This window comes from Callorhinus ursinus, unplaced genomic scaffold (assembly GCF_003265705.2).
Source record: "Callorhinus ursinus isolate GAN/ISIS: 27379988/994484 unplaced genomic scaffold, GSC_fseal_2.0 scaffold5, whole genome shotgun sequence".
Taxonomy (NCBI): Eukaryota; Metazoa; Chordata; class Mammalia; order Carnivora; family Otariidae; genus Callorhinus; species Callorhinus ursinus.
This window is the reverse complement of record NW_027397067.1, coordinates 17,918,607-17,974,943: the sequence shown is the minus strand read 5'-3', so window position 1 is coordinate 17,974,943 and position 56,337 is coordinate 17,918,607. Positions and strand designations below refer to the sequence as shown.

The 56,337-nt window shown below is 37.7% G+C and overlaps 1 protein-coding gene and 1 long non-coding RNA gene across 7 annotated transcripts; one reads left to right on the top strand and one right to left on the bottom strand.

The window, feature by feature from the left end:
- Window positions 1-3,943: 3,943 nt before the first annotated feature.
- LOC112823130 (uncharacterized) lies at window positions 3,944-14,106 on the bottom strand. Its single transcript, XR_012378228.1, has 2 exons — window positions 13,804-14,106; window positions 3,944-4,172 (listed from the first exon to the last, which is right to left on the bottom strand). It is a non-coding gene; the product is annotated as an uncharacterized lncRNA (long non-coding RNA).
- A 176-nt stretch (window positions 14,107-14,282) lies between these two features.
- VCPIP1 (valosin containing protein interacting protein 1) lies at window positions 14,283-55,895 on the top strand. 6 transcript variants are annotated; one of them, XR_012378225.1, is made up of 5 exons: window positions 14,283-17,258; window positions 28,140-28,226; window positions 39,828-40,456; window positions 54,547-54,720; window positions 55,766-55,895. XR_012378225.1 is itself a non-coding variant. In XM_073892843.1 (5 exons), the coding sequence occupies exons 1-5, from the start codon at window positions 14,555-14,557 to the stop codon at window positions 54,655-54,657; spliced, it is 3,126 nt and encodes a 1,041-aa protein (XP_073748944.1). In that variant the 5' UTR covers window positions 14,283-14,554; the 3' UTR covers window positions 54,658-55,895. The 6 variants fall into 6 exon arrangements, 5 of the variants coding, with proteins under 5 accessions (XP_073748944.1, XP_073748945.1, XP_073748943.1 ...); XM_073892843.1 differs by having other exon boundaries at window positions 39,828-39,976; window positions 40,382-40,456; window positions 54,547-55,895; XM_073892844.1 differs by having other exon boundaries at window positions 39,828-39,976; window positions 54,547-55,895.
- The last annotated feature ends 442 nt before the right edge of the window (window positions 55,896-56,337 follow it).

Genomic DNA, 56,337 nt, shown 5'->3' with positions numbered 1-56,337 from the left:
TTACAGTTTCAAAGAAATTATAGTAATTACGCAGTCTCAGTGTATGGGTAAATAAATACCACAGTATCTTTCTTACCTTTTCAGTATTTAATGAGAAAAAAGGAAAACAATTTAAATCAAGCATAGCAAGTTGTCTTTAAGAGGAACCCCAGGTGTCGGAAGAGGTGAGGCTGCAGTTCACCCACAGAAGACTGCCTTTGAGTAAACTGAAACAAGGAGCTCTCAGGGGGCTCTGCAAGCAGAGGGGGCCGAGGGCTTGGTCCCCGCTCTCCCCTGAAGCCGCTGCCCAATTCTTTAACCCTGAATGCACATCTTATTTATCTGCATTTGGCAGTTTTTCTCTATGACAGGATAAATGGATTAATCAACATTAGGACACACCTAGAATTGTTTACCCATTAACTACTTCTGTGCATGTATGCAATGTTGTTAAGTCACTATAGAATGCTCACTGTAAACAAAGCACTGCATGGGATATAGTAGAAAAGTATAAAAATAAATACACGACGTGGCCAAATGCTCACTCCAAACCCATAATCTGACAGAGAAAGGAAAAGCATGAGTGCCTATGTGTGCCAGAGGTTATACTTTCATTTTTGCTGCCTCATTTCATTTCCATACCAATTCTGTGAAATAGATTTTCATTATTCCTGTTTTATCCATGAGGAAGCCCAGAAAAGTTTTTTTTAAGATTTTATTTATTTATTCATTTATTTGAGAGCGAGAGAGAGCCAGCACGAACAGGGGGAGGGGCAGGGGGAGAGAGAGAAGCAGGCTCCCCACGGAGCAGGGAGCCCAATGTGGGGCTGGATCCAAGGACCCCAGGATCATGACCTGAGTCAAAGGCGGATGCTTAACCAACTGAGCCACCCAGGTGCCCCAAGCCCAGAGGAGTTATTAACTAGGTCAAAATAACACAAGTACCAAGTGACAAAGCTTAGGCCTGTTCAATTCCAAAGTCCATGCTCTTTCCACATCACCATGTTTATAAAAGTCACAAAAGCATAAATACTGTAAAATTTCACTTACTCAACACCCTTAGGGATGAGTCATGCTAGATAGATGACTAAGTAAAAGGCCATTCTCTAGGCAACATTATTCAAAACCTTCTAAGGTTAGAGCAGAGAACACTCCAGAAGCCTCTGGGGAAGAGGATTTTCTTTTCTTTTCTAAGATTTTATTTATTTATTTGACAGAGAGAGACACAGTGAGAGAGGGAACACAAGCAGGGGGAGTGGGAGAGGGAGAAGCAGGCTCCATGCTGAGCAGGGAGCCCAACTCGGGGCTCGATTTCAGGACCCTGAGATCATGACCTGAGCTTGCAGGCAGACGCTTAACCAACTGAGCCACCCAGGTACCCTGAGGATTTTCTTCCCTGCATTTCTTTTCCCTCTTAGGCTTCTGGCATTTGAAGCCCAGGACACCTGGTGTCTGACAGGTTCTTCCTGAAAGCTCCAGAAGGTGCCCAAGGATTCCTTTTTCCTTTTTGTTCCCTCAAAATCAAATTGAGACAGACTGGTAGTTCAGAAATAATTTTAGTACATACAAAGGGAGAAGAAAACAAGAAATATTTACAGAAAATACAGCCAGTGTAAAAACAGTTGGATTTCTAAAGCAGTTTTCTGATACCAGATTGGGTTCAGCACCTACTCCGTCCTGAATGTTAGTCCTGAATGTTAGAACACTGCCCAAAGGGTGGTATGAGTCTGCAGGCCTGTTTCTCATCTCATTCCTCAGCATTTTGCTATGTCCTGGTCAGGCAGCTTTTGGTATTTATCTTGTCCTTAGTCCGAGAAATGGGTCTAATAATTTATTCTATTCCGTCCACATATCACCACCCTGAATTTTAGGGAATAAAAATATCTCATTCAGAGAGATCAAATGGAGAGATCATGCAGGCATATAGTACCTAGTAAGCACTCATATTTTTCTTGTCTTCCTCATCTCTGCACATGTGCAGCAGCAGCAGCATCATACCAACAATAATTGTAGCTAATAGTTGCGCATTTACTATGTCTCAGGCACTATTCTATTCTCACTTTACATGCATCAATTAGTTTAATCCTCACCACAATCTTATGAGATAGGTACAATGACCACCTTCATTTGATGAAGACACTGATGCACCAAGAAGATAAACAAGCTGCTCAAATTCAAAAGCTGGGACTCAGTCTAACCAGCTGAGCTCCAGAAACAGCATTTCTAACCACCATGCTACACACGTAAGGGACTCTCCTGTGTCAAAAGTTAGCCATCTAGACCTTCACAGATCCTTCCCCTCATTTTGCCTAGAGCTGATACCAGAGCAAGAAGAGATAGAATTGAGGGAACATAAAAAAGAGCCTATAAGTGTACCCAATCTTATATATCATTTATGCTTAAAGTTGCAGCTTTATAATCTTCAGTACCGTTTGAATTCTTAAAGCAGCATTTAAAACTTCCAAAATCAACTTAAAAAAACATGTGTCAAGGTAGATTCGTTTTGGGCGACAAAATGACCGAGCATAACTAACTTTGGAAAGGAAGGGATTTCACATGGGAGGAAGTTTTTTGCTTGTTTATTTTAATGTCAGTTAAACTACATTAAAACAAGAGCTCATCATGAGGGGGGCACCTGGCTGGCTCAGTCGGTAGAGTGGGAGGCTCTTGATCTTGGGGTTGTAGCCCCATGTCATGTAGAGATTACTTAAAAAATGGGGCTAGTCTTATTTGGGGTGCCTGGCTAGCTCAGTTGACAGAGCATGTGACTCTTAATCTCAGGGTCATGAGTTCAAGCCCTACATTAGATGTGGAGCCTACTTAAAAAAAAAATTGGGTTGTAAAACAATAGCTTATCAGTAAATAGTGAGTATTTCTCCGTATCATTAGGACAGTGATTAAGAACAAGTGTTAAGAGCAGACGTGGGTTGAATTCCAGCAACACTACTTCACTAGCTGTTTGAAGTTCTGTGTTTTCTTTTCTATGCACGGGAATAATGATACCTATCATCTAGGGATATTGTTAGGCTTAAGACAATACAATTAAGGTGACTAGTACAGTGCCAGATTCATCACAAGCACTCAATAAGGTATTTTTCTTTTTTATGACATCACTGTAACGGCTAGAGTATCCCATCTCATGGCTGTGCCAGGATCCATTTAACCAGTCCTGCATTGTTAAAATTTGGAACTTTTTTTTAAAGATTTTTATTTATTTATTTGACAGAGAGAGACACAACAAGAGAGGGAACACAAGCAGGGGGAGTGGGGGGGGGAGAAGCACGCTTCTCGCAGAGCAGGGAGCCCGATGCAGGGCTCGATCCCAGGACCCCAGTACCATGACCTGAGCTGAAGGCAGACGCTTAACGACTGAGCCACCCAGGTGCCTGGAACATTTTCACTATCAATAATATAAACAATAGCAAAATTTCCCCATACATTTCTGGTTATTTCTTTCTTTTTTTTTTAAAGATTTTATTTATTTGACAGAGAGAGACACAGCGAGAGAGGGATCACAAGCAGGGGGAGTGGAAGAGGGAGAAGCAGGCTCCTGGCTGAGCAGGGAGCCCGATGTGGGACTCGATCCCAGGACCCTGGGATCATGACCTGAGCCAAAGGCAGACGCTTAACGACTGAGCCACCCAGGAGCCCCCATTTCTGGTTATTTCTTTAGGGTTAAATCTTATAAGTGATTTGGTAAATCAAAGAATATCAACATTGTAAACTTGTGACACACATTGTCAAATTATCAACCAGTATATAGTTTTACCAAGTTAATCTTCTATGTATTGAAGGGATTTGGTCAACTCTTGCCAACAGCAGACATTTTAAAGAAATATGCTAATTTTATGGATCCTCCCAAATCTCATTTTATCAGATGTTTCAATTTCTTCTTTTGTTGTATTAGAAAGGTCTGAGGCTCTATAAATTAAAGTATGAGACTGGCAGAAAAATAGAAAAATAATTGGGATAAGTAAACATTTTAATGTAGCATGTTACAGATGGGGCACTTCAAGACATTTATGAGGGGCTGGGTTTTTCCAGTGGTTTTCAAAGTACACCTTGTGGGGAGGTGGGAATGGGGGTAAGCACTGCTGGCAAGTTGCATTAACTCTCATTCATTTCCATTTCAGCCATATTGGTCTGTTTTACATATTGAACTTATTGGTAAGTTGATCTGAAGGGTTCTGGACCTGAAAACAAAACCAAAAACATACTTAATGCAAGGTTTTGGGGCAACTGGTATTTTGCAATATAAAATAAGTAAATAAGTTGAATCTCTCCCTCACATCCTGTGCAAAAATACATATCAGCTAGATGAAAATATTAAATGGGAAAAAACCTCCATGAACTACCAGAAAATATGGACTAGCATTAAGCCCTTTTAAAGCACACTGATAAAAGCAGAGACCATGACGAGAGGCACTATTTCTCTGTGTTGGTTTTTCCTACAATATATGCCTCTGACACAGATTCAAAATGATTTTGTGGCTAAGGGGGTGTGGAAATGCTACACATCAATAATTACGCCAAGGATGGCTTAGGGTATTAACATCCCTGTTATCTCTATCAGAACCCCCAGATCACCTGGTAATATATGCAGTAAATATACACGGTAAATAAAATAATGTGCAAAATGAAAGCTGTAATACATCCTAGTATGTTATGCTGCAAGCTGACCCTTGCCATTAAGCCCTTCTCTCCACAGACATTCTAGAAGCATCACTGCTTGTCCTCTGGAGTCAGAGTGTCATCAGCATAGAAAGGCTCTGACAAGTACTTAGTGGAAAAAGAAGAAAACTAACTACATTTACTTACTGTTTTATCAAACTGACTTGACTACAGAACCCTCCCTTCAACATGATACCTATTAATATCCATAGAATTTGTGGAGCACACTTAGCAATGTCAGGCTAAAAATTAATATTTGAAGGAGAAAATGCTCAGCAAGAGGTGTTATTGTGAAAGACATACGTCCATTTATTGTTATTTTTTTAAAAGATTTTTTATTTATTTATCTGAGAGAAAGAGTGAGCAGGAGAGACAGTACAGGAACAGGGGCAGAGGGAGAGGGAGAAACAGGCTTCCTGCTGAGCAGGGTGCCTGACACGGGGCTTGATCCCAGGACCCTGGGATCATGACTTGAGCCGAAGGCAGATGCTTAACTGACTGAGCCACCCAAGCGCCCCCATTTATTGCTATTTGACCAATGCCCAAATTGAGGTGCTCTCCAGTGTTGTGATCTGCTGACACCTAGTGCTGATGCTTTAATTTAGTGTACACACACACACACACACACACACACACACACACACAATTTCCAATACTTTCCTGCCCACCGAAATAAAAACCTTGCAGACAACATTTATATTCTTATACGTAATTATAATGCATTTTTATCTTGGAATATTATGAAAGGACTTATGTAAATGATCCAAAGGGCTAAGAAAGTATGCTGCCTTGTACTTTTGCTCTTCTCTCACCTATTAAAATGTCTTATGAGACTATACGTATTAAAAAAATGTGTCAAGTAATGCTTTTTCTGACTCTTTATGTTATATCCATGAAGGGAATTGAATCAGACTGTGTTTAAGGGACAGAGCTAGAAGGTTCAGATAGAGAGATCAGGCCATTCTACAAAAACTCGAGATTGTAACTGGAATGAAGATAAAGTGTTTCTTTCAGTAAGCTCTTGAACCTATTTTCTTTTACCCCAAAAGTACCCTTTGGGTTTTAAATAAAGGGAAGGAAAAAGATGAAAGAAGGAAAATTAATATAACTGCAGTGATAAGCATTCTCCTGCTCCAAGGACAGTGGTTATTTGGTCCAGCCATTTAAATTAGTGTTAATTTGAATTATGAACCGTTAGGCTTATGAGCATGAAGATGCAACTTTTTTTTCCTTTTTTCTATTATTATGTTATGTTAATCACCATACATCATTAGTTTCTGATGTAGTGTTCCATGATTGTTTGCGTATAACACCCAGTGCTCCATGCAGAACGTGCCTTAATACCCATCACCAGGCTAACCCATCATCCCACCCCCTCCCCTCTAGAACCCTCAGTTTGTTTCTCAGAGTCCATCATCTCTCATGGTTCATCTCCCCCTCCGATCCGCCCCCCCATTCTTCCCCTTGTGCTTTTTTTTTTTAAACATATAATGTATTATTTGTTTCAGAGGTACAGATCTGTGATTCAACAGTCTTGCACAATTCACAGCGCTCACCATAGCACATACCCTCCCCAATGGCTATCACCCAGCCACCCCATCCCTCCCACCTCCCACCACTCCAGCAACACTCAGTTTGTTTCCTGAGATTAAGAATTCCTCATATCAGTGAGGTCATAGGATACATGTCTTTCTCTGATTGACTTATTTCTCTCAGCCTAACACCCTCCAGTTCCATCCACATCATTGCAAATGGCAAGGTTTCATTCTTTTTGATGGCTGCATAATATTCCATTGTATATATATACATCTTCTTTATCCATTCATCTGTCGATGGACATCTTGGCTCTTTCCAGTTTGGCTATTGTGGACATTGCTGCTATAAGCATCAGGGTGCACATACCCCTTCGGATCCCTACATTTGTATCTTTGGGGTAAATACCCAGTAGTGCAATTGCTAGGTGCTATGGTAGCTCTACTTTCAACTTTTTGAGGAACCTCCATACTGTTTTCCAGAGTAGCTGCACCAGCTTGCATTCCCACCAACAGTGTAGGAGGGTTCCCCTTTCTCCACATCCCCACCAACATCTGTCGTTTCCTGACTTAATTTTAGCCATTCTGACTGGTGTGAGGTGATATCTCATTGAAGTTTTGATTTGGATTTCCCTGATGCCGAGCAATGTTGAGCACTTTTTCATGTGTCTGTTGGCCATTTGGATGTCTTCTTTGGAAAAATGTCTGTTCATGTCTTCTGCCCATTTCTTGATTGGATTATTTGTTCTTTGGGTGTTGAGTTTAATAAGTTCTTTATAGATTTTGGATACTAGCCCTTTACCTGATATGTCATTTGCAAATATCTTCTCCCATTCTGTTGGTTGTCTTTTGGTTTTGTTGACTGTTTCTTTTGCTGTGCAAAAGCTTTTTATCTCAATGAGGTCCCAATAGTTCATTTTTGCCCTTGCTTCCCTTGCCTTTGGCAATGTTTCTAGGAAGAAGTTGCTGCAGCTGAGGTCGAAGAGGTTGCTGCCTGTGTTCTCCTTTAGGATTTTGATGGACTCCTGTCTCACATTTAGGTCTTTCAACCATTTTGAGGAAGATGCAACTTCTGATCTATATTAAATGTGTCTCTGTATGCTTAATAATGTCAATGCAATGATACCCATTTGCACAAATACACTGTATTAATAACTTCCAGGTTTTCTGCTACTAGTTGGAGATCAGATCACATATTTCAATAAAAATTCTAGTGCTACAAAATCCTGGAATGCCAATTTTAATTATCATCTGGTAACTATAAAGTAGTCACTTATTATAAGATAGGTTTAGTATTTTTGAGTATCTGACATCTTTTTTTAAAAGTAAGTTCTATGCCCAACGTGGGGCTTGAACTCAGTACCCTAAGATCAAGAGTTGCATGCTCTACCAACAGCGCCAGCCAGGCACCTCACCCCTTTTTAAGTATGACATCTTAATTTAATAGTATCTAATCTGATTATTGCTGGAAACCACAAAACAATTCCTGTGTATTTACTAGTTCACTTATAGTTACTAAGTTGTTCCGAATGAGTGTGTGTGTATGTTTGTGTGTGCAAGTGTGCATGCTTTGTGCAATTTCTGTTTCTAACTGGAACGTGGCACTGGCAGTTAAAGTGTTGGCTCTTTTGAGTTTGGCATGTCTAGGTTACTATGTGACGTGTGATGACCCAACTCTATCAAAATAACCGTGAAATCTTTATACATTTAGTCATGATGTCCTTTGGTTTTCACTTGACACAAAATCCTAAACACTACATGAACTCAGGCATTCAGAATTTCATGTTTTAGGGTGCTCATTTGAGAAATCATAAAATTGTTTTAGATTAGTACCAAAATGCCAACAAAGGATTTTAAAACATTTCTTAGAGAAGTTGTGGATTTTCTATGAAGGTGTATGTTTGGATCTCAGGCTGAGAACCCTGCCATGGATGACAGCCATTCATTCATTCAGCAATATTTGCTGAGGCTACATGTGCCTGGCACAGGGACTCGAACAATCAACAAACTGCCTGCCCTTAGGAACAGCCTTACAGTCTAATGGGGAAGGAGGACAATAGACAAGTAATTATATAATTTCAGATAGTGATTAGTGCTATAAAGAAAGTGAGCAGGACATGGAGGGTGAGAAGGACAGAGGTGCTATTTTAGAGAGGTTGGCAGAAGTGGCATCTTGCTGGAGCTGATATTTGAGCAGACACCTAAGTGATTACCTGGAAAAAGTTTTCCAATCAGAAGAAGGGCAAGTGCAAAGGCCTTGAGACAGGAATGTACACGGAGTGTCTGAGGATCAACAAGGAGGTCAGTGTGGCAGAAGCATGAGCTAAGGAAATAATGTCTGAAGTAGCCAGGGGCCAGATCACACAGGGTCCTGTAATGTCATATAGACTTTGCTGGTCCTTAGGAAAAAAAATGGGATTGCAGAAGGCATGCTTTAGGTAGACTAGAGGTGAAACTCCGGTCTCTGGAACTCAAATTTTACTTTTTTTGGGGTAAGATTTATTTATTTATTTGAGAGAGAGAGAGAACACAAGCAGGAGGGGCAGGGCAAGAGGGAGAGAGACTCTCAAGCAGACTCTGCGCTGAGCACAGAGCCCGACATGGGGCTCGATCCCAGGACCCTGAGATCATAACCTAAGCCAAAACCAAGAGTTGGATGGTTAACTGACTGTGCCATCCAGGTGCCCCTTTATTCTTTTCCTTTTTAAAATCGACTTTATTGGGGCGCCTGGGTGGCTCAGTTGGTTAAGTGGCTGCCTTTGGCTCAGGTCATGATCCCAGAGTCCTGGGATCGAGTCCCACATTGGGCTCCTGGCTCAGCGGGGAGCCTGCTTCTCCCTCTGACCCTCTCCCCTCTCATGCCGTTTCTCTCTCTCTCTCAAATAAATAAATCTTTTTAAAAAAATCAACTTTATTGAGGTATAATTTACACACACAAATGCACCCTTTTTAAAGTTCAGTTGGATGAGTTTTGGCAAATGTATATATCCATGTCATCACCATAATCAAGATGAAGAATATTTCCATCATCCTAAAAAGTTCCTTTGTTCCCTTTTACAGTCAGTCCCCATCTCTTGACCCCCACCAGAGCTAGGAACTCACTGGAATTTGGGGAATCATTATTTTTAATGTAGACTTAATAGCTGTAAGGACTTAGATTTGTGCTGCCAACAGAGAGCCATACCCACACGTGGCTACTTAAATTTAATTAAAATTAAATAAAGTTAACAAATCAGTTCCTATGTTGCACTAGCCACATTAAGTACCTAATAGCCACATGTAGCTAGTGGTTGCCATATTGGGCAGGACAGGCATAGGACTTTTCCATCACTGCAGATAGTTCTATTGGGCAATGCAGAGATGTTACCTAGGTAGAATTTGACCTTTGCCACATGAACGCAGGCTCAGCAGCCTACCTTAACTGACTGAGCCACCCAGCCACCCCTCTCTGCAACTCACAAAGTCCTCCTCCACCCTTTGAAATACCTTCTTCATGAGCCTTTTGAGAATTGCTCCTCTCTGTCCCCAGTTGCTGTCTGATACAGAAAACGCAAATGCTTTCTGGAACCAGGAAGGTAGTATGTCTCAAGGGGACCTGGTATATGATGTTAGAGTAAAGTGCTGGCCACTGTGCAAAGATGTTCACATTCAAAAAAAAAGTTAAACTGCTGCTGGCCAAACAAAAACACATGTAAGCCAAGTTTGGCCACTGGCCACCAGTCTGCACTCACTTCTTGGCTAATTCTCTCTCAAATCACTAAGCAGCTGTGATGTAGTGGAAAGACTGAGTGAACATGAACCTTGATTCGAAGCCCAGCTCTGCTACTTGCTAGCTGGGTGGTAATAATATTGATAATAATGTTAACCTTCCAGAGTTAAATCTTCTCATCTGTATAATAAAAACAATACTACCTATGTCACAGGATTTGTTTTTCTTAAAGATGTTATTTATCCATTTGAGAGAGAGAGAGAGAGAGAGAGAGAGCACAAGCAGGGGGAGTGGCAGAGGGAGAGGGAGAAGCAAGCTTCCCACTGAGCAGGGAGCCCCATGTGGGGCTTGATCGATGTGGGGCTCGATCCCAGGATCCTGACCTGAGCCAAAGGCAGATGCTTAACCGACTGATGCTTAACAGGTGCCCCTCACAGGATTGTTTTAAAGATTAAGATAATTTTCTTAAAAACACCCTCCCTACAATAAGCCCTCAATAAATTTTTCATAGCATCTGTGATATTTATTTTCTTGTATTGTTTTGATCGATTATATGCTTTATTCTACCTGTATTTATGAACAATTTGGTTGAGCCTATTTCTTCTGCTAGACTCTTGAGTTCCTTTGGGTCAGGGATGTCCTTCTGCATCCCTTTAAGTACCTACAGTACCTATTCAAGTAATTAAGTCCCTTGTATGTCCACCGTGAGATTCAACAAAAGCTTATGACTCAAAGTCTGATTGGGGGAGGAATCTGGAGGAACACAGTCAACTCTTAGTACAGATGTATATTTCATATAGGAAAGCATGTGGCTGGGGCACCTGGGTGGTTCAGTTGGTTAAGCGTCTGCATTTGGCTCAGGTCACGATCCAGGGGTCCTGGGATTGAGACCAGCCTCAGAGCTCCCTGCTCAGTGGGGACACTGCTTCTTCCTCTTTCTCTGCCCCTCCCTCCACTTGTGCTCTCTCTCTCTCAAATAAATACAATAATCTTTAAAAAAAAAAGTATGTGGCTGACTTATAATGATTCCCAAAGTTATGATTCCCTTCCTTTTCCAACATAAAAGAGAAAAAACAATCATGGTTGTTCTCTTAAGTGGATGCCTCTTGCTTTTGCATTTACTAGGTTTGCTAACAGCAATACAGGAATTTTAGAAGTGTCATACTATAATTTATGGGGGAAAAAGGGTTTCAGTTTTAACTACATTTTGGCCATTCAGATAGAAGTGATGCTGGGATAAAGGTGGTAGAAGAGGTATGTATCAGAGCAGCTAACACTAGGGGCTCAGCTCATTTTCCCATCCAGAATACTGAGACAAGAACAACAACTATTAGGAATCTCATAAAGTTCTTGTGAAAGTTATTAGACAATTAAGGTCATGGAATTTGGGGAGAAGAGGAAGGAAGCATGTGTATCTCACATAAGCAGGTTAGAAGCTTTCTGTACTCCTATGGCTTTATACAGCATGTCATATTTTGTCCTAACAAAATTCTCTTACTTCACAGGTACCCATGCCTTCCAAATGCCTGTAAAAGACTAATTCACATACTGAACTTGGTATGGTTGATATCATTGCCCCTTGGGATGCCTGGGTGGCTCGGTTGGTTAAGCGTCTGCCTTCAGCTTGGGTCATGATCCCAGCCGGGATCCTGGGATCCGAGTCCCACGTCGGGGTCCTTGCTTGGCGGGGAGCCTGCTTCTTCCTCTGCCTGCCACTCCCCCTGCTTGTGCTTGCTCGCTCTCTGGCAAATAAATAAATAAAATATTTAAAAAATATTGCCCCTTTATTGGTAAGCTTTCTTCTTTCTGAACTTTGCATCTACAGACTCATTAAATAAGTGATTTGTAGGTTAAATGACCTAATTTAACTCCAGAATTGATTGAAAACTTAACTCCTCTCCTTCCCCCTTATTAACTATGCTTTATACCAGGGTATTTTATTTTTTCCTCTCAAAAGTATCATTCTCAAAACTAGGAGAACCATAGTAACAAATGGGTTTAAATGTCAGATTTAGTTTGGTAAAAAAGTTTCTAACTAATCAAGGTTCCAAATGAGGAAAGTGGATCAGTCGAATGGACTGTGCTTGACAAGCCAGAGAGAGGCCACCCATTTCTTCAGTAGGGTTTTGTCAAGTATGATTTTGTCAAGTATGATTCAGAACGACACATTCGGATGCAACTTAAAAAATCTATTTCACTGTTCACATGTATTATTAGTAAGGAAAATCTGCCTTGGTGATGTCAAGACATAAAAGTGCATGCCAGTGTGCACACTGCTGTTATCTTTCATGTGCTCTGAAGCTTTCATAATTCAATTCTTTGGATTCTGTATGAGGAAAATAAAATTTCACTGCAGGTGTAACTTCTCCGTAACAGAAGACAATGATTTCTACTTAATGGGCATATTCAATTTCTCAACTTATAAACACTCAATAAAAAATCAGTTCCAAGAGCACGTATGTAGTACCACCAAACTATTGTCAAAATAGAAATAAACAACTTTTCCTGCATGAATTAAGAAAAACTTTATTGAAAAAATTATCCCCTTTAAGTAACATTACCTATCTTATATGAGGTAACATCATTTTTTGCATGGACCTGGAAGAACTGGGTGAGGAAATAACATTTGAAGACTTTCTCTTTCAAACATATTTCTTTTGAAGAAAACTGTAGACAATAATTAGGGTGAAAGTCAGTACTAATACCCTTTAGGAGTGTCTTACAGATGGTTCATTTCAAAGCATCAAATTCTATTTACACAAAAAACCTAGTAAGGTAAACAATTCCCTTGGCAGCTGCAGAAGACTCAAATGACCTCATGGATTGCACTGATGTATCTATTTTGTGCCAAATGTTTCAGAAATCTTGAGACAGTTCACTTATCTAAGGTTCAGAAAGCAAGAATTTCCAGAATAAGTGAAAGGGGCTGACTGTACAATAATAATTAAAAAAAATACTAGCTTTCAATTAACATATCAACGTGTTTTGCATGAAGAGGCAGTTTCCAAGCACACAATAAAGCTGTACTGCCCTCTTAAGGGTAAACATCTTTACCACTCACTCCTTGAGTCACTAACAGACCCAGAGGCTTAGCAAAAGGTCTGAGCTTAACAGCTCTTTTCTTTTGTAGAAAATAGTGTAAAAAGCACTCTTTGGGTCAGAGATACACTGGTGATTTGACCTTGCACAAGTCATTTAATTCCTAGTATTAAGTGGTAACGTATTAATGGACTGGTGAGAGAATGAGATGATATATATGAACATATGTAAACTATAAAGCAATAGTAATGAGAAGTTAGTTATTATTTTATATAAAACTGGTATAACCTTCCCTGCCTATATCCTTGTCTGTAAAATGGGTACAGATCTAGATCTGAATGCTTAACCGTCACTTACTGGCTGTGTGAACCCGAGGAAGTCCTTTCCTTTCTCGACGTGTTTTCTAACAAGGTTATTATGAAGATCAAATGATACCGTGTTTGTAAAGGCTGCAACAGGAATATATTAAGAACTTAAAAAACAGCTGTTACAGCTCTCTGAGGAGAGGGCCATAAGGAGCAAACTATATCTAGTTAAAACGCTTTGTATGTATATACGACTCTACACGCATCCAAGGTATTGTTATTTGTACTGTAAATTGCAAAGACATACAGGGAACTAGGAAACAAATGGCGCCCCAGTTACCCTCCCTAGAGAGGGAAAAAAGGCAGAAAAGGGGACTTAGGCACTCAGTGGCTTGGAATACAGGTAGGAAAGAGAACAGAGAAGTGTGGCAGAAAAAAAGACCTTAAGAAATACTCCGAGAATCAATTCATTGTTTTCCCCCTTTTTCTTTTACGACCTCCGGTCTAGATTAGATCATTTCATTCAACTTCCCAGCCCGCCATATCGCTGGACATTTATTTACTGTACCTTCTTCACTGAGAGCCTTTCATTCCCCTCCCCTTCTAGGAGTCGTGAACTTCAGACCCTCCGCTTCCGACACCCATTCCCTTTAATTCTGTTTTTACCAGGCTTCCCTGTATCCTTCTATCCGCCTAAGGGGGAAGTGAGGCTGAACGCACCGAAGGGCATCCTAGGAAATGTGGTCTCTCATTCTCTTTTGCTTGCGCTCTAGAAATGGGAAGACGACAAAGGAGATCCAGTTAAAACTACAACTCCCAGCAAGCAACATGAGAGACTGTCTTCCTTTCTGCCCCCCTTCCTATTGCCTTCCTCTTCCGCCTCTCCGCGGGGGCTGAACCGCTCGGCCTCACGGTATTTGTAGTTCTTTCTGGATCCAAGATCCTAGCACTCAACGTCTGGAAGAGAGGCTGCAAGACTCTAATTCCCAGAGGGCAGAGCGGTAGCTGCGCCTGCGCACTCTCAGTGAGGGCGTGTATGTCTGTGTGTCTGAGGGAGAGAGAGAGCGAGAGTGAGTGAGTGTGAGTGCTGGGTAGGGTGGTGGCCGTTACGTTCGGGGCAACGGCTACGGCAGTGGAGAAGTAAGAAGAGAAACAACGTCCGGCGCTTCCGCCTTCGCTTAGGAGGAGGAGGAGCTGGTAGGAAAAGGAAAGTGATTCGCCCTGGGCCTGGAATAGACAGAGTCGGGCTGGTGGGGGTCTGGGCTATGAGCCTTTGAGGGTCGCTTGGGACGCGGAGCGAGACACGAGAGCCGAGAGGTATGTCTCAGCCGCCGCCGCCGCCTCCGCTGCCTCCGCCACCTCCTCCCCCCGAGGCTCCGCAGACTCCGCCGTCCCTGGCGGCGGCGGCTCCTCCGGTGGGGCTCTCGAAACGGAGAGACCGGAGAATTCTCTCCGGGAGCTGCCCGGATCCGAAGTGCCAGGCGCGTCTGTTCTTCCCGGCCTCCGGTTCTGTCAGCATCGAGTGTACCGAGTGCGGACAGCGGCACGAGCAGCAACAGCTGCTGGGGGTGGAGGAGGTGACCGACCCGGACGTAGTGCTACACAACCTGCTGCGGAACGCGCTGCTCGGGGTGACAGGGGCACCCAAGAAGAACACGGAACTGGTAAAGGTGATGGGCCTTTCTAACTACCACTGCAAATTGTTGTCGCCCATATTAGCTCGCTATGGAATGGATAAACAGACGGGCAGGGCTAAGCTTCTCCGGGACATGAACCAGGGTGAACTGTTCGATTGCGCTTTATTAGGTGACCGCGCCTTCCTCATCGAACCAGAGCATGTTAACACCGTGGGCTATGGCAAGGACCGCTCCGGAAGCCTCCTGTATTTGCATGACACTCTTGAGGACATCAAGCGGGCCAATAAAAGCCAGGAATGCCTCATTCCAGTTCATGTGGACGGGGACGGACACTGTTTGGTGCATGCTGTGTCCCGGGCTCTAGTAGGCCGGGAACTCTTCTGGCATGCCTTGAGAGAGAATCTTAAACAACACTTTCAGCAGCACCTGGCCCAGTATCAAGCCCTGTTCCATGACTTCATTGATGCCGCTGAATGGGAGGACATTATCAATGAGTGTGACCCTCTGTTTGTACCACCTGAGGGTGTTCCCTTGGGCTTGAGGAACATCCACATATTTGGCCTTGCCAATGTATTACATCGCCCTATTATTCTGCTAGATTCTCTCAGTGGCATGAGAAGCTCTGGTGATTATTCAGCCACCTTTCTGCCTGGGCTCATCCCTGCAGAGAAGTGCACAGGGAGAGATGGTCATTTGAACAAACCAATCTGTATTGCATGGAGTAGCTCTGGTAGAAACCATTATATCCCCTTGGTAGGCATAAAAGGGGCTGCTTTGCCCAAACTGCCTATGAATTTGCTGCCTAAAGCGTGGGGTGTGCCTCAGGACCTTATTAAAAAGTACATTAAACTTGAGGAGGATGGTGGTTGTGTTATTGGAGGAGACAGAAGTTTGCAGGATAAATACTTACTTAGGCTTGTTGCTGCTATGGAAGAAGTCTTTATGGACAAACATGGTATCCATCCTAGTTTGGTTGCTGATGTCCATCAGTATTTCTACAGGAGGACTGGGGTGATAGGAGTTCAGCCTGAAGAAGTCACAGCAGCTGCTAAAAAAGCAGTAATGGATAATCGCCTTCACAGATGTTTGCTCTGTGGTGCCCTTTCTGAACTTCATGTTCCTCCAGAGTGGTTGGCTCCAGGAGGGAAACTGTATAACCTGGCAAAAAGTACTCATGGACAGCTGAGGCCTGACAAAAATTACAGCTTTCCCTTGAACAATTTAGTTTGCTCATATGATTCAGTGAAAGATGTTCTGGTACCAGACTATGGATTGAGTAACCTGACAGCTTGTAATTGGTGCCATGGCACATCTGTGCGAAGGGTCAGAGGAGATGGGTCTATTGTGTATTTGGATGGGGACAGAACTAATTCTAGGTCCACTGGTGGCAAATGTGGTTGTGGATTCAAACATTTTTGGGATGGTAAAGAGTATGACAATCTACCAGAAGCTTTTCCTATTACTTTGGAATGGGGTGGAAGAGTAGTCAGAGAAACAGTATATTGGTTCCAGTATGAAAGTGATTCATCTTTGAATAGTAATGTTTATGATGTTGCAATGAAACTTGTTACCAAGCACTTTCCAGGTGAATTTGGGAGTGAAATCCTAGTTCAGAAAGTTGTCCACACTATATTGCATCAGACTGCCAAAAAGAATCCTGATGATTATACTCCTGTAAATATAGATGGTGCTCATGCCCAAAGAGTCGGAGATATACAAGGACAAGAGTCGGAATCTCAGCTCCCAACTAAAATTATTCTTACTGGACAGAAAACAAAAACTTTGCACAAGGAGGAGTTAAACATGAGTAAAACTGAAAGAACTATTCAACAGAATATTACGGAACAGGCTGCTGTAATGCAGAAACGGAAAACAGAGAAGTTAAAACAAGAACAAAAAGGGCAGCCCAGGACTGTTTCTCCTAGTACCATTCGTGATGGTGCATCCTCTGCACCTGCTACCCCTACCAAGGCTCCCTATTCACCAACAACTTCTAAGGAGAAAAAAATCCGAATAACAACTAATGATGGACGGCAGTCCATGGTTACACTTAAGTCTTCAACAACCTTTTTTGAACTTCAGGAAAGCATAGCCAGAGAATTTAACATTCCTCCATATTTACAGTGTATTCGATATGGCTTTCCTCCTAAAGAGTTAATGCCACCCCAGGCAGGAATGGAAAAGGAGCCAGTTCCTTTACAGCATGGCGACAGAATTACAATAGAGATTCTAAAAAGTAAAGCAGAAGGTGGTCAGTCTGCTGCAGCACACTCGGCCCACACTGTGAAACAAGAAGAGATTGCTGTTACTGGTAAACTATCTAAGGAACTTCAGGAGCAAGCTGACAAAGAAATGTACTCCTTGTGTCTTTTAGCAACATTAATGGGTAAGATCATTTTAACCTAGATGGTTATTTCTTAATTGTGAATATAATGCATTGAGTTTTTCTGTTGTCTTTGTGAAAAAAAATCTGTGGTCATCGTAAAAACTCTTCGATTATATATATAGTTTAGGAGGAGATTATTTCCTTCAGTTTTTTTTGTTTTTTTTTTTACAGTTGATGGATATATGTGAGCATGATTCTCTACTAAAGTCAATATTTAGGACAACATAACTAAGAAAGTGAAAGTAGTCCCTTAACTGTTACCAGATTATTTAAATATAATTTATTGTTGTAAATTTTTTTAATAGTCTTATAATGTAGCTATTTAAAACCTTTTAAAATATTTTACCTCCTGGGCTCTATTGAGCCTGCCCACTTTGTCCCTTTTCATTTATTTTTAAATTTTCTTTTCCTGCATGTCATGTGATTTCAGGACTTCCTGTTTGATGAATTGCAGTTTCTGGTGTTTATATTCTCACTGCTCTCCCACCTAATAGTCTCTGTCCTCCATTTCCTGTTCTTCCTTTCCCAGTTCATCACATTTTTATTTGTCCATTAGGATTTGTGCTTAAGTTATTTCCTTGCTTACTGACTCTGTGCCATCAATTGTAATAAACTATTATAACTCATGAGAAATACAAGAAACAGGTAGATGTTAATGGGGTTGCTTAAGAAGCATTTCTTTTTAATAATTCAGCATAAATTAAAAATATCAACTAAATATGTAATCTAAAGCTTTAGATGATTTGGGATATGATCCAATGGTGCACTTTTAACATTATTTTTATTTGCTTAATCTTTGTTTTCAGAATCACTCTTAATATGCTTTACTAAGGCTTAAAGTGAATTAAAATTTATATTACATATTAGAAGAGCCTTATTTTTGCTGAGATTAGAGCTTTTAACTGGAAAAGTGATCTGGGTTTTGATTCTTTTTTCTAAGAGTAGTAAATATCAGTGAATTGGGCCTTGACCTACCAAAATGAAGATTATTTATTCCTGGCTTGTTAAATTTGGGGGCCTAGAAGTTAATAGGAGATCTAAAAGCTCTGTACACATTTATAACGATATTGCTGATTTTATTTTGGCAGACATAGCCATCGAATTGGGGGATATGTCAAGAAATGTATTAGGCACACTGTATGTCTGTCTCTTAGAGTTTCTGGTTTCTTAGAGACTACATGAAAGATTGTGTGATCTTTGGAGTCAGAAAGACCTAGAATTTGAATCTTGGCTCCACTGCTTATTAACTTAGTGATTCAGGCAAGCTGCTTAACTCCCCAATACTTTCAGTTGCTTCTTCTCTACAAAATACTCTTTGTAGTTGGGACACAGGGCAACAATAAAATACTCCTAGAACTCTGAAAATTAAATAACATTGGCAGAGAATGGATAAAATTAGGTATATGCAGAAGGTACTTTAAAAACTAGCAATCTCCCAGGTAAAAAACAGGGAAGAGAAGGTCTTCCTCAATAGAGGATGAACTCTTGAGGATGTGGCTCATCTCTTATCTAAACTTGGATGCTCAGTACCTAGTATAGTGCCCAGCAGGTTGCCGGCACTTTGAAATGTTTTTGATTGCATTAAATAGATGACATTAACATGTCTAAAGAAAGGCTGTGTCAGCAGAAATGGAATGGATGGTCAGCATTGAACGTTGAAAAAGAGTTGAAAAGCAGAATTTGGCACTGTTTAGACACTGCTGTACAAAGGGAAAAGATACATCATCTAGGGTTCATGAAAATTCTGGTAACTAGAAAGGTAATCTCTAGGGTGGGAATATTTCATCAGTCCTCACCACAGCCTGGCTGAAAGAACTGTATCCCTTTAGTGATTCTGTATTCATCAGGTATCTATTCTGAACACTCATTTAACTTCCTGATAAAAGTATTGATGTACAGGTGAGAATGCATATGAGGATTAGTTCACTTAGAAGGCTGTGTTCTCCATTGTAAATAAATAAATGGCAAGAGTGAGATTATGATCCGTACTTTAAGTCTGGTTAGCATAATAATATATTTTATAATGAAAATCAGTAAAATATAGTTCTGGTTTATAATTAGTCATCTTTTGAGTTTAGTTTGAGGTTTCTGGACCTAAATATCTGAGTACTAGACTGTAGACTGCAATGAGTTCAACAATATAATGTCTTGTTATGATCCCTTCCCTCTTTACCTCCAACATTTATGTTGCTGCCCTTATAAACCCACACATCTCTTTAAATCTATTCCCAACACAAATTTGAGCATAAAAAGAGTGTTTTGTTATTTTTTTTTTAATTTTTTACTGTAGCACTTGAGAGATTTTCTGCTGTAAAAAGTACTAAGAGAGTGCCTGGCCTGTATTAGTCCCTCTAAAAATATTCGTTTTTTACCTCTCATTTTCTTATAACTGTATTTGAATTATGTAGAAGATAATCTTTTTGTTTGTTTTGTTTTGTTTTGTTTTTGTTTAGAGAGAGAAAGCATGAGTGGTGGTGGAGGGGCAGAGGGAGAGGGAGAAAGAATCCCAAGCAGGCTCCATGCCCAGGACAGAACCTGATGCAGGCTCGATCCCATGATCCCGAGACTGTGACCTGAATCTGAATAAAGATTGGGACACCCAACTGCCTGAGCCACCCAGGCACCTCTAGAAGATATTCTTTTTTTATTATTATTAAAGATTTTATTTATTTATTTGACAGAGAGAGGGAAAGCACAAGTAGGCAGAGTGGTAGGGAGAGGGAGAAGCAGGCTCCTCGCTGAGCAGAGGAGCCCAATGTGGGGCTTGATCTCAGGACCCTGGGATCATGACCTGAGCTGAAGGCAAATGCTTAACCCACTGAGCCACTCAGGTGCCCCGCCCTAAAAGATATTCTTAATAAAAAGTGATGTGTTGGTAAAAATGTCAATTTGGGAATAAATATATACGCACACATACATATACAACCTTATGTAAAGAGTGCTGGAGAACTATTGATGTTTAGTTTGGAGAGGGCTGGAAAACGACAGAGCTTATTTAGAAAATTGCAAATTTCAAAATGCAGAAATTACTTTGTGAATTACCAGATATGAGCTAAGCTGCTGATATTTTAGTTTAGAAAAGAGTGCATCCAGCCTTATGCTGTTCGAATAACTGGCTTCTTCTCATTTAGGTTTAGGCTTAAATACCACCTTCTTAGAGAGGCTTTTTCCTGACCATTATCTAAGGGTTTGAGAGACCTTTGCTAACCAATCTAAGTAGGTCCCCTCTATCGTTGTATCCTGTTCATTTCTCTCATACCCTATTACAAATTTTCATTATCTTCTTTGTTGGTTTACTTATTTATTTGCTCACCCCACTGTATTGTAAACTCCACAAAGGCAGAGACGGTAGCCTGTTTTATTCTCTGATGAATACTTTATCACTTAGTACAGGGCCTGGCACTTATTAGGTGCCAAATAAATGCTTGCTGAATGAATGAATGCAATTTTTTCAGCAAAATGAATGTTTTGCTGTGAGCTAGAGATTGTGCTGGAGATACAAAGATGAATGAGACATAGTCCTTGCCCTCCATAGACTTAGCTGCAGAATCTCAGCTGAGGGCATTATAATTATTATTTATTTGTATCAACAAATGCATCAGTCTTTTGCTTAGTATAAACCATTCATGGAACTAGTCACTTTGAATATGAGAGTTTAAAATGAAATAAGTTCTACCTGTAACATTTCACATTTAAATCTGCTTTATCCAGACTAGTTGGAGGTTATTGAACAATTTTTGCAGATTGTCATCTTCATTATTTATATGTGAGTGACTTTCGCATTACAAAATATATTATTCAGTTTTCTTGTAGACCATTTTTTGGTGGATTTTCTTTGTGGTAAGCATGACAGATGGCCTAACAGCCATCATAAATACTAGGCTAATTTCTTTTTTCTTTGTAGTGTATTCCACTAAGTTTCTAGTTAATTTTCTTTTTTAAGAGTTAAAGACAGATTTGTGAAAAAAACAGAATCTGTCAGTTTGGAGTTGCTTTAACAGAATTGAGCTACTTGTGATATTTACCCCACTTCACTATAAAGGTTAGCAGCCTTTCAGGAGTTGAGAAACTTGTTTGATTTTTATATATCTTTTATCTTCCTGAAAGATGCATATAGATATATCCTAAGATAAATGTATGTTATACATGAATTTATACTATAATACTTTGAAGATTAAGTTAAACATTGATTCTCTTCCTTTCTGTACTCAACTACTTTGACACCTTTTATTTTCCTTCATATTTTTTCAATTACAAGATTATATTATTTTTAAATATTCAAAGAATTCAAGTGTATGTAAAGTAAAATATGATAGTTGTCTTTAACATTTTTACTTCCCAGAGAAAATCAGACTGTGTGTGTGTGTGTGTAAACATTTACACACAGGTTTGTGTGCAGGTATATGTATGATAAATACATCTTTTAATGTTAATGATGACGCTAAAACTTGTATGGGCTGGATACACTTCAGGGACTTGGTATAAGGAGAGAAACAGGCATGCCTTTCTTAGAAATGGTTTTGACTATTGATAAGGTAGATACATTTTTAGATGGGAGGATCTGCAGGAAGGGTAGAGAGATGGCAACAATTCTTTCAGCTAACGAATAGCTTTAGGATTATTTCTAGTAGAAATAGTCCCATGTTCCTAGTTTAAATTTACATTTTGGCCAATTTATTTTATGGTGATAGATACTTGAGTTCAGAGTTAATTTTAGGTATCTTGGGGGGGGGTCTTTAAAAATACATATTTTTTTTCTTTTTTAAGTTGATTTATTTAGTAATCTCTACAACCAATGGTGGGTTCAAACTCAGGATCCCAAGATCAAGAGTCATGGTGCTCTTCCGACTGAGCCAGCCAGATGACCTTATAAAGATAGTTCATTTTATTACTCAGCCATAGGAAAAGAATGAGGTCTCGCCATTTGTGACAACATGGATGGACCTAGAGGGTATTATGCTAAGTAAAATAAGTCAGACAGAGAAAGACAAAACCATATGATTTTATTTACATGTGGAATCTAAAAAACAAAACAAAAAAGCAGAAACAGGCCCATAAATTCAGAAAACAAACTGATGGTGGGGGGTGGAGGGGAGTGGGCAAAATGGGTGAAGAGGAGTGGGAAGTACAGGCTTCTATTTATGGAATGAATAAGTCATGGGAATGGTACAGCATAAGGAATATAGTCAGTGGTATTGTAATAGTGTTGTATGGTGACAGGTGGTAGCTATACTCGTAGTGAGCATAGCATAATGTATAGAGTTGTCAAATCACTGTGTTGTACACCTGAAACTAATGTAATGTATGTCAATTATACTTCACTAAAAACATATATATATTTCATATAGATGTTAGATTTTATAATTTGCTCACTTCAGGGGCGCCTGGTGGCTCAGTTGGTTAAGCGACTGCCTTCGGCTCAGGTCATGATCCCAGGGTCCTGGGATCGAGCCCCGCATCGGGCTCCCCGCTCCGCGGGAAGCCTGCTTCTTCCTCTCCCACTCCCCCTGCTTGTGTTCCCTCTCTCGCTGTCTCGCTGTCTCTCTGTCTCTCTGTCAGTTAAATAAATAAATAAAATCTTTAAAAAAATAAAAATAAAAAAATAAAATTTGCTCACTTCATCAGTTGCAAAATAGAAACTTCAAATTGCCTTTTTAAAAAGCCAGTTAGAAAATTGGAATGATGAGCTTTTAAGCCGACTTTTAAACCCGTCATTTTATTATTAGTAGTAAAAGTTAGAAAAATGTGATATTTTAAAAAAATGTTCACTTTAATATACTCTTTAAAAATTAAAAATTCTTAAAGAGGAAAAACGTCAGATAAACCAAAAGAAAAACCATCCATAATACCACTGCCATATATAACTACTGTTTAGGTAGGAGAACTGAAGACTTTTTTTTTTAAATTTTTTTTAAATTTTTTTTTGAAGATTTTATTTATTTATTTGACAGAGAGACACAGCGAGAGCAGGAACACAAGCAGGGGGAGTGGGAGAGGGAGAAGCAGGCTTCCTGCTGAGCAGGGAGCCTGATGTGGGACTCAATCCCAGGACCCTGGGATCATGACCTGAGCCGAAGGCAGACGCTTAACGACTGAGCCACCCAGGCGCCCGAACTGAAGACTTTTAGGAGGAAGGATTTGAGGAAGACAAAATGTGAACAGAGGTTATTGATGATAGTGGTATAGACATTTTTTCTACATTTATATGTACACACAATGTGCTGAATATAAATATTTTATTGTTTACTGTGAAGAAACATAAATTATAAAGTAAAGTTAATTGGGGACTAACAAAAATATGAGTTAACATAATATTTGCTAGATGCTTTACCAAGCTATTCCTGTTCTCTAAGAGTTTGCTTTCTAATGGAATGGTAGAAAAATAATTCTTTCCTTTTTTTGGTAAGATCTACTCTCTTAGTAACTTTCAAATATACAATGCAGTATTATTAACTGTAGTCACCATGCTGTACATTACATCCCCATGGCTTATTTATTTGAAAACTGGAAGTTTGTAACTAAAAGTCTTTTCCTTCGTTTTTGCTGTGATTTTTTTTTTATTAGATTCATGAAGAGGTATAGATGGTTCCATTAGTTATATTTTATCCATATTAACACTGAAGAACAGTTGTCATTGTGCTGCTCCATTTAAGTTTTTCTGTACTTCTTTCGGGCATTGTTAAAAGGAAAAACCTCATTTATACTGTTCATTCATATACATTCATTCAGTGAATGTTAAGAGTGGTACTATCTCCTCAGCACTGTGTCGCCCTGGGAATAGAAAGTCAGATAGACCGCTGACCTTTTCCTGACTTTGAGAAGCTAGTCTAGAAGGGGAAGCAGAAAAGTATAGTAAATTAACCTGCAATGTGATGAGAACTGTGGCGCTCATCTGCATAAGAGTAGCAAGGAAGGTACCTACCTACCTGCCACTCTGAAGAATCCAAGAGGAAGTGACACCTAAATTGAGTTTTAAAGAATATATAGCAATTATTGACCTTTGGGAACCAGACCAGTTTGGTGATGTTGCTTTGTAAAAGTCAAGTTAGGGTGCAGTGAGAGATGTGGGATAGATGAGAATGCAAGGATGACTCTTTGAGTGCCTTTATCTGCCATGAAAAAGGAGCTTGGACTTTATGGTATGGTTTTGGGGAACCATTAAAGGTGTAACGCGGAAGAAGGAGGGATTTGAGGAGAACAAGATTGGAGGGAAGACCCGTGAGGACGTGATGGCAGTATTGCAGGCAGGAGACAGGCCCGAACCAGGGCAGTTGTAGGATTGATGGGGGCAAATGCAGTGGAGAGCAGTAGGATGCTGATGGGGCACTTGTACAGAGAGTCACAATTCCTCCTTCCTGATCTCAGATAATCTCTCTTCTTGGTTCTGTTACCCACAAACATGACTTAGTGGAAGTATTTGTATACCAAAGGAAATAATTTGCCTATTTTTTCCTCCCAACCAGTTGTTGATGCCAGGGATTTCTATAAGAAAAGACTGGATAGTTCTGTCATATTTGTTGTAACACAATTTGACCTCTGGTAAAGGTTTAATATCAGTGGAAAGGGAGGGCTTAAGCTTTGGATTCAAATCCTGCCTCTGCCACTTACAAGCTGTTTGATCTTGGGAGAATTGCTTAAACTCTCTAACTTTGTTTCCTTTTCTGTATTTTTTTTTTATTTTAAAGTTAGAGAAAGACACAGCGAGAGAGGGAACACAAGCAGGGGGTAGTGGGAGAGGGAGAAGCAGGCTTCCTGCGGAGCAGGGAGCCCGATGTGGGGCTTGAACCCAAGACCCTGGGATCATGACCTGAGCCGAAGGCAGACACTTAACGACTGAGCCACCTAGGCGCCCCTGTTTCCTTTTCTGTAAAATAGGGCTTAGTTGTGATGAGAAAACAAAACTGTGTGAAGTGCCTGCTCAAAGCTGTGTAGATAATAGAGGTTTCGATTTATTTATCTTTCCCTTAAAGGAACAGAGCATGCATACTTAATGAGGCCAAATACTGCTCTGAAGGGGGGTGAAGTTTGGTTCTTGGGAGAGGGAGAGGGTAAACAAAATCTTTATTTAATGAATAAAACTCTGATATACTGCAGTACATAAACAGATAAGCGGTATATCTGTATTTCTGTAGTATTCAAATGCCACAGAGGAGGCAGCTTAGCAAAATGTTTTAAAGGGATCCCTAGGAATAATTTAAAAAAACGATCCTTAGAGGGACAGAATGAAAACAAGGTTGATAAACACTCCAATAGAGTTCTTACTTAGAGTTCTGTCTGCTTAAATAAGGAATAGTAAGGTATATAAAATACTAGGAAATGTCATTTTTTAAATTAGTTTTTAATGGTGGACAGTTCTGGATAATTTACTACTTTAAGACCTATTCAGACTTTTACCAAAAAAACTTAAGTGCTACCATATAATTTTTAGTTATTTATTTGACAGAGAGCACACAAGCAAGGGGAACAGAAGGCAGAGGGAGGGGAGAAGCAGGGTCCCCACTGGGCAGGGAGCCCAATGTGGGACTCCATCCTGGGACCCAAGTATATGACCTGAGCTGAAGGCATAGGCTTAACCAACAGCCACTGGGGTGCCCCACTACTATATAATTTTTATATGTTTTTCAAATAAATTATATTCTGAGTATTTTATAAAATACTTAGTACATTTAAGGTAACATTGATAATAACTAAATGAAAGGTTATTGCCATAGAAATTTTTTTTTTAAGATTTTATTTATTTATTTAGAGAGGGAATGAGAGAGACAAGGCATCAGAGTGGGGAGGGTCAGAGGGAGAAGCAGACTCCCTGCCGAGCAGGAGCCCGATGTGGGACTCCATCCCGGGACTCCAGGATCATAACCTGAGCCAAAGGCAGTCGCTTAACCAACTGAGCCACCCAGGCGCCCTGCCATAGAAATAATTTATCCAAATGAAGTTTAATGATAAGTTCAGCAATTGAACTTCTACTGTAAGTTGTTAACATTCTGTTTTGGAGGCTTTTATTAATATTCAAAATTTAAAATTAAATTCTTGTGCCCACCCTTAAACTTAGCCATATTCTGGTAATACTGTATCATTAGTGAATGAAGTGTTTGTGTGTAAGTAAATGTTCTAGTAAACTGAAACTTTAAGCGCCAAGGCTTTTAAAATTTGCATACTTTAATCTGATGTACTGAGTACTCTAAACTTTAACCAACTGCCATGCAAATTCATATTCCTGTTTATAAATGTGGGAAGGGGTTAGAGCTCTGAGAGATTGCATGTACGTAATGATTAAGCCACATCATTAGTAACCTCCATTCAAAAATAAAAATTAACTTTTCTTTGTTAAGATTAACTGAAAAAAGTCCTTATTGTAAATGTAGCATATATACAGTGTCAGATTAGAAAATAGTGAAAGCATAAAGAAACAAAAACAATCATTCCACAAACCAAAAGTAACTAATTTTTTAAAAAAGATTTTTTTATTGGGGCATCTGGGTGGCTCAGTCCATTAAGTGTCTGCCTTTGGCTCAGGTCATGATCCCGGGGTCCTGGGATCAAGCCCTGCATCGGGCTCCCTGCTCTGTGGGGAGCCTGCTTCTCCCTCTCCCTCTGCCTGCCATTCCCCCTGCTTGTGTTCACTCTCTCTCTCTCTCTCTCTCTCTCTCAAACAAATCTTAAAAAAAAAAAAAAATTATTTATTTATTTTAGAGGGTGGGGAAGGAAAGCGAGAATCCCAAGCGGGTTTCGCGTTGAGCACGTGGAGCCTGATGCCGGGCTTGATGCCACAATGCTGAGATCACGACCTGAGCCGAAACCAAGAGTCAGACGTTTAACCAACTGTGCCACTGAGGCACCCTCAAAAGTAACTAATTTTTATGTTCCTTCTATTCTTCATTAACTTTTTGAACAGTGATTATGTTTTTTTATTTGAAACTTCTTATTGAAATAGTCACTGTCAAGGATGTTCTTAAAAAAATGTTTTTGTGAATGGTCATTTGCTTGTGGGCATTTTGTAGACTTCTAAAGGTTATTCTGAATCTCTTCAACAAGGCATTTCTCCCCTAAATTTCTATTTAAGAAAGTCAACTTTGGAACAACACAACACATTAATTACTTACCTTCAGTCTGCCTATTTACTTTTCTCCCTAGACACTTCCATCTATTTTTATTTGGTTTTAACATAATATAGAATACACAGGGGCACCTGGGTGGCTCAGTCTTTTAAGCGTCTGCCTTCAGCTCAGGTCATGATCTTGGCATCCTGGGATCGAGCCCTGCATCGGGCTCCCTGCTCAGTGGGAAGCCTGCTTCTCCCTCTGCCTCTTCCTCTCCCACTCCCCCTGCTTGTGTTCCCTCTCTTGCTGTCTCTGTCAAATAAATAAAACTTAAAAAATATATATATAGAATACACAATTCTGTATTTTACTTGTTAAAAATAAGTATCTTTCCATAACCTTCTCTGTTGCTCTAGTTCAAGGTTGTGAACTACTTTCCTTTGAGTTGGATTGAGTCTTCAGGTATATTTTGTTTAATATGCCTAGTGTTGACTCATGCAGTTTTAAAGACATTTTTGAATTAGTTTCTACATTTAAAAAATTGGGAGAATTCACATGAAAAACCTAGGTTTCTGGCTTCTGAAAAGCCATATGGTCTTAAAACATTGGGCCTACCCTCTTCTATGACCGCACGTGGCAGTGGCTGCCACCTTTAGATGGGCCATGGATTTTCTAGTTTACCGTAGTCCCATCACTCCATATCATCTCTTTATGTTATACCAAGCTGTGTTACTCATTTAGGAGATCTGCCTTGCAATCTCTATTCGAGGTTAATCATTAAGCAACCTTGGGTTGAACTCTTTTGTTTGTTGCCAATACTATATCTGTTTTTATTTTACAGGAGAAGATGTATGGTCTTATGCAAAGGGGCTTCCTCACTTGTTCCAGCAGGGTGGAGTATTCTACAATATTATGAAGAAAACCATGGGTATAGTTACTATCTGATTTTATTCTTAGATAATATATCTCCACTTAGGCTATTGTAAGATTAAGAAAGGGCAGATATTCTAAAGCTACTTCCAACATTAATTTTTGGTATATGTTCTTCTTTAGCAGTTTGCATAGTTTATATGGATTATTATCCTCATATGATCAGCTATGTTTTCAGCTATAATATTACTAAAAAGTCTCCTATTATTTCCTTGCTCCTATATTCTCATTAAATTATGTATATGTTTCTTAGTAACTAAAGACAAATTGTGAAATTAGAAGCAAAAAAAGAAAAAGAAATTAGAAGCAGATTTGGTTATAATGCTAGTGAATGTACCAGAACAAGATAATACAGTATTTTTGTTGTTGTTGTGTTTTGGCTCTTATTATTATATATATATTATATATGTGCTTTCTGAATTTTAAGAAATTACTCATTTTACATTTAACTTCACATTGGGTATGCATTGTTTGTAAAGATATTTGAAAGTATACAACTGTATCTTCAGGTTTTAAGAGAATGATTAGCAGTGTGTGTTTGGACCTCACATGTTTTTTCAGAGATTTGATGTGAATGATTTTGGCTTTTCTCGTTTTTTTCATTTTTTTCACTACCTGACCTCCATAGACATTAACTGCATAATCACTATTTATGGTTTTTATCTTACACACTTTTTTTCCCTTTCTTCAAAAAAACCAACCCAACTTGACTATTGTAGAAATGTTCAAACATACATAAAAGTAGCAAGAATAATATAATGAACCCCTGTTTACCCACCACTCAGCTTCAACAATTATCAGTACATTTCTATTCCCCTCAACTGGACTATTTTAAAATAAATCCCAGACATAATATAATTTCATCTGTAAGAACTTCAGTATGTATCTCTAAAAGTAAGAACTCTTTCTTTTTAAAAAAACTACAGTATGATTATCACTTATTAAAAATATGAAAAATAATTTTTAAAACATCACCAAATATCCAGTGAGTTTTTACAATTCCGTGATTTTTTTATTGTCTCAAAAAAAATTTTTTTTCTTTTGGTTTATTTGAATCAGGGACCAAAGAATGGCTGGCTGGCTGGTTTCCTTCCTTTCTTCCTTGGTCCTACTTTCCTTCCTTTCCTCCTTCCTTCCTTCCTAAGACAGGATTCTTGAAACATAATTTGCATACAGTATAATTAACCATTTGTATGTATATGAATTTTGACAAACATATGCAGCATGTAGCCACCACCACAATCAAGATACAGAATATTGCTGTCATTCTAAAAAGTTGCCTTGTGCTCCTAAGGAATCCCTTACTCCTACCCCCCAGGCCTTGACAGCCACTGATTTTATTTGTCTCTTTATGTTTGCCTTTTTCATATCACCATGTAAATGGATTAATATAACCTTTTGTGTCTGGTTTCTTTGATTTAGCACAGGGGTTGGCAAACTACTGCCCAGCAGCCATATCAGGCCTGCTGCCTGTGTATATAAAGTTTTCTCAGAACACAGCAAAATGTGTTCTGCCACACTACAGTGGCAGAATTGAATAGTTGTGGCAGAGACTATATGGTCTGAAAACCTAAAGTATTTACTGTGTTGCTCCATTACAGAAAAAAATTTGCCCATTTCTGTTTTACTGTTTTAATGCTTTTGAGATTCGTCTATCTGGTTGCATGTATTAGTTTATTCTCTCATATAGCTGAGTAGTATTCCATTGTATGGATGAATCACATTTTTGAAAATCTATAACCAATTGAAGGACATTTGGGTGATTTTCAGTTTTGGGCTTCTATGGATAAGGCCACTATAAACATTTGTGTATAGGTCTTTGTGTGTGGACATATGTTTCACTTCCCTTTTATAAATACTTAGGAGTGGGATTGCTGAGTCATATGGTAAGTATATGCTTATCTTTATAAGAAACTCCCAAACCATTTTGCAAAGTAGCTGGACCATTTTGTATTCCTTAACACTGTACTGGAGTTCCAGTTCCTCTGTTCCTTACCAGTACTTGGTAGTATCAGTTTTTGTTTTTTAAAACTATTTTGATAGGTTTATAGTATTACCTCATAGTGGTTTTAATTTGCATTTCCCTAATAACTAATGGTGTTGAGCATCTTCTCATGTGCTTATTTTCTTCCTTCTTTTGCTCATTTTTAAATTGGTTTGAATCTTCTTTTTAGTTGAGTTTTGAGAGTTCTTTATATATTCTGGGCACACATCATTTATCAGGTAAGTATTTTGCAAATATTTTCTCCCAGTTTGTAATTTGTCTTTTCATTCTCTTAACAGTATCTTCTGAAGATCAGAGATTTCTAATTTTGATAACCAATTTAACAGTTTTTTCTTTTGTACTTTTTGTGCCCTATCCAAAAACATCCTTGCCTAATCAAAGGTGACAAAAATTTTTTTCTATGTTTTCTTCTGGCAGTTTTATAGCTTTAGATTTTATATTTAGGTTTATGATCTATTTCAAGTTGATTTTTTATATGTTGCAAGGTATGAGTTGAGGTTCATTTTTTAATGTATGGATATCCAATTGTTCCAGCACTGTTTATTGAAAGAAGTATACCTTATCCATTGAATTACTTTAGTACCTCATCAAAAATCAATTGACCGTGGATCATACACTTGAAAAGGGTGAATTATATGCAAAATATAGCATCAGTAAAATTATTTTAAAAAATCAATTGACTATATACGTGTGGGTCTATTTTTAGAAACTGTTTTCTGATTTGTTGATCTATGTCTCTCCTTTCGCCAATACCTAGTCTTGATTAAAGTATCATTATAGTAATTCTTTTTTTTTTTAAGATTTTATTTATTTATTTGACACACAGAGAGAGATAGCGAGAGAGAGAGAGGGAGAGAGCACAAGCAGGGGGAGCGGCAGGCAGAGGGAGAAGCAGACTTCCTGCATGAGCAGGGAGCCCGATGTGGGGCTCGATCCCAGGACCCTGGGATCATGACCTGAGCTGAAGGCAGCAGTTTAACCAACTGAGCCACCCAGGCGCCCCCATTATAGTAATTCTTGAAATCAATTAGTATGAGTCTTCCATCTTTACTCTTTTTTTTAAGTTTTTATTTAAATTCCAGTTAGTTAACATACAGTGTAATATTAGTTTCAAGTGTACAATATAGTGATTCAACACTTTCATGCAACACTTGGTGCTCATCACAAGTGCATTCCTTAATCCCCATCACCTATTTGACCCAGTCCCCCACCTACCTCCTCTCTGGTAACCTTCAGTTTACTCTCTACAGTTAAGTGTCTGTTTCTTGGTTTGCCTCTCTCTCTCTCCTCCCCCCCCCGGCTTCCCCCCCATTTGTTTTATTTCTTAAATTCCACATAAATAAAATAAAATGGTATTCATTGTTCTCTACCTTATTTCGCTTAGCATCATACTATCTGGCTCCATCCATGGTTTTGCAAACATCTTTATTCTTTTCCAAAAAAAAATTGGGGGTATTCTAGGTGCTTTGCTTATCCATATAAATTTTAGAATCAGCTTGTTAGTTTCTACAAAAAAGTCCGCTGGGATTTTTATTGTGATTTGTTGACTCTGTAGATCAAATTGAGGATAAATGATATTTTTACAACATCAAATCTTCTGATTCATGAAAACATTGTATTTCTCCATTTATTTAAGTGTTCTTTAATTTCCCTCCATCAAAATTTTGTAATTTTCGGTATATAATTCTTACATATCCTTTGTTAGATTTATACCTAAATATTTCATGGTTTGGGAATGCTATTGTAAAAGATGCTCTTTTTTTTTTTTTTTAAAGATTATATTTATTTATTTGACACACAGAGATAGCGAGGGAGAGAGAGGGAGAGAGCATAAGCAGGGGGAGCGGCAGGCAGAGGGAGAAGCAGGCTTCCTGCATGAGCAGGGAGTCCGATGGGGGGCTCGATCCCAGGACCCTGGGATCATGACCTGAGCTGAAGGCAGCAGTTTAACCAACTAAGCCACCCAGGCGCCCCTAAAAGATGCTTTTTTAAAAATTGCAATTTCCTGGGGCACCTGAGTGGTGCAGTCAGTTAAGCATTGGACTCTTAGCTTTGGCTCAGGTCATGATCTCAGCTCAGGATAGTGAGATTGAGCCCCATGTCGCCTCTGCACTCAGTGCCAAGTCTGCTTAGGACTCTCTCTCTCTCCCTCTCTCTCTGCCCCTCCCCACCCCCACTGTCTCTCTTGCTCCTTCTCTCTCTCAAATAAATAAATGTTTTTTTAAAAATTCCAACTCCTTTTGTTCTTTGCTAGTGTATAGAAAATAAGATTGGTTTTTAAACTTTTTTTAAAGATTTTATTTATTCATTTGAGAGAGAGCGAGAACGAGAGAGATCACAGAGGAAGAGGGAGCGGGAGGAGCAAACTTGCCACTGAGTGGAGAGCCTGTGTGGGGTTCGATCCCAGGACTCTGAGACCATGACCCGAGCCGAACGCAGACGCTCAACCGACTGAGCCACCCAGACACCCCAAGATGGGTTTTTATACATTGACCTTGTATCCTGTGACCTTGCTAAATGCACATATTCTTGTAGCTTTTTTAGCAGATTCTGTGGGATTGTCTGTGTAGGTCATCATGTCTTTTGCAAATAAAAGACAGTTTTATTTCTTCCTTTTCAGTCAGTATGCCTTGTATTTCTCTTGCCTTATTGCAGTGGCTATAAGTTCATTGCTGAATAGGTATGGTGAGAACAGACATCCTTGCCTTGTTCCTGAAAGCAATTCATCTGGTAGGTTTTTCAGAAATGCTCTTTATCAGATTGAGGACATTCTGTTCTATTGATGGTTTACTGAGAGCTTATATTTTGAATGGATGTTGAATTTTATCAGGTGCTCTCTTCCTGCATCTATTGAAATGATCTTATGGCTTTTCTATTTAGTTTATTGGTAGGGTGAATTACATTGATTGATTTTTGGATGTTGAACCAACTTTGCATGCTGGATTCAAATCGCTAATATTTTGTTGAGTGTTTTGCAGCTGTATTCATGGGGCATAATGGTATGTAGTTTTCTTAAAATGACTGCTTAATCAGGGTAATGTTGGCTTTATAAAATATAATTGGGAAGTGTTTGCTCCTCTTCTGTTTTCTGGTAGATTTTGTAATACTTTGATATGGTTATTTCTTTCTTAACTGGTAGAATCCACCGGTGAAGCCATCTGTGCTTGGAGTTATCTTTACTGGACAGTTTTTAGCTATGAATTTAATTTAATAGAATCCTCTTAAGGTTATGTGTTTTTTCTTGAGTAAGCTTTGTTTTGTCTTTCAAGAAATCTGTCCACTTCAAGTTAACAATTTTATTGGCATAAAATTGTTCATAATATTCCCTTACTGTCCATTTAATATCTGTAAGGTCTGTAGCTCCTTCATTTCTTATATGGGCGATTTGTGCCTCTCTTGTTTTGCTGACCAGTCCAGCTAATGGTCTATCAATTTTACTGATCTTTTCCAAAGAAACAGGATTTGGTTTCACAGGTTTTCTCTGTTGTTTTTCTGATTTTAGTTTCATTGATTGCTGCTTTTACATTTATTTTTTCCTTCTTTTTGCTTGCTTTGGGTTTAATTTGCCCTTTTCTTTCTAGTTTCTTTATGTAGAAGCTTAAATTATTGTTTATAAATTTTTGTTTTCTAATAAAAGCATTTAAAGCTATAAATTTCTCTCTGAGCATCCTCCCCCTTATTTTTGCATCCCTTTCTTTTTACTTTCCATTTTCACATTATTGACATCTGTTAATAGTTTTTTAAAAGTATTTAATTAGTTATTTTTAAAAGTATTTAATTAGATCGATTAATGGCATTCTCAGTAATTAGGGTAAATATGCACTGTCTTTCATGCAATTGAATGAACTTCCCTCATTTGTTTTTTGTGTGAGAGGGATAGTGGTGGGTGGTTGTGGGGATGACTTTTGATTATTTACTAAATAGTTTTATGTTTCTGGTTTGAAATTATTTTTAAAATGTTAGCTGTAATGCTAAGACAGTTTAATGGAGAAAGAATTGTTTTTTTCAACAAATGGTGCTGGGACAACTGGATATTTACATACAAAAAAATGAAGTTTTGACTTCTGCCTCACACCAAATAAAAAATTAGCTCAAGGGGCGCCTGGGTGGCTCAGTCGTTGAATGTCTGCCTTCGGCTCAGGTCATGGTCCCGGGGTCCTGGGATCGAGCCCTGTATCGGGCTCCCTGCTCAGCGGGAAGCCTGCTTCTCCCTCTCCCACTCCCCCTGCTTGTGTTCCCTCTCTTGCTGTCTCTCTCACTATCAAATAAATAAATAAAACCTTTAAAAAAAAATAGCTCAAAATGTACCCACCACCTAGATATAGGAGTTAATACTAGAAAGCTTTTAGAAAAAGACATAGGCCTAAAATTCTTGACTTTGGATTTGGCAAAGCCTTCTTAGATATGACACCAAAAGTACAAGCAACAAAAGAAAAAAGTAGATAAATAAAAAGCAAACTTTTATGCTGTGAAGGACACCATCAAGAAGGTGAAAAGATGGGCACCTGGGTGGCTCACTTGGTCATGATCACAGGGTTGTGAGATGGAGCCCCACGTCAGGTTCTGCGCTGGGCGATGAGCCTGCTTAAAATTCTCTGTCTCTCCCCTGCTCTCTCTCATTAAAAAAAAAAAAAAAGTGAAAAGACAGCCCACAGAATGAGAAAATTTTTGCAAATTATGTATCTGATAGTAGATTTGTATCTAAAATATAAAGAACTTGGGGGCACTTGGGTGCTCAGATAGCTAAGTGTCTGCCTTCAACTGAGGTCATGATCCCAGGGCATGATTCCAGGGTCCTGGGATTGAGCCCCGCATCAGCTCCCTGCTCAGTGAGGAGTTTGCTTCTCCTTCTCCCTCTGCTCCTCTCCCCTGCTGTGTACTCTCTCTCTCTCTCTCAAATAAATAAATAAATAAAATGTTAAAAAAAAAACTCATCAGTAAAAAGGCAAATAATGCGAATAAAAAATGGGCAAAAGATCTGAATAGACATTTCTCCAAAGAAAGTATACAAATAGCTGTTAAGTACATAAACTGATGTTTAGATGCTCAGCATCATTAACCATCAGAGAAATGCAGATCAAAACCACAATGACATTGTACTTCACACTCACTAGAATAGCTATAATCAAAAAGGCAGATAATAAGAACTGTTGGCAAGGAGATATAGAGAAATTGGAACCCTCATACTGGTGGTGGGAATGTGAAATGGTGCAGCCACTTGGGAAAACAGTCTGGCAGTTCCTCAAAAGATTTAACATGGTTACAACCCAGCAGTTCTACTTTTAGGCGTATACCCAAGAGAAATGAAACCTGTCCACACAAAACTTGTACACAAATGGGTCATAATAGCATTATTCATAATAGTCAAAAGTGGAAAAAACCCAAAATTTCCATCAACTGGTGATTGGATAAGTAGGATTTAGTGCATCGATACAATGAAGTATTATTTGGCAATAAAAAGGAATGAAGTATTGGTACATGCTAGATCATTCATGAACCTTGAAAAATTATGCTGCATGAGACAAACCAGTCACAATAGATCATATATTATTCCATTTATATTAAATGTCACAGAATAGGCATACCTAGAGAGAGAGAGTAAATCAGTATTGCCTAGGGCTGGGAGTTAGGGTAGGCGGATGAAATGAGAGTGACTGCTAATGGGTTTGAATTTCTTTTTAGGGTGATGAAAATGTTCTAAAAGTGATTGTGGTAATGGTTGCACAATGCTGTGAATATACTGAAAACCATTCAGTTGTACACTTAAAATGAATTTTATGTGAATTATCTCTCAATAGCCATTATAAGTTTTTAAATGTTACCTGTGTTATTTATCCTTATTAAGAAGTAGTTTAAAATTCTGAAGTAAGAACATCTGAGATCAAATTTTGGTTCTACCACTTACTCCCTGTGTGACTTCTAAGTCTTAATTTCTTCATTTGTAAAGTGGGTATTATAATCTCAGTCAGGGTTGTTAGGATCAAATGAGATCATGCACATAAAGCAGTTAGCAAGGGGCCTGGTACCTAATAAATAATTAGCTAATGTTTGTTGTTATTATTAGAATTTTAGCTGTTACTTGCAGAATAATTAAAATTCTTTTGACTATAACAACCATTTGAAATGGGTCATTGTCAGAAAATTTTACTTTTCAAAATACAGTTTCTTCTAATATTTGTGGCAGAGTTTTATCTTTTCAAAAATTTCATTATTCAGGTAATCTCTACACCCGACGTGGGGCTCGAACTCTTGATCCTGAGAGATCAAGAATCCCATGTTCCTCTCACTTAGCCAGCCAGGTGCCCCTCACCTCTTTTGTTGAGGACAGATTCGTGTGGCAAATCATTATTATTATCCTGTGGTCAAAGAATCAAAGTATATCACCTCAAAACACATACACCCATATCTTCCAAAAATTGGAACATCTCTTTTTTCAAATCCGCCCTAACAAGCAGATGGTTATATCTACGTTGGAACAGAAATCTTTCCCAATATAACTAGACTATTAATATTCCTATTCTTTATATTTGGAAAGATATTTTAAAGTTCTTTTGCTTAAAATGTAAGTTTCCTTGCAGGTCTTTATACAGAGATAAATGCAGACATGAATGACAAATTTAGTTTTAAAACTTGTATAGCTATCTTTAATTTATAATGTTGAGTTTTGCTTGTGTTTGAACTTTATGAAAATGGAAATTGAAAATTATGCTATATGCGTTCTCTGTGATTTTCTTCTTTTATGCAGCACTTTCAGATTCATTCACGTTGATGGGTTCAACTACCATTTTCACTACAGCATAGTATTCTGTTTTATCATTTTAATATTATTCATCCATTGTTCTGATGCATTTCTAGTTTTTTTGATGTAAGGAAGAATGTAGCCCTAAATATTAGTATACATATTTTTTGCTGTGATGTGTGATGGAACTGTTGATATGTGATACAGGAATTTTAATACACCTTGATTCCTAAAATTCAAAAGGCTATATAAGTTATATAAAACCTAAATGATTTAAAGAGAGCACAACCCCATAAAGTATTTGCATTGGTTTTTTAAAACATATTTAAAATAATGTAAAAGGTCTAGAGACTATAGAAATGGAAAACATCACCTATAATTTTTAAATATTTGTCTTATACATACATGTTTTGGCCTGATTGTAATTATAGTACTTAGATTTGTTTCCTTCTATTCATGCACATTTTACTATATATATGAAGCATCATAGGTTTCTTATTTATATCAATTCTTAATAGCTGCTGCATATTACTTCCATCAGGTAGATTGTAATTTTCCTAGCCATCGTCTTCTTGTTGAAAGCTTACATAGATTGTTTCCAGTGTTTCATTGTGAATAATACTGTGATATGTGGGACTATGATTCTTTCCAGGGATGACCAAGGGAAAGCATCACAATAGCAGTCTGGAAACAGTTACAAAACCTTTTGATCTAATAGAGGAACTAAAACTATTGACTGCCTGATTTACATTAGGCACTCTGTGGTATGCTTTGCGTGTTTTCTCATTTAATCCTCAAATAATCAGTGAAGTCAGTAGTATACCCATCATTATACTTACTTGATTGTATTATAATGATCTGTTTGTACCTGTCTCCTAAGAATTGCATTTTATTTGAATCTTCAGGGTCTATTTTAGTTCCTGGCACATAGTGAGACTCAACAGGTGTTATCTATTGAAATGAATGTTTGAAAGTTGCTTAGGGTCATCCCTGGACTTAATCATTCAAAATTCTCTTCTTTGCTACCTTTGTTTCTTGAGCCAAGTTTTACTTTTCCACATCTGCCTGGCAAATCCTTTGTCTATAATGCTTCTGAAGATAGACTGGAATTGTGTGTGGATGCTGCAGGACATTTCCCCATCGGTCCTGATGTTGACGATTTAGTTAAAGAGGCTGTAAGGTTCGAACAGAGGCTACTACAAGAAGTAGAGAACCAAGTCCCTCACATGGGCTGTGGACAGATCTCTGGTAGGGGATTGGTAATAAGCCGATTCTAAGGGTTGTGGTCTGAAAGGTACTATTGAGACCACATCTCTGATTTTAAATTTTGTCTGTCTCTTTTTTTCAGTCACCAATGCCAAAAATGTTCTGCTAAGAGGAAATTCTAGTTGGATTTGTATTAATGGATACTTACAGCTGAGATGAATGTTTATTTTAAAATTACTGTATGTTATTTATTCATTTGCAGTTTAGTTCTTTTCTGTGGTTATTTGGAATATTCACAGTGAGATACATTAGAACTACTCTAGCTTTTTTTCAGAGGAGGGAGGAAAAACTATTCTTAGTAACCTACAAAACTGGAGACTACCTAAATGCCTACTAAGCATTCTATAGTTCAGTCATCCTCCACTTCTGTATTTTTATAGCACTAACAATTTCATTCATTTTTAACTAGTTTGCTTTTGCCTTTATATTTTGCCATAAACATACCATTTGCACCATATATTATTAAGAGTTCTCTGCTTCATGGGTTCTATACTGGACGTGGAGTCTACTTACAAAAAATAAAAATAAGAGTTCTTTACTTCATCTTTCTTTTGTTGCTAACATAGAAAATCTTTGGTTTTATAAAATTTGAAAACCCCTATTGCATACTTGGAGTATACTTTGAGAAACAAATTTAAAATGTAAGGGTATTGGATAGTTTAAAACACACAATTTTCTTATACCCAAGCTGGAAAAAGTATAAAATTTTGGAATACCAGATAGTGACAATAAGCTCCTCAAGTAGAAAATAGAAGCCTGCTTTTAAGTTCTTCTATTGCTACCTTAGTTGACTATGAGAAGTAAATTAAATTGCAGGGGCCATTTGAGGAGCATCTGTAAGTCAGGCTTATTTTGGTGGTTGTGGCTTACCCGAGAGGAATAAGAGGAGTAACATGAAATAAAACTTTTTCAAAGGAATTGAATTAAACAAGATCTTTTTCATTTATTTTGACCAAGTGTCATTTCTTACAGTTATACCAAAGACACAGTGCATTAATCTTAGCTTTCCTAAATATGCCCTCATAATTACTTCTTTAACTATAGGATATCTCATTTTGAAAGTTCATTATCTTTTATATTTGTAAAAGATATATACCTAAGGTACACTGAGAAAACCAGTTTTATGCTGGTATTCTGTAATTTAGCAGAATTACTAATGATTTCTAATTTTAATTCGCACTGCAGCATATTTTGTGCAACACTTTGCCCTTATAGGTATTTTTGCAAAGTTTTAAATTTGAATTAGTAAATGAAAGTATGTCTTCTTATTGCTTTACTGCAAGCAGTTGTTCTACTAACACTGTTGTTAGTATGTTCTCATAGCTTAGCTGTTTCAAGCGCTTTTCCTAACTTTGTAACAGATTAATGATATTTGTAAAAAAAAAAAATTCTCCTGGGGAACTACAGTAAGGTCTGTTGTGATATTTTTTAATAGTATTAAATTCTATTAATATAATAAATTATTTTTTAATTTTTTTCAAAACTGTGATCTGGATATTGTTGAAAATTCACTATTTCAACTATAATTGTCTTTACTACACTTTTTAAGTAAGATTTTAATATATTTAATATGTTTTTTCCTTCTTTAGGTATGGCTGATGGCAAGCATTGTACTTTTCCACATCTGCCTGGCAAAACCTTTGTCTATAATGCTTCTGAAGATAGACTGGAATTGTGTGTGGATGCTGCAGGACATTTCCCCATCGGTCCTGATGTTGAAGATTTAGTTAAAGAGGCTGTAAGTCAGGTTCGAGCAGAGGCTACTACAAGAAGTAGAGAATCAAGTCCCTCACATGGGCTATTAAAACTAGGTAGTGGTGGGGTAGTGAAAAAGAAATCTGAGCAGCTTCATAATGTAACTGCCTTTCAGGGAAAAGGGCATTCTCTAGGGACTGCATCTAGTAATCCACACCTTGATTCAAGAGCTAGGGAAGCCCCAGTTGTAAGGAAGCATAACACAGGGACAGACTTTAGTAATAGCTCCATTAAAATAGAGCCTTCTGTATTCACAACTGCTCCTAGTAATAGTGAGCTTATTCGAATAGCTCCAGGAGTAGTTACAATGAGAGACAGCAGGCAGCTTGATCCTGATTTGGTTGAGGCCCAGCGAAAAAAATTGCAGGAAATGGTTTCTTCTATCCAGGCTTCGATGGACAAGCATTTGCGGGATCAAAGTACAGAGCAGTCACCATCTGATCTTCCTCAAAGGAAAGTAGAAGTGAGTTCTGTGAAGTCTGGGAATCTTCAGACTGGCTTACCTGAATCTTTTTCTTTAACTGGTGGCACTGAAAATTTGAATACAGAAACAACTGATAGCTGTGTGGCAGAGGCCCTGGGAGCAGCATTTGCCACAAGGTCAAAAGCACAAAAGGGAAGTTCAGTGGAGGAGCCTGAAGAGATGGATAGTCAAGATGCTGAAATGACAAACACAACTGAGCCAATGGATCACTCTTGATTTAATTAGAGGCTAATAATAAAGGCAGAATGTTTATTGTGAATATGTAACATTTGTTGGCTGGGCCACATAACTTGATTAGTCATAAAAAATCTTGTACGTATATAATTCAAAGATTATATCTTGTTATTCAGTGCATGACAGCAAGTGTGTGATTGGCAATAGCTTTTAATATACTGCTGCCCAGGCTGGCTCTGAATTCCTATAAATTAGTTATTAGATCTGCTGAGATGAGTTTCTTCCATATATGTGGTTCATTGGAAGTTTTTTGTAATTCTAATTCCATGAAAGTCTTAATGTTTCAAACATGAAAATTCTCTTGCTAATGTTAGATTTTCTGAAAAGGCTAGAACTGAGTGGGGAATGAGATTTTGCTAACATTGATGTCATCCAGGTAACCATTCTACATATTTATTAGAATGTCAAAAGATTTATGTAAATTTGAAGGTTATCGGAACTAAATTGTATCTTAAAATTCATAGAAGGATTTATTAGATACTGGGATCCTGACATTTCCGTGAGCGTAAACACATTCATAGAGATATGTAATCTTGAGAATGGAGTGTAATGATAGAGCATTTTGCTGATTTGAGCAAGGCTAGGGAGAAAATATCTATTCTAGAATGATAAAGTCAATGTGATTCAGTAATGTTGCTGTCTGAGCCAACACAGCCAACTGTGTGCTCTGGTGTTGATAATATGTTACCATTATTTTTTTAATCCTGGCCTGGTCAAGTACCACTGAATTCTTTTTTCTTTAATCTTGCAGAAAAGTTGATTGCAAAGTGTGGTAGAAAATATAAAAATAATGGTAGCAGTAGTTAATCTCTAATTTTCAGAGTCTGTCAGATTCACAGAGAATTTATATATAAGAATTTATCTTTATGAATGAGTTACATTGTTCTACAATTTTGATCAATGGTATTTAAGCTTGTATATGCTAAGTGTCTTTGAGCCCCTTTGAACCAAAAATGTTTCCTTTTTTCCTTAGCATCCATAAGATTTTCTTTATCTGTTGGCTTCACTTGGATTTGGACGCAAATTTTACTGCATCAGACCCTGATCAACTGGGCATTTGCTTAAATAGTGTATTCATCAAATCTTTAGTGCCAGTTTCCTCAAAAAGCAGCCTTTCATGCTTATTATCTTAAAGACAAAGAATGTTTATCCTGAGATTGGTATTGCACTATTTTATCCTGTTCTGCAAGTCTGTGTTCTGAAATGTACATTTCAATCCATCTTCTTCCTTTGTTCACTGAAATTAAGTTGAATTTGAATGGATGAAAGACAAAATGTATATTAATACAATCTCTTATCTAGAGCATTCAAAGCCTGGCTGTCTCTGTTTGCACATGTAACAGATGCAGAACTGTGTTTGCAGTCTAAGAAAATGTACATCAGAAATTATATTATCAGGTGTTACAAAATTTCAATCTGTTGATTCATAATATAGACAGTACTTTGACTTGTGTTTCCAAAGGAGGGAGGTTTTGGATTTCTTTCTATGAAAGTATCTCTGACTTAATCCACTTACTAAATGAACTACTCCATTTGAATAAGGAAAGAATGGAGAATCTAGACATTTTGCAGGTGATATCTGAGCAAGATATATATTTGGGTTAGTTTTATCACATTATCACATTTTAAACCATATTTTATCTCGATTCTTCTAAATTTACTTTCAATTATCTTAATATCTAAAGAGCAGGAAAATTTAGGACTTTTACATTGTGCATTAGTTTTGCATAAAGAACTATAGCTACCAAATAATATTTCCCATTTAGTTAGTATAGGTGGCTTCTGTGTATTAAACTAAAAATTGTCAAAACCGCTGACCACTATAATCATTTCTGGCTTTTTCAGCCACTTGAAACTGGCTTTTTCTTATTAATTTAAATACAGGAAAATGTTTAACAAGCAAATGCACTGCTTCCAGGTAAATGATATAATCACCTTTTCTTTAACAAATATTTTCTTCACCTGTGGCTTGGCATGTTTCGTTAGTAACTGACAAATATACTCTTATAGCATATAGTAAAAATATCAAATAAATTTTATCTTCCTATTATATTAAACATTTGCATTTAGTCAAATTAGAGTGCACCTGTGAACATTAGGAGAAGGGCTTTAATCTCTGATAACACTATTAATTTCTCTTGCCACAGCAATGCTATTTAGAAGCTGGTTAGGTATGAATATTATAATAGTTTGGGTTCTCCCTTGATAAAGAATAAAAGGCTTGATTTTGAGAATGGTCAGATTTCTTGAAATTATTTTAAATCTGCTGAAATTTGGTTGGGGTAATTAGTTTTTGAGAAGTGGGCCAGGTATCATCTTCACAAAGAAGTTTTAGAAACAGTTTAAGTTCTTAATTTTCATCCTTTGTCATTCCATATGGTTATCATAATCAAATACATGACTATAGAATTCTTATTTTTTAGTACTGCCATTTGTGATCACCACAATTTTGAGTTCAGGCTAGAGGTCATAAATCAGTTAAAATATTTTTTTAGCCCTAGATGTAACATAACTATAGCTCAATCTTATAATTCTACTTGTGATATTTCACTGAAACTTGAGGTAAAATTGTAAATTTTTTTCTTCAGTAATCCATTTTATAGGTAATCATACCAAGTTTGAGTTGATGACCCAAAGTCCAGGTAGAGTTGAAGGTGGTGTAGAATATTGGTAATGAGAAACTGGTTGAAATTGAAGAACACATGACACTGCCAGATATTATGAGCTAGAATAATAATGAACTCCAAGGGAATGGTTACTCAGGAACTAGTTAAAGAGCAAGCCCAAGGCCTATCTTTTCCCCTTTCACTATGTTTCAAATATTTTATTGGAAAATGTTAGGATAAAGACCTGAGAAATTTAGCAAATGCTATTGACTGTGAAATTTCTTTATATCTTCTGATGATTTTTAGTTTGATTTTTACAATCAAGCCTACTGCTTGCAATTGAGATACCAATCTGAAATGCATCTGTGAATCCCAGCCATAGGTCCTTATTGCCATTATTTTTAAGTAACTTGATTTGAAGTGAGCAGACTTTTGCATATGGTCTCTTACCTCAGGGAAGATCACTTGCTAGCAACTCATATATTACTAATGACAGGTTTTTGAGAATTGTACTGACATCACATGTTAGCTACTAAATGCAAAATTTATAACAGTATTATTTTCTGTAGGTGCCTACTAATACTGGTTGCTAGTGAACGTTTCTTTAAAAATTTAGAACTCCCTAATAACTAATCTTTAGGTATGAAGCAAACTCATAACTTCTGTCATTAATTATGCTTTGGTCAATATAGTGACAATATCATACTATGTTTATTTTAGAAAGCAATACAGTTTTGTCTTCATTTTTCAATAGGAATTTCAATTGGCCCACACTTAAAATACTGCAGAGTAGATTTTGAGAGTTTCATGGTCCTGAAATAAGGTTTCCATATTAAGATTTTCAAAAAAGCCTTTGCAAAATTGAATTAAACTACACTCAATATGAATTTTAAATGACCTTTTATCACAGCAGTAGTGAGATATATACTTTATGTAAGTTGGGTAGAAATATCCTACAGTTCAAGGTTATCATATAATTTAACAAAATTGTACATCCTCAAAGCTCTTCGTAATATAAGAAATTAATTTTCAAACCAGAACTATTCACTTGAAAACATACCATAGTAGAATGTTTACTTAAATAACAAAGAGGAGCTACTGTAAGATTTATAGTTAACTGTAAGTTCTGCCATTCTTAATAACTCTTCGAGATGCTAAGTGTTTCAATTCATATTTAATGATAATTAAATCGTGGGAATTTTAACGTTTGTTCCAAAATAGCAGAAATTGTAAAAATTGTGAATTATTGGAGAAAATGCCATTACTTGTATATCTGACATTTAATTTTTTAAATTATGGAGTCTACATGCTTTTGTAGTATAATATTAATACAATGATTATTCTCTTGTAAAAGAAAAGGAAAACTAGTAAAAAAAAAGTTTTAGTTGATTTATCTGCTTGTGAGTATCAATTAGTATTAAAATTTGAAGGTATTGCATACTTTTCTTTAGATTGCACAAGTCCCTTCCTGAGTCTTTATTATGCCTGTGGTGGGGCAATAAAGGACTGAAAAGGTTATCAATATTTTCAGGTTTATTGGACTTTAAGAATTAGTGCCAAGAGCTGGAGAGTCTACTTTTTTGGAGGGAAATATTCTTTAGAAAATGTAAAAATAAGTGGTAATGTAAATATTTAGAAAAATTACATAGCAAGTGCTTTAACTGCTCAATTAAATAGTATAAATGTTCTATCATCCCTAAGGCACTGGCTGTTACCCATTATTTTCTGATTTTGTCGTTGCTGTATATATTACATTTGAGTAATAAATAATTGCTAATAGTGTATTATAACTATATAGTGTTCTACACACCTCACTGTACAGTATTTGAAGTTTTCTTTTATATTAATAAAACTATAAGTTAATACATAACTGATTTTCCCCTCGACTTCTCCACATTAACTTTTTAAAATAATTTTTATTCTTGAGTTTCCTGGAATTATACTTTAATAATATAATGCATGAAAATATAGTTTTATAAAGGAATTCTTAATGTAATAAAGGTCTTTTTTAAACCTCCTTTAGTGGGACATCATATAGGAACAGGAATTTCTCCCCTTTACTGTGATCTCAATGTAAATGAAATGGACTCAGAAAAGAATAAGCAGGGCGCCTGGGTGGCTCAGTTGGTTAAGCGACTGCCTTTGGCTCAGGTCATGATCCTGGAGTCCTGGGATCGAGTTCCGCATCGGGCTCCCTGCTCAGCGGGGAGTCTGCTTCTCCCTCTGACCCTCTTCCCTCTTGTGCTCTCTATCTCTCATTCTCTCTCTCTCAAATAAATAAATAAAATCTTAAATAAAAAAAGAATAAACAAAATTCCTTTAGACATTTTACATAATTGGGTTATGTAATGCTTACTGAATATTTAAAGACAAAACAGACATGTTCTAATAAAGAGAACTTAGTTTTGTGCTGATTTTTAAAAAATACTGGTTAGAGATAAAGAGGGAATGAAGGGAAATAGAGAAAATAGAAGTAACATTTCTATGGCTTAGCAATCAATGACTTATATTTACTTTTAAGTTTTAATATGTATGCTTAATATTCATTCTGTTAGAATAGACTTGTTTAACTTAGAGCAGAGCCTCAGACACTAGGCTCCTAGAACTGAGTCTTGGCACACTGTTTACTGTGTGATCTGTCTGTGCTTCAGTTTTTTCTCTAGTAGGATGATGAGGACATCTACTCCTGGGGTGGTTGTGAGGATTAAATGAGTTAACATGTATTCGACGATTAGAACAGTGCCTGACATACAGTAAACACTTAAATGTTTACTATTCCTGTTGTTTACATATCAAAATAATTCAGTAGAGTTCAGTTGACATTAAAACTGATAAATCCTCATATATAGGGCACACATTATTTAAATAATTTGTTTTATTAGGTTAAAACCTGCTTTATTTGTGATACATAATTAATGAGCTAAAAACAATGGTATCTAAGTTCAGATATTTATGCGAGAGCTTTATGACCACATGCAATACTGAAAATCTGGAGAACTGACAGTCTGTGCTCTGTGACTAACTTGTTCTGTGACTTAAGGCAAGTCATGGAGCCTTTCAAGGCCTCAGTTTCTTCTATAACTTTTTGGTTCTTTAGTTGCTATGCCCTTGTTCTGCTGATATGTCATCATGGGCTCACTTGCTGTTTGCATAGTGCTGTTGGGACAAGTGACATTGATGTGGGCTCCAAGTAAACTAAACATAATTAGCTTTGCTTTATGCTTTGGCTGGCTACACTTGTCCCAAGCTTGGACTTGAGGTCTTGTACATGCGTCCCACTGGTCACATACCATATATTTGGGAGTTCTCAAAAACTTTAGTGAATAAGATAAACATCCTACTTATGACAGTTCAGTATGGATTTTATTTTTCTTGACTGGCTTTTTCAGACCCCAGTAACTGCAATTATGACTGCATAGCTCATTGTTTCTAATCATTAAAAATGTATACAGAAAAATTGAAGTCTTTAATTGATTTTCTAAACGAAGTCTTTGATTGATTTTCTAAACTATGGTATCCTGAGGTGAAAAACTAACAGGCTCTTTAAACTTGCACTCTTTCCTCATTTGAACTAAACCTGTCCTTGGTCCATTTGTCATACCACAGAACAGAAGCTTGGCTTTTGATCAGTGCGTAACAAATTGAATGATTCAAGTATAATCTTGATTCAGTCACATCCTAGGATTCACAGATCTTCACTTGTAACCCCAACCCCTCTCCTAAAAAAAACAAAATTCAACATGTCCCCTGTTCTAGGAACTGGGTAATAATTCTAAATAAGATCCATGTAGCTTTTAGAGCTACATCCCAATGATGGAGACAAGCAATAAACACATTCCATATTAATTATCATTTAGTGACCATTTTCCTATATACAGACAATAACAACTCAAAACAACTCTTTGTGGTTGGGTAACATCGTTGTTTTCATCTTTCAGGAAATAGGCTCAGGTAGATTGGTAATTTACCCAAATTCTGGACTTAAAGGTGGTAGAGCTGAATTTAAACCTAGATGTTTATGACTCCATAGCCTAAGTTCTTAACCTGAGTACTATATTTGTAATTTAGCAAAGGAGTAAAATTTGGTGGTCACGTAAATCTTTATAAACATCTATTGTTAAATCTAGCTTGTTTTCAGGTACACCAATCTGGTTTGAAATGATTTCAATGTGTACTACCTGGCTTTAATTTCACTTCCTAGAAGTTCCCTCCCTGAACCCCAGTCCTCTACCCCAAGTTCTTCCCTACTTGGGTTTGTTTCCCCCCCCCCAAATTTGGAGATGATTTAAAGAAGGATTTCAGAATTTCTTAGATGATTGATCTGGGTAAATTTGAGAATCATTGGTTAGATAAAAGTCCAACTCCCTCATTTCAAGAGCCTGGAACAATTGTCATTTACTAAGCAGGTCTGTTGCTTTAGTGGGCAGGCTTCCCAAAGGTGATATTTCTCAAAGGACAGTTCATGGGCTACTTGTATCTCATCAAAACATTTCTATGAAATCTTTTTGTGTGCCAGGTACTTGCTACAAATAAGGAATAATAAAATGGCAAGAAAGACATACTTCCTGCCATTATATTTTTAGTGAATGAGAGAGTCGCCTAAACAAGCAAGTGCAAATATAGGGGGACTACTGGGTGGTGGGAGTCATACTACAGGAGGAACTAACCTGACTTGCTAGGGGCTTAGAGAAGGCTTCCCAAGAGGTGATGTTACAAGCCAAGACCCAAAGAATTAATATGATGTTTAAAAATCAAATTGGCAAGATTACGTACTACCAAAAATATTTATTAGGGCAGTCCATCAAGCAAAATTAAGTGTGATGCTTATGTCTGCCACAATTTAGACCCCCAAATCCTTCCTGTAAGAGGGTAGTGATCCAGTTGAATGGATAAGGATGACAAAGTTTGAGAAAGCTTGTGCAAATAGGGTTGCTAAGGAAAGGTAAACAGTGTAAAAGAATGAGATTCTAAATTCAGTACATAAAACCATCTTCAGAATATGAGCTTATCCTTTGAAACTAAAAGTTATCTCTGCTACTGAATATAACCAGTATAAATTAGATGCACAGATATATAACAAAAATTTTAGCAAAATAGTAAAGTGAGAAATTAGGAGCTAGAAACCCTCAATTATCTGCTTTCTTTCACCATTACCAGGATTATAGGAAGATTAGTTCCATTTCTATCTCTAGCTTCTCATGGCTCTATCCTGGTATTTGTCATCTCCTCTGTTCCATTTAGCAGTAGTACCACCTAAGTGCGTAGTAACCAGCGTACAAAGTAGTGCTTAAAATACTGCTTCTCACATTAAGATTATTTCTTTTTGTGATCTTTCTTATGGTGAGTGATTTGGCTTTCTCTTTACTAAGCTTTATAATGTTATTAAATTTATTTTTGGTACAGTGAAGTGATCAGAAAAAATTAAATCAATAGCTGAAAAAGAAGTAATCTATAGAAGTTTTCATTGAAATGGGCCTTAATTCTTTTTCTTTTTAGAAGTTATTCTCAAAGGGCACCTGGGTGGCTCAGTCGGTTAAGCGACTGCCTTCGGCTCAGGTCATGATCCCGGAGTCCCGGGATCGAGTCCCGCATCGGGCTCCCTGCTCAGTGGGGAGTCTGCTTCTCCCTCTGACCCTCTTCCCTCTCGTGCTCTCTATCTCTCATTCTCTCTCTCTCAAATAAATAAATAAAATCTTAAAAAAAACATTTAAAAAAATAAAAAAATAAAAAAAAAGTTATTCTCAAAGCAATGAATATACGTGGTTAAAAAAATTTTTTCAAAACTATATAGAAAGACACCCAGTTCCTCCATCTCAATTGCTAAATCAACTATTTCTATTTTGGTGGTTACCTCCCTAGCAGGTCTAATCCCTTGATTTATCAACTTTAGACAGTATTTGATTTCTCCATTATGAAAGATGAGTGCCCTTGCTCTCTTCAAATCACCTTTCTAACTTTATATAATATTCTTAAGTCTGTTTATTGAGCCATCAATTTTTTAGACATCATCTCAACTCTCCAGTATGTAAAATGAAGAAATTATCATTTCTACACTTTCTAATATCCCTTATCCTCCCGTTCTGCTTCTTAACTATTAGCTGTACTATTATTGTTATGTTGTTAAGGTTTATGGCATTCAAAATATGTTCTGTAGCCATAATTGCTTTAAAAGTAATCTATAGTTTGAAAACAGGTGAGGTGATCCCAAATGTCAAAATAAGAAGGGTTTTCTGAGACTCCAATTAGAAGTTGGAACTTTCCCAAAGCAGATATTATAATTTAAACAGGTTTGTGTTTTAAAAGACCCTTCAGGTGGCCAAGTGGAGGATGCAGTGGATTGGATAAGACTAGAGGATGAGAGATCAGTTAAAAGACTTGCTGTAATTGATGAGAGATGAGAGCCTGAACTGACCCACTGGCCGTGGGGATGTCAAGGAGAAGATGTTGGAGAGACAGTAAAAAGGCCAATCCAGACTCTCAGGTTATGAGTTGAGAGGCTGGATGGTGGTGCTACTAATTTGGAATAGGACACAGGAGTAATTGCAGATGGGTAGAAAGGGAATAAATTCCATTTGGGAATTCACACGTTGAATTTTGGGAGAGAGATGGAGTTCAGGAGAGGGTTTGGGATTGCAAGTTGAAGATCTGTGAATCCTAGGATGTGACTGAAATCATGGAAGTGGTTGAGATGGCCTAGGAAGAGAGTGTACGATGAGAGGACAGCTACATGCAATTTGGGAGAATTCCAACATTTAAGGAGCTGGCAGAAGAACAGAGACTTCCAAAATACTTTGAGGAATGGAAATTATGGAGGTGAGGTCACAGAAAACGAAGGACGGAAGTTTCAAATAAAAGGAAGTAATAAAGTCAAATGCTGTAGAAAGTTCGGGTAAAATGAATTTTTTTTCAAGTGTCCGTTGGATTTAAGAGCCACAATTTTGCAGCCACAATTTTAATGGACAGTGATGGTAAAGGTTAGATTATGAGAGGACTGAAGACCGATGGGGTAGTCAAGTCAAGACAACTTTGAAGTTTAGCTGAAAGGGAAGAAGGGAAGATAGCAGATACAGGATTATGGGAGGGAGGGAGGGATGGATGAATATATTTAGATCAATATTTTCAAACCGACTGGAGCCAGTGTCCTCTTTTTATAACAATATATTCTACTCCCTGTACCCTACTAAAGTGATATTCATAGATAACTTACAAATTTTTAAAAAATCAATTTAATGCTCTCCCTATAAAATGGAGGAGAAACAGAAGAGATTTATAATAAAGCCCATCAGGCACAACTAATCCAGCCAAAATACATATAGAATCACTATGAACTCCATAGCTAGAAACACAGACACCAGTGGGCTATATTTCTGTCTTAAAATCTTGAGCTGAGTTATCCTCAGTGATATGATTTTCTAAAATGGGGAAACAACTCTTGGTTAAGTCTGAACAAAATAAGATGCAATCTTCCCCTGGTTTACGTACTGGCATTTCTGGAGATAGTGTATATTTTTAAAAGATTTTATTATTTATTTGATGGAGAGAGAGAGAGAGAGAGATCACAAGCATGGGGGAAAGGTAGAGGGAGAAGACTCCCCGCTGAGCAGGAAGCCCATGCTGGGCTCAATCCTGGGACTCTGGGGCTCTGGGATCATGCCCTGAGCCCAAGGCAGATGCTTAACTGACTGAGCTACCCAGGCGCCCTGGAAATAGTGTATTTTAAAACTGCAAAAAAAACCCAACACTATGTACTTGTGTTTATAAGTTAAAAAAAAAGTTGATTCTAGGCTTAAATAATTATCAGTTTTTTCACTTACATTACTGTCCGGTTGAAAGTTGAATGGAACTCAGGATAGTTCTTCCTTGTGCAGGACTCTTTCAAACATTACAAGAGTCCTCTGTTCCTAGAACTGGCATTCTAAATGCCAGTAACGACTTTCAATAACCACAAATTCCCCTAAAATCTTGCAAATTCATTGTTCCCTTTGGGAGTGCCTGGATGTACTAGGCCAGGAGAGAAGGGGAGGCTGAAAACAAAAACAAAAACAAGATATTATCCCTAATAATGTGGAAGGTGACAAAATTTAAAGTAGAGGTAGAAAGCTTAGAATTAAAAAGAAGCACATACCTTCATATCTTCATACATGTCATGTTTCCCACAGATGAGCAAGTCTTGCTTTAAGGATTTTGTGATATTCTAGTAAATAATTTCTCTTGTTTAATGCCCTCAGTACCCTCTCTCTCAATCTGGAGTTCATATCCTTCATTTTGAACCCTCAGTTAGTAGGCTCATCTGTTGTAAATGAGTGCTAAAATTTGAACACTATGTGAAAGATCACCTTTTGAAGAGAAAGCACTACTTTTATCATCACAGGCCAAAAATGTTCAAAATTTCAAAGAAGGTGTAGTTTCCTATGTTGCTGTAACAAATTACCACAAACTCTGGATTAAAACAATACAAACTTAATATCCTAAACTTCTGGAAGTCAGAAATTCAAAGAGAGGGACGCCTAGGTGGCTCAGGCGGTTAAGCGGCTGCCTTCAGCCCAGGTCATGATCCCAGGATCCTGGGATCGAGTCCCACATCGGGCTCCTTGCTCAGCAAGGAACCTGCTTTTCCCTCTCTCTCCCTCTGCTTGTGCCCTCTCTGTCAAATAAATAAAATCTTTAAAAAAAAAAAAAAGAAAAAGAAGTTGATAGAGAATCTCCATAAGCTAAAATCTGAGAGGAGAACCCATTTTCTCGATTTATTTAATAGCTTCTACAGGCTGCCTGCATTCCTTGGTTCATGACCTCTTTCTCCATTTTCAAAGCTAACAGTATAGCATCTCCAAACCTGTCAGGCTCTCCTGCTCCCCTTTTCCACTCTTAAGGATCTTTATGATTACATTGGGTCCTCCTGGATAATCCAACCTAATATCTCCATGTCAAGATCCTTAATTTAATCACAACTGCAAAGTCCCTTTTGCCATTAAGGTATTATATTCATAGGTTCTGGGAACTAGAACATGGATATCTTTGGGTGGGCCATTATTCTATCTATTACAAAAGAGTAGAGCAAAGAATATTGGTTTGAAATAGGGACACTTAATTTTTTTTAAGTTTTTATTTAAAAAATATTAAATATATTTATTTATATAAAATAAAATATAAATAAAAATAAAAATAAAAAATATTAAATTAAATAAAAATATTAAAAAATATTAAAGTTTTATTTAAATTCCAGTTAGTTAAATTCCAGTGTAATATTAGTTTCAGGTATACAATATAGTGATTCAAACACTTCCATATGACACCTGGTGCTCATCACAAGTGCCCTCCTTGGGGCGCCTGGGTGGCTCAGCTGTTAAGCGTCTGCCTTCGGCTCAGGTCATGATCCCAGGGTCCTGGGATCAAGCCCCGCATCCAGCCCCGCATCCAGCCCCGCATCCAGCCCCGCATCCAGCCCCGCATCCAGCCCCATCGGGCTCCCTGCTCTGTGGGAAGCCTGCTTCTCCCTCTCCCACTCCCCTTGCTTGTGTTCCCTCTCTCGCTGTGTCTCTCTCTGTCAAATAAATAAATAAAATCTTTAAAAAACAAACAAACACAAAAAAACCAAGTGCCCTCCTTAATCCCCAATACCTATTTAACCCATCCCCTCACCCACCTCCTGAAAAGGGACAAATTTAAAAATATTTTCTCTTACAGTTTTTTTTCTTGCAGATCAACCGCTCATTTTTACCTTTAAAAGCCAAACTAAGAATTCTATAGCTGCTTATGACAATATGATTTCTATTTATAATTTCTATCAAACTTAAAATAGTATCCTAAATGTAGAGATTACCAAAATATATTGGTGGTGGGAAGAGGTTGAAACAGATATTTATGTATCCAAGATATAATCCTAAACCTGATTTTTGTTCTCAGATTGAGCACATAATATATGGTTTCATCATTTCTGCCAAAGCATATTTATTTAGCATTATCAATACTGGGGCAAGTTTTATATAACATGCTATTTCTTTTTATTTTCAGCTCATTTTTAAATTTTTATTTCATTTTTAATTATTTTAAAGATTTTATTTATTTATTTGACAGAGAGACAGAGAGAGAGAGCATGAGCACAGGCGGGGAGGGAAGGGCAGAGAAAGAGGGAGAAGCAGGGAGCCCAACACGGGACTCGATCCCAGGAGCCTGAGATCATGACCCGAGCCAAAGGCAGACACTTAACCGACTGAGCCACCCAGGCGCCCCTCCAGTTCATTTTTTTAAATTAAAAAAGTAAAATAAACAAGAATTTATGCTTTAAAAAAGTCAAATAATACAAAAATGCATAGAGTAAAGATTTAAAGCCTGCCCTGCCCCCATCTCATCCCTCCCTCCAAAGTAAAACACTGCTAAACAGTTTGGTGTGCAGTCCCTAGACCATTTTCTATGTTAGACACTTACCCACATACACATACACCCTGAGACCTTACGTACATAAATAACATATTAATCATAAAATTCTGCTACCAGCTCTTCGCTCTATACCATATTATAGTACATCTATACTATACTGGTAGTTGAATGCTCATGGATGTTAGGGTAGTAAAGTGATTGGGAACTTGGTTTCTAATTCAAATCTTGGTTCTACCTCTATAGGCCCTTTAACAAATTAACCTTTTGGTGCCCTATTTTTTTATTTATAAAGTGGATGAAAATACGCCCTTGAACAAATTAACTTTTTGGTGCCTTATTTTTCTCATTTATAAAGTGGATGATGGGGCTCAGTCGTTGAGCATCTGCCTTCGGCTCAGGTCGTGATCCCAGGGTCCTGGGATCAAGCCCCGCATCCAGCCCCGCATCGGGATCCCTGCTTTGCAGGAAGCCTGCTTCTCCCTCTCCCACTCCCCCTACTTGTGTTCCCTCTCTCACTGTGTCTCTCTCTGTCAAATAAATAAATAAAATCTTTTCTAAAAAAATAAAGTGGATGAAAATAATAGTACCTACCCCATAGGATTGTTACAATTATACAAGTTGTGCATATTACCTAAGATGAATGCATGTGAAACACCTAGAAGGGCCCAGTGGTGTAACAGCTGTTTAATGGCATTGTCTTAATATTACACTATTTTTACTGGCTGTAATTGTCCCTGATGAGAACCAATTGGGGTTTTAATGAAATATAACACTATAAGCATTGAAGTACATCTTTTTTGCTTGCATTGAATTACAGTATTTTTTTTAAAAGATTTTATTTATTTATTTTAGAGAGAGAGAGACGGCACAAGCGGGAGAGACAGAGGGAAAGAGAATCTCAAGCAGACTCCCCCGAGTGTGGAGTCTGATGAGGGTCTTGATCCCAGGACCCCGAGATCATGACCTAAGCCGAAACCAAGAGTTGGACACTCAAACGACTGCACCACCCAGGCACCCCAAATTACGGTATATTAAGATAAAATGTCTGTCATAGGCTATGCACATCTTTACGGCTTTTGCTTAGTATTGCTTTCCAAAAGGGTATACCACTTTCAGTACTAACATCAAGGAATTATTCAGTTTGTTGACAGAATTTAGAAATATTTTGCTACCTTAGTAGTCATAAAATGGTATTTCAAATTTATATTTTTTTAAAAGACTATTTATTTGACAGAGAGAGAGAGAGAGAGAGAGAGAGAGAAATGAGCCAAGCAGGGGGAACTGCAGGCAGAGGGAGAGGGAGAAGCAGGCTCCCTGCACAGCAGGGAAACCCAACGTGGGGCTCAATCCCAGGACCCTGGGATCATGACCAGAGCAGAAGGCAGATGGCCAACCAATTGAGCCACCTAGGCACCCCTAATTTATATTTTTATGAACATATTTATTCATGAGCTTATTATTTGCCTTTGTTTACTCATTGTATACTGATGCATTGCTATTCTAGGGACTGGGATTCTACAATAAATAGAACAGACAAAAATATATTTATGGAATGATACATATGGCTCTATCAAAAGTATTGTCTCTCAGGTACTATATTAAGCCAGCAAAAGCTTTTTCAAACAACATAAGGAAACCTTCGGAGTATTTGGCCTTTGTGGAGAATAAGTTGGTATAGTCATGGGAAGGATGAGCATGGTGCACTTTACTGCTCATTTATTTAATAATAATGAAGCAATTTATTTAAAGATTTGGAGTAAGAAAGTAAATTAGTATATACTTTTAAAATCATTTTTCTAGGTTTACTTGGCTGGCTCAGTTGGAAGAGCATGCGACTCTTGATCTCAGAGTTGTGAGTTTGAGCCCCATGTTGGGTTCATAGAGATTACTTAAAAAAAATAAATTAAAAAATATTTAAAAAATCATTTTTATAATTAAAAATAGGAATATATTTGTCATGGAGTAGAAAGAAAACTTTACATGAGTTTTTAAGATAAAATAGTTTTTAAAGAAATTTCTAACACTTGTCCTCCATCATTTTTCCCTTGGTTTTCAATCCCCTATACCCCAGCGGAAAAACCTGAGAAACTTTAACAGACTATTCAAAACAACTCTCGCGGATTGAGAAGTGTGATCATGAGAAGAACATCCCTTTGAGTGTTTTCAGTTTTGGGTGATTACAAATAAAACCACTATAAACATTTGTTTTCCGAAGTGTCTGTTCCGTTTGCATTTCTACCAGCAATGCATTAAAGTTATATTTGCTCAGCATCTTCTCCATTACCGACACTTGTATAGTCAGTCTTCCCTCCTCCTAATAGCTGTGTGATAGTATCTCACTGTGGTTTTGATTTGCATTTCTCTAATGATCAATGATGTGGAGCGTCTTTTCATGTGGCTTATTTGCCATTTGTCTATCTTTTTTTGTGAAATGTCTGCTCTAATCTTTTGCTCATCTTTTCATTGCTTCCCCCACCTCATAGCTGTTTTGAGAGCTCCTTATAATACTCCGAATAAAAACTCTTTTAAAATGTATGTTTTGCTAAAAAAAAAAAAGGCCAGTTCTCAATTACATTCGAGTGTGTATTCAAATGACTGTGAACCCCTTTCAAAATCTAGAATAACTGCCTTCGAGCTCTAAAA

Bases quoted from the DNA above. Each gene is read 5' to 3' on its own strand.
- VCPIP1 (XM_025870677.2), top strand. From the start codon at position 14,555: ATGTCTCAGCCGCCGCCGCCGCCTCCGCTGCCTCCGCCACCTCCTCCC. The intron at 17,259-28,139 runs GTAAGATCATTT...TTTATTTTACAG, and splicing joins TCTTTTAGCAACATTAATGG to GAGAAGATGTATGGTCTTAT. The intron at 28,227-39,827 runs GTATAGTTACTA...TTCCTTCTTTAG, and splicing joins TATTATGAAGAAAACCATGG to GTATGGCTGATGGCAAGCAT.